The 60,073-nt window shown below is 47.6% G+C and overlaps 1 protein-coding gene across 2 annotated transcripts; it reads left to right on the top strand.

Annotated features, from left to right (window-relative positions):
* Nucleotides 1–2,925: 2,925 nt before the first annotated feature.
* Nucleotides 2,926–58,788, top strand: NIN (ninein). Of its 2 annotated transcripts, XM_075150731.1 has the most exons (29): nt 2,926–3,179; nt 9,362–9,443; nt 16,807–16,970; nt 22,571–22,610; nt 24,256–24,446; nt 25,593–25,739; nt 26,913–27,080; nt 28,382–28,518; nt 29,927–30,067; nt 30,238–30,412; nt 31,390–31,500; nt 32,305–32,394; nt 33,546–33,699; nt 34,019–34,140; nt 36,018–36,544; nt 37,293–39,356; nt 40,565–40,690; nt 41,316–41,385; nt 42,353–42,568; nt 42,928–43,041; nt 44,122–44,244; nt 44,778–44,891; nt 45,601–45,747; nt 46,863–47,042; nt 47,578–47,727; nt 48,275–48,373; nt 51,976–52,167; nt 57,428–57,541; nt 58,520–58,788. In XM_075150731.1, exons 1-29 carry the CDS (start codon nt 2,997–2,999, stop codon nt 58,727–58,729), a joined length of 6,351 nt encoding a protein of 2,116 aa, XP_075006832.1. In that variant the 5' UTR covers nt 2,926–2,996; the 3' UTR covers nt 58,730–58,788. The 2 variants fall into 2 exon arrangements, with proteins under 2 accessions (XP_075006832.1, XP_075006833.1); XM_075150732.1 differs by lacking the exons at nt 57,428–57,541; nt 58,520–58,788 and adding an exon at nt 55,087–55,550.
* Nucleotides 58,789–60,073: the final 1,285 nt, after the last annotated feature.

Raw genomic sequence — 60,073 nt, 5'->3', positions numbered from 1 at the left:
TGCGGGATTGCCTCGCTGCCGGCAGCTCGCCGTCGTTGACTGACTGCAGGTAGGCGAAGAGCGTTGTCCTTCTTTATTTATTTCTGATGCTTTTTACGTTGGAAAGCATGAAATCCCCTCCCTGGGCTGCACAGGGGTGGCTGGGTCCTGCCAAACTGGTGCGGAGTCCAGTGAGCTCCGACCATCCCTCGCCGTGGGGACGTGCAAGGCTGCCAGGGCCACCGTGCCCTCGCCGAAAACTCACCTGGGCTGTAGGGCAGGTCTGGCCCCAGGTAGGGACCATGCACCCAACGCTCCTCTTCTTTGGGGATCGTATTTTTCTTGCTGGTTTTATGGGCTCCCCAGTACCTCCTCCCTCAGCCCATCCGGACTCATCCAGGGTAAATTTTTGGGGCTGCCTGCTGGTACAGCACCGAGAGAGGGTGACCTCAATGCTCCGGCAGCCCGGGTGCTCGGGGACACATCGGGAGGTAGCATTTAGCTCTCTGCACTGTCTAACTGGGGGAACTGGTTCTGGTGGTGTGGAAATAGGATCGGGTGCTGGAGAGGTCTCTGGGGGGCAGGAGGTGGCTGACCCTGAAGGTAAGAGGCTCAAAAATACCTGGGAAACTCCGTGGGTCAGAGTCACCTTTGCTGCAGGCTTGGCTTTGAGTTTTGGGGCGTGCGGGGTGTACGGCCGGGGCGTGCAGGGCTCTCCCGACACCGGTACCCGGCAGCGGCTGCTATCGAGCCCCGCGTGTGCTGAACCATGGGTGCGGGTGGGAAATAGGGTTGCCGACGTGAGAACCAGGAAACTAGTTTGCTGCCTTCCTTTTGCTTGCAGGCACCTGAATTTTGGGTGCTGACTCCTCCTCTGCACCCTGGGTTGAATGCAAATGCGTCTGCACCCTCGCTCCTCCCCGCAGCCTTGGGTGCTTTGCTAAAGCAGCTCAAGAGGCATCTGGGGTGGGGGTGGGGGGGAAACCAGGGGACACGGTCTGAGGGTCAGGTAGAGCAATGTGGGGATGGGGAGGGATTGTGTCCGCTGTCTCTCGAGGTCTGGCGACTGTGCTTGGCCATGCCAGCGCGGGAGGAAGGACAGCAGGGCTGGGCTATTTCTGTCCCCTGGACCCTGCGTGCCGCTTGGCGCCAGCCCCGCATCCCTCAGCAGGCGCGGGAGCCCGGGGCTGCTCTGCGTTGGCATCCGCTCCTGCGGCCAGCGAAATCAAGGACACGGCTGCTGCAGTGTCTGTCCCTGGAGATTTCCCAGTTATCCAGCTGCGTTGGTGGGACAGGCTTTTCTGATCAGCCCTCTGCCACGAGGCACTTGTGCAAGCTGATGTGGTGGCTCATGATGCACTTGAAGATCAGAGTGATGCTCGAGGCTGCGGTGGTGGGCAGGGGGGTGAAATCGGGCTGGACCTTGCAGTTGGGGCAGGTCCGCTTGTTCTGGGATGTCCGTGAGCTCTGCTGGTGACACAGGCGGCCGCAGGAACCCTGCGATGCCGGGAGGGAGGAGGGGGGAGGTGGCTGCTCCGTAGCAGGGCTGGACGGTGAGGGGGTTTGGATAGGACCCCCGCTTTGGGAAATCTGGCTGAGACAACCTGCAGCAGCGTGGGCAAAACAAAATTCATGCGGATACCTGGCTGGCGCTGGGTGATGGTCTGAGGCTGGCCGAGCATCCTGGGGTTGTGTCCTTGGGGTGCCGGGTCCCTGCAATGCCCATTGCACCCTGGCGATGATGGCTGCGGTGCCTCTCGTGCCCCCAGGGGTGGTGGCACGTCCCCCGTGGTGGCCGCGCACGCCAAGGCTGTGTTGTGGCACTGGGTTACGCTGCTGCTGCCCCGAGCCAGCGGGGAGCCCCGCAGCCAGGCTGGGTAAATGGATGCCAGCCGAATCCTTCATTTCGGACAGGAAATTTCCCTCCCTGCTTCCCTGCCAAAACATCTCCTGGGGCTGCGATACTCTGGATAGAGCTGGGATGAGAAAGATGAAAAATTGTTGGCTTGGAGGAGAGGATGAAGCCCTTGGGCGAGCGGTGGGGGCTTTGTTTGCTGGTGCAGGAGACCAGCCGCATTTCAGCTGTCTCCATGCTGGGGTTGGCTCTGCTCCGGGGCTGGGTTTGCTGCCACCATAGCAGTATCCCCTGTCAAACGCTTCTCTGCCTTCAGACAAGGTTGGACCTCAAGTACCTAAAGGAGAGTGGTGCAGTGAGTGCCATGGGACTGGGCAGTGACCCAGCGGGGACGCGTCCTCCCCAGGCCCAGGGCACCGTGTGGCTTTGTGCCGGGGTTGTAGAGCAAAGCAGAGATGCTGCACGCTGGCATCAACAGGGCTGGCGGCGCGTTGGGGCTCCCTGCACCCGGGCCAGCATAAAAAGGAGCATGTTTGGCGCAGGGGTGTGTTTTGTGTTCGTGGAGGGGGGGGTTTACATGGTGGCTGGCTGGCCTGAAGTGTTCGGGGTGGGGGGAGAGGCAGCGGTTGGGCTCTCCTGCCCTCCGCAGGCAGAGCTCCACGCTTTGCTCCCTGCTGCTGGTGACCTCTTGCTGCCGGGATCGTTGTTTATCTTCTCGCTAAGGCGGGCAAAGCATCACCTGCAACACCTGGAAACCAGTGGAGCTCAAGGGAACAATTTTCCCCTGCAGCACCTCAGCTGCTCCAGCTGAGCCAAATGAGCTGCTCGTGGAGTCGGTGCGAGGTGGCAGGTAGGGACCTGCAACCCAGGGCTGCCCCAGCCAGCCGGGCTGTCCCCACCCCGAGGGTTTGGCTCTGCCGGCTTTTTTCCCTTAGTCTTTCTGCTGTGCAGCTTCTGGCTTCACCCAGTGGGATGCGAGAGGCTGGAGGGGTGGTAGAGCACCAGGTTCACTCAATGCGAACAAAATCTGCAGCAAACGGCCTCGTGGGCTGCCCCTGTACCTGCCCTTGGGGTTTTCACCTTTGCATGCCATGCGGCGGGCGCTGCGGTCGATGCTCACCAGCCCCATCTCTCCCCGCAGGTGAGCGTGGCAGGCTATGGGATGGATGAAGCTGAGCAGGACCAGTATGAAGCTCGCCTCAAGGAGCTCTTCGACAGCTTCGACAGCACGGGCACGGGGTCCCTGGGGCAGGAGGAGCTCACCGACCTCTGCCACATGCTGCACCTGGAGGAGGTGGCCCCGGCGCTGCAGCAGACCCTTCTCCAAGGCAACCTCCTAGGCAGGGTAAGGTTGGGGCGATGGTGAGGGGCGATGGGGGGTTCTGGGGCTTGGGAGCAAGGCAGCGCCGGGCAGCTGCTCCTGCGCACGCGGGAGGGTGATGAAAAGAGGCTGAATGTCTGTAATTTGTGAATATCCGACATCCCTGAGGCTGTGGGGCTGCAGGGTTGTTCTGTTGAGCAGGGTTGGGCGCAGGGCGGCCTCCGAGAGGGGGATTAGTGATAACGGGGAAGGAAACTGCTCGCTGGCGTGTCTTCCCTGACTGGAGGCAGTCTGAAACTCTCAGAAACCACCGCTTTACACCTAGCCCTGTGTGCTGGCATTGCACTGGTGCAGGGTGTGTTTTCCCAGTGTCCCAGGCTGGACCGAGTGCCGGGTCCCCGCTGCCCTTGCACGGGCGCTCGGCCGAGCGCGCTCTGGCTCACCCAGCACACGTGCCCCCAGCACCGGTTAGTGCTGCCTCTGGCCTGGGTCATCTCCCCGAACCGGCTCACCGGGTGCTTGCACAAACTCTGCGGTGCTTGGGGTACGTGGGGACCTAAAGCCAGGGCTTGAGCCTGTGATTTACCTTGACTTAAGCTGTAGTTAAACTGGTGGAACCGCATCCAGTCATGCACGTTTCTCTAAAGTGGAGAATACTGTCCGACTCCAGCAGTCGCTGGCTGAGCCACCCTTGTCCATGTTACCTGATGTTGGTGTCTGCAGGCAGCTGCGGTTATCACAGACCCACCTGGGATAGGTTTTGGGGGATAAATGGCTCCTTCCTTCGGCGGGGCTGCAGCGTCCTGCCAGCCTGTAGAGAGGAGCTGTGGCTGGTGAGCACACCACGCTTTCCAAAGCGGTGTTTTCCAGTTGCGGTTGTACCTTTATAGAGTTAAATGCCAGGGTGTTGAGCACAAGCTGCTCGCCCTTGGGGACCTTCATGTTCAGCATGGATGTCCTTGTGCTCCTGCGCTACCTCCTTCCCAGCACGCTGTGGTCGAGTGCGTCGGATGCTTCCTTCAAAATCACCCTGAAATCCCATCACTGCTCATTAAAATCAGAAAACACAGAGCAGGGCAGCTGGGGCTCTTGATAGACATAAGTTAAGCAGCCGTCCCCACTCCAATTTCCTATCAAACTGCAGTCTTCACGTAACAAAATAATTCCTTTAACAAACAAACCCTCCTCTTCCTCGCCTCTCATGGGGCTGTAGCTCTTCCGCTGACAGCGAGCAGCGCTGCTGCGGGAGCACGGATGGATCCAGATGGAGGTTTCTGACCTTCGGAGTTGCAGCGTGGCATTTGGTTGAGCACCGGAGACTCCGTGCTCAAGACTCGGCCGTCTTGGCCTTCCGCCGCTCGGATGCTGCTATCTGGCTTTGCCGCTCGCAGGAGGGTGGGATGGAGGGAAAGGAAGAGCAGTGCTAAAGATGTGGTTGTCACAGCTGGTCAGGGCTAAAGCGACGCTGCTCATCCCTGTGACCTGCTTAGAGTGGGTGAAAAGCGAAGTTAAATGCAGTAAACGCTCAGCCCAACGGCACCAAAAAGCCCCTGCTAAAGCATCCCAAGTGCTGGGTCACGCTCGCCCTGTTCCAGCCAGGAGCTCCATCCCTATAAGCTATCCCAGGGCGCGAGGCATCCCGAGGAGCATTTTTTTTTTTATTTCATTCCCCACCTTTGTCTTTGGGGATGGTTCTCACTTCCAACCTGCAACTTGAATGTCAGAATAATCTTTGTCTCCAGCGTTTCCTCCTGTCTCCCCGGCATTTGTGCTCGTTAGCAGCAGCAATGGTCCGTGTCTAAGCGCGAGCCTGATTTAATAGCTATCAAATCCTCTGGGTTTCCTAGGGAGCTCGTCGGGAGAATAGCAGCAAACATGTTGCTCCCCGAACGCAGGCTTCTTGCACCTGCCCCGCCGGCTCCTTGCCGCAGATGGTCCCTCTCGGCGCTGGGAGCAGCCTTTGTTTGCCGGCACTTCCAGGGGCCGGGTTTTATGGGAGGGCACCGGGGAGGGGGCAGCGGGGGACGGTTTTGTCTGCCGAGGGGCGACTCGGCGGGGCCACGTGCTTGCTTTTGTGCCGGGGGCTCCGCTCTGGGGATGAATGCGGTGTGATGGAGCTGCTGGGGTGGACCGGGAGCTGAGCCCGCATCCCGGCGAGGGGCTGCACGCGCTGCCTTCCCCGCCCCGCTCTGTGCGATGCTTTGGGGGATTAACGGGTGCACGCTATCTCCGGGGTCCGGCGGGGATGTGTAAATCCTGCCCTGGCTCACAGCAGAGCCAAACCATCCCAGAACAGCTTCTCTCACGCGACTGCTTGCGGAGGCGATGCTCGCAGCAATTCCTGGGATTCCTCGGGAAGGCTGTTTGCTCCGGCCCCTTGCACTTGTCTGCGGGACCGGGAGGATGCGTGCAGGCGTGCCCTTCTCGTCTGGCCTCTCTGCCTGTTAATTAGCAGCTAAGGCGGAGTGGTGTCTGGGGGACAGTGCTCGTGGGCCGCAGCGATGACTGCGGTTATATGATTTGCAGGGAACGGGGGTAAGTCGGGCACCTCCGGCCCCTGCCCGAGGACTGTCCTCAAGCAGGGACGGGCAGTTCAGGTTTCGCCCTGCCCCTGCGCTATTGCATTAGCAAGCCTGCAGCAAGGACACCGCGGCGCGGGGTTTCACTCGTCAGCTCCCTTCAATGCTTTGGCTGGTGACTTCTGGCAAATACACTCCCTCCGAGCCTGCTGCGACGCTGCTCCTCTTAACGCGCGGTGGCTTTTTGCATGCCAGGCAGGAGACTCGGTTGCAAGGTTGCCCTGTTCCTATGTCTTCCCCACCTGATATTTCCCTCTGCAACCTTCTGGGCACTGCTGGAAGAAGTTTGTAAGCAGGGACAGGGCTTTGGGAAAAGGGCTCTGCTCAAAGATGAAGGAGAGCGAGCTGGAAGGAGCCACCGATGCTCGTTTGCCCCAGAGGGGCCGGGGTTGCAGACTGCTGCTTTGCATTTCAGGGACAAATAGTGAGAAGCAGCAGGTAGTTTGGCACATGCACGCTCTCTTTCTAGTGCTAATAAGTCACGGCTTCATAGGAAACTTGCTTTAAAGCAGGCATCAGGATTTCTCAAAGGTGCTGGGGTTGCTTAGCAGCTGGCAGCTTGGTTGGTCCCTGATTACCGTGGAGAAGCTGGGCTGGGTTTGCTCTGTCTGGGTTGGCATATTAGTTTTGTTTGCCTGTGATTTACTTGTTCTGGCAAAATTCTCCTCACCAGGGACTTAGCATGCCCCCAGGTCTGTGCAGAGCCCTGGTCTCGCTGTGGGTTTGCAGGGACACGTGTCCTGTCCCTGATCCATGCCCCTGGGCCGTTGCCTCCCAAACTCCGCCGTGTTCAGGCTGGTTTGGATCAGCTCTCGAGTTGCTGTTTGAAGCCCCCGTGAGCAGATGCACAAGTTGGTGCTTCCAAAATACCCCAAATTCAGTTGAGCACATTGAAAAGAGCATCAGACTTTAAATACCCCGACATTGTTTTGCTGCTCTGTACTTTCTGCCTTGCATTTTTAAAGTTTTTGGGTTGGCTTGAGTGTCTGGGGCTGTTTTCCAGAAGGGGCCAGTGCTTTGTGCAACACTGCTGCAGTTAGTTCTCTCCTCCCCGGGGCTGTCCTTTTGCTGAGAATATTCTCTAAGCGAAAAACCAAAGGCTATTGATGCAGACCTGTGCCTGCCCACGTGGGCTGTCGCATCCCTGGATGTGCCCCTTGCATTTGTGGGGAGCCCACAGCCTCCCGGGCATGAGTATGCCAGGCAGGAGCGTGATCCTCCGTCACAGCACACGGGTGCTGGAGGTGTGCGGATACCGAGCACCCACGTGTGGGGTGCTTCGGCGTTGCCCGCACTGTATCTCCCAGGGATGCACATCCCCCCCGGCATGCACATCAGCGTTTAAATCGGATGGAGATACAGAGCGAGGACATTGCTGGGGAGCAGGAGCAAAGGATTGCTTTCTTTACAACATGAGATATTATAGCGTTTATGGCTTGCTGTCCCTTTGCTGCCTTCCCTGGCTTGTACCTCAGCGCAGCCCTAATTTTAACAGTTGCATTTCTCTAACTCTTTAAGTACTCTTTGTGTACAGACCTGCAGCATCCAAGGTCAAACGTGCACCACAAACAGATGCTGGTTTTCCTGGTTATCTGGTGTTAGGATGGGCTGGAGGTTTTCCTGAAAAAAAATATCCCCGCTCTGCCAGCTTGGGCTACATCTACAAAGCTGGGTGCTGCCGCTGAGGAGGCGTTGCGGGACCCCTCCGAGCCTGTGCAAGTGCTTGCTGGGTGTCTCTGCGCTGCTGATTTGCATTTTAAATTTTTAAATCCTGCTGCACAACCAACCGCGGCGCCGGCACGGGGGGCTGGAGGATGGCCACCTCCTGCCCCGCAGCCTAATCTTCCCCGGGCTCCTTTGGACGTGGTGGTCATGGTAAAATCGCTCTGCGGCCTCGACGCCGGAGCCATCTGTCCCGCGCGCAGCTGCGGCAGCGAGGGCTCAGCCCCCCTTCTTCCTTCCTCCGCTTCGTTAGTGCTTCTTGGCAAACTCAAGTTACGGGGCTCGTTAGGCAGAGCAGGTTACCTGTCAGCGGTGCTCTCCACACCTGCCCGGGTGGTTTTACTCTGCCCTCTCATTTGGTGTGTTTGCACGAGTGATGCAAAGCGATTTTTATTTTATTTTCTTGCTGCTGTGAGGTCCCATCTGAACGCAGCCCCCATCCGAGGGACCGGCTCTGTCTGTCCCCGTGGCTGTTGTCACCGTTCCTTTCCTGAGGAGATCCCATGGGGAGGGGACCTGTTATTCGAACACCCTCATCTTTTATTCATCTTCATTTAGTCTAAATGTCAAGGTTTTTTTAATCAGGCAAATTCTCCTATCTCTGTAAACTGTCCTTTTGAAGTACACCAGCGTTTGGAAATGAATGGTAGCAATTAGTGTTCAGATGAAGGCATCCCTGACAAGTTTCTGGGCTGAACATATTTCTAACTGCTTAATTACTCAGGGAACCTGTGTTTAAAACCGCAGGGGTGATTTGGCCCACCTGAGCTGCGGTGTGAGGTGCTCCCCTTCCCCGGGGACCCGTAGCTGAGCCCCCAGCTCCGCTATCATCCCCTGCCTGCCGGGGAGCACCTTGCTCTTTTTTGGGCTGGTTCAACCCCGAGAACAAGCTGGCGAACTTCAGACCTGAACTTTGCCGCTTGTGCCTCCCCCAGCAGCATTAAAATCCCCTCTGACTGCGGCTCCCGCCCTTCGTGCCGGATTCGCAGCAATCTATTCTGCCAGCAAGAGCAACTTCGGTGGGTTCTTTAAATACAAAGTCTCTTGTTCAATGCCAAAAATTCTCCTAAGATTTATTTAGCCAAAAGAAATCATAACAGCCAGCTCTGCCTCGCTACTGACCCATGTCAAATAGCTTCTCCAGCTGTCCCCGGGTTTCCGTCCCCCACGGCTGGAATTGCTGACATTCCCCAGCGCGGCTGTGAAGGATGCTGCAGCCGCTTTGCAACGGTTCGTGGCGAGGCAGGAGGCTTTCCAGGAAGACACAGATGGAAAAAGGGGAAAAAAAAAAAAACCAAACCCCAGTGATAGGATCATCCCTCCTTGTTTTTCCCATAGCCACACTCCAGACCTGGTATTTCCAGTCCAGCCCTCGCGGAGCTGCAGCAGGCAGGAGCCGGGGCAGGGCTGCCCTGGAAAGGGTGCGACTTTGCCATCCGCTTTGGAAAATGTTTTCTGAAGCTTAATTAGGGCAGCGGAGCATTTCCACAACCGAGTATCTCATCACTGGTCAGGGCTGGTATCTCACTGTAGGAGCCTGAGCCTGGCCAGGTCATCTCAAGCAGTGGAGATGCTCCCTGCTCCTCTGGACACGTTATTTTGGCTTCTTGCTTGATGGAAAAACCCAATTAATGCACTAAAGCAGTGGCTTTGGGTCATTGTGATAAAAATCATTTTTTTCATGTGTTCAAAGACACTGGCTGTGACTTCATGTTTTTTGCTGTCATTTCTCCAGGCCCCAAAACTGAACGAGCTGAGGTTCGTTCGTGCCCCTTGTCTAGGCTCTCAGCTCAGCGTGGTGGTCTGAGAGATTTGCATCGTTGCCCATCTTCCTGCTGCATTATTGGCCTGATATTTAATTATCTGCATCGGTTGATTTCCTCCTTTCTTCCTTTTTTTCCACAGGTCCACTTTGACCAATTTAAAGAAGCACTTATCCTCATCTTATCCAGAACCCTCTCAAATGAAGAGCACTTCCAAGAAACAGGTACATGCTCAAATTCTTTAAAATAGTACATTTTCTTTGGCAAAGCAGATTTGGGTGGCTCTCACGGAGCATCTTGGAAGAGAAAGTGCTTTTTAGGTGCTGAGATAAGTTCTTCTGCTTGAATGCCCAGACCTAGGGAGAAGAGAGAGTTAAGGTCTGTTGTGGAGCCTTGTACAAAAGCGTTTTCTGAGCTATTGGATATTTATATCCCATTAACCATGATCTAAGTGCCCAGAGGGACACGCGATGTCTGCGTGTAGACAGCTAACAGCACTTCAGATGCTCAAGATGTCCCGTGGCTGCTAAATGGGCTGAGGTCTCTCCAGCCCACACCACTTCTGGTGGCCAGGGATGCTTCAGGAGCTCTCCAGCTGCAGCAGATAGTTATGGGCAGGCAATCAAATGCCTGATTTAATGCTGCTGCTGCTGCTTTTTCCCGGCTGGGGCTGGGGCTGGCACATCCCCTTGCCCTCCCCTCGAGTGCTTCGGCTCCGAGGTGGTGCGACGCAGAAGCCCCAGCCTGGCAGGAGGGTTTTGTGAGCTCTGCCTCCGCTGCGGGCTGAGCCGGCCCCGGCCGTGCCTCTGCAGGGGCAGAGATCTGTCTCGGGGGACGGCGGTGCTCACCAAAAAACCCGTGCTGGCTTTGGATGCTACCCTGGTTTTGTGAAGGTTGTAAGCAAGAGCTCCTCCTGGAGATGGGCTGCTGGACACAGAAATACCCCTCCGCTCCTGGTTTTTTAAAGTCCATTCTGTTTTCTTGTGTCTGAGATGAGCGGGGTGAGCTCAGTCCCGTAGGAGGGTACTCCGAGGGGTCTGTATTTCTCCCAGGGGACAGAGAGTCTGGCCCAAAGATGCTTCTGAGCAAGATGAGCCCTCTTGACAAACCAGAGCCGGTCGGAGAAAGCAGCGGGTGCTGTGAGTCCTCGCTGTCCTGTTTTCTCCTTCCCTTTGTTTCAGCGTGCCTTGAAAATGTGGTGTTTTTTAGACCCTCAGCAGGAAATAGGGTCACAGGTTCGGTGTGTCCCCCCTCCCCGTGCACGAGGGGCTGGTGGTGCTGGGAGGACTGGGGAGGGCTGAGCCCCTGCAGCTCCAGCTGGAGCGGGGGGCTGAGGTCTGCCTGGTGTCGCACCTGTATGTAAATCCCTAATCCTGCCTTCGGAGCAGCGGGAGCGCGAAATCCCCGAAGGAGAAAACAGCTTAGCAAGGAAGGAGAGGGAAACTCCAGGTTTCCTCTCCTGGAGCATCAATCTCAGCTGGAGCATCCCGCACTTGAGAGCGCAGCCAGTTAGCAAAACGACAACTTTTCCCCTTAAAGGCTGCAAAATCCACGGGGCCCAAGAGATGCGATTGATGGATTTTTTTTTTTTTTTTTTTCCCCCCATCCCTCATTTCCAAAGCTCTTAATGCTTAGAGGGAGATGGGCGATGACAGCTCTCGCACCCGGCATCCCTTAATGCAGTTTTCCCGCAGGTCAGTGGGTGCTCAGGAGCGAGGGGGGAGCCTCGCCGGTGCCTGGCGAGGGGTCGTGTCTCCTGCGATCCCTTCCAGCCCCTCGGAGAGGAGCTGGCATGGAGTGGGAGCCAGCCCAGGCAGACCAGAACTAATCCAGCGCTCTGTCTTTATTGGGGAATCATATGGTTGAGAAGCTCCGGCTTGATTTAAATATAAATAAATCTTCTAGAAAGGGCTAAATTTGGGGTTATCGCAGGGGAAATTACAAATGCAGCCAGCAAGAAGCTGCGTTGGAGCCGGAGAGCCCTCCTTGGGGACACGTTTGTCAGCTGGGTTTTGCATGGCAGGTAATCAAAGGGCGCGCGGTGCAGGTAGGGAGCCTGCGCCGGGCAGGCCTGGGAGGCATTTATTTTTAATGCGTTTTGACAGGTCGGTTAACGCCAAAGTCTTTGCTTCTTTTAATTTAGATCAAACTTAAGATTTGGAGAACAAGCTGCTTTGTGCTGTTGGTGTGAAACTGTCAGTGAGTGTGGAAATGCTGGTGTTACAGCCCGCCCCGGGCTTGGGAAAAATTGAGTTAGGAGCTCCAAATCATATCATTTAAATGAAAATTTAATTTGAGTAAAAAAAAAAAAAGGCCAGATTTTAAGGCTGTTTGCTGCATCTGGAGGGTTTGCTCTGCGAGGAAGCGGCCGTGTGCCTTGATGCTGTGGTTTTACCCGGGGACTCGGGTGACGGGAAGGTCCCTTGGGTCTGCGAGCAGCCGCAGGGCTTGTGTCTCTGCTCTGCAAACCAGCCGCTCCCCTGCAGCCCCCAGACAGTCTGTGCTACACGGCCGAGGGCACCCGGCAGGGGACAGCATCGCTGTCCCCATGGGCGCAGCGCAGCCTGGCTCAGGGAGGACAGCTCAGCAGAAGGAGCCCGTGGGTGACGGAGCAGCCCCTGGGGTCACAGCGGGCTGGGGACAAGGAACCAAAACTCCTGTGGGATGCAAAAGCAGTTCCTGCAGAAGCGGCTGACGGGGGCTTCCCTGTTTTGGGGGGGAAGCATCAGGTGGGAAAGGCACTCAGGCTTGCAGAGAGCAGCTGATATATTTATTTTTTCTTTTTTTTTCTTGGCAAAGAAGCTAAATTCCCTTTCCAAAGGGAAGACTGGCAGCGAGGATGGTTCTGGCGGGCTGCAGGCACTTTGCCTGGGAAGCAGCCCTGAAAACCAAGGCAGGCAGAGCTCCCAGCGCTGCCGTCATCAGCTCTGTCCCCTCGAGGACGTTGGTGTGGGGACACAGACCCAGCTGCGAACCAGAGCATCAGCCGGCCGGGCAAACCCTAGCTCTGCCGGGAAGCGGCTGGGCAAAAGGAATGGGGGAGACTCCGGAAAAAAGCAGAAAAAGGCCTGAATGTGTTTAAAAATAGTGCTTATTTTAGTGGTTATTTTAGCTGCCGCATGAAGGAGTGTGACTGATGGGGAGACCCGTCACCCCCAGCAGCACCTCGGATCCTTGCGGAGCTGCCTGACAAAGGTGGTGCGTGAGGATAAATTGCAGCCCGAATTACCAGGGTTTGGTGCTCTGGAGAGATGCTGCTGCGGGGCCGGGGGCTGAGCCCGTGGCTGCGGGGAGCCCCGTGGGACCCGGGCTGGGTGCTGCTGCCGCCCATGCTCTTTGTCCATGGGTCGCCGTAGCAGTGAGAGGGTGTCTGGGGACAATAAAATATTTTTAAGTGGGGGCAAAAGAAAAAAAAAAAAATCAGTCATGTGGGTGTTTAAGGGGAAAAAAAAAAATCGGGCTTTTTTCCTCCCGATTATGGCAAATAAAAAACCAGCTCTTGTGCTTTGGAAGCCTGGGTAGGGAGGGATTACTGGGGTGGAGCGCAGGATTACGGGAACACCCAGGACAAATTAAGGAGCAGCTTGACGCCATCCTCTGTGGGGTCACGAGGGGCTGGCTGTTGGGGTTTTTTTTTTCTCCTCCCAGCACATGAAGAGAGTTGCTCTCCCGAAAAGGAGCTGGTGGGGACGATGCCCTTGCAGAAATCCCACCCGCGGGAGGAAGGCTGTAAAGGTCTGCCTCCGGCTCTGCAAGCAGAGCTGACTTGGGGACGGGTATAAAACCGGTGCCACCATCAGGACGGGGATGATTTAGGCACAGACAATGCCTCTGGGCCAAAATGCCTTGGTTTTGGGCCGCCGTGACCCTGCTGCCGTTCCTCTCTGCCTCGGTTGCTGAGTCTGAAGTGTGAAATAGGGACTAGGAGGAGTTTAGACAGTACCTGGTGTCTCGGGGGATTAGGATTTAGCAGATCCTAGCTGCGATGCGCTTTGCCCAGCTGTAGGCTGTCTGCTGCCGCAAAGAGGATCCCTCCCTTCCAAATCTTAAGCGGCAAAGAAATTAATTTCGCCTCTAAAAGACAGGCTCGCGGGGCGAGGGTCTTCCTCCTCTAAAACCCCTTTTGTCTGCGCTCGATGGCTTTGATGCTGGGCGCAGGAAAATGCTGCTCGCCATCGAGGGGAGCCCCCCCTCCTCCCCAGCGTCTGAGGGCAGAGCAGGATTTTGAAATGACTTATTTAGCGCAGAAAGGCAGAAAATCAAGTGTAAATCTCTAACCATGGAGACGTTTAACTGCTGAGATGGACGGAGGGGGGGAGCAAGCTGGGGAAGTGATGGCTTCTGCCTGCAGCCCTTAAATCGGGGGGGTGGGGTGGGGGGGGTGTTCTTGTGAAATGCAGATTTAAGGATTTTTTTTTTTTTTCAGGGGGCATTTTGGGGGCTACAAACCCCCCCCCGGCAACGGGGCAGGGAGGCAAGAGGCTTGCTCTCTTGACGGCTCCTGCTCCCAGCCCAGGGGCAGTTCAGGAGGGCAGATCAGACCTCAGGGTCTAATTAGGCGCCAGCTCCGGAGCGTGTGTTTTACTAAGCCCGTGCCTTGCCGAGGGCTGTAGGAAGCAGGGAGGGTTCGACCTATTTTCTTTTTCTCTTTTTTTTTTTTTTTCCCCTTTCTTGGTGGCTTATCAGCCGCACAACAGCGAGGCTCTATGAGGAGCAGCATCTCACCTTGCTGCTGGTTGCAGAAGGGGGGTACCAGGGGTCAGACTCGAGCAAGAGCAGCCTCCCCTCGGTGTTCGATACAGGGGTATATTTTACAGCGTTTGGGATAAATAACACACAGGGCTGTCTCATGTGCATCTGTCTGAGGGGAAGCATTGATTTTTGACATCTCCCTCCTGTTTCCTCATGTGCCTTTGAAAGCACGTGGGGATCGAGCAGCCCTTTCTATCCTTTCTGATCAGTTTTGGCTGGAAATGAGAAACTCGGTTCAGGTCGTCAGTGAACTTTCTGCGCTCGGGGAGCACGAGTTGCTGCTTTTTGCCGGCCTGTGTGCTCAGCTTTCCCCAAATACTGGGGATGGTGGGAGCATCAAGGGCACCCGCTGCTGTGCTGGGAGTTTGGGTTGGGAAAGCAGGAGGGTGGAGGATGCTGCACGCGTGGGAGGTATCCACGCACACCCGGTCCAGAGATGGTGGTGCCTGGGGTTTTTTTCAAAGGAGAAGGGTCTGTGCTCCCCGGGATGGGGCTGCAGGATGCCGGCGCGGTGCCCATGGCCCCGGAACACGAGGGCTTTGCTCTGCACCATGCACCCGGCAGCCAACGGCACGAAGGTGCCCAGGGGCTTGCAGGGGAAGAGCTGTAACCCAGTGTTAACGAACGCACCCTGGCTCTGGAAACGGGATTTCGGGGTGCCTGAGCTGGGATCCCCTTGGTAGCTGGGCTTAGGCACAGCCTATTTCAAAGTCAGAGCCTTGCAAGGCAGGAGCAAACTTTCTGCTCTTCCCAAACTGTGAAGGGTCACCTTTCCTTCCCAGGGATGTTCTCAGGCTTTACAATTTTTTTAATTGCAAAGGAAAAACAAGCACACCCAGGTGCTCAGACCAGAGAGAGGAGAGAGAAAGAAATCAGCTGCCAGCCTCCGAATGCTTAAAACACAAAAGTGGGGAGACGCTGCCATTTCCCTGCTTGCTGTTAAAGCGCTTGCAGGGTGGCACGGCGTGAGGGCACCTGGGTTTCCAAATACAGCTGGAGTTTTCAGCTGCAGCAGCGGTTAAACACGCTGTGGGGGTGGGGGGGTGGAAACAGGACTCTTCTGAGCATTGGGAAATCCAGAAGGAAATTAAGCCATAGCTTCATTATTGCTAAATTACGGCTTCTTTTCCCCCACATCTTTCCAAAGACAGATGGGCACAGAGGTGCGTTTCTGCCTTAGAATAGGAAAAATTATTTCTCAAAAAAAAAACAAACCCAAAAAGAACCAAAACAAAGCCCCCCAGCCCTCTTCTGCAAGGGCGGGGGAGATGACAGGGAGAAAATAAATGGGTGAATGAGTAGCCACAAATATTAGCATTTCAGAGAGAGCTGCTCGATGGAGATTGTTCACCACCGGGCAGGCTTTAATAAGAGTGATAAGGTTTGCTTTTGTTCTCGGGCTCTTACTTAATCAGCCTGTCTCATTGCGATTTTTCTATCGGCGCACTTCATCACACAACTTTCATGTGCGAGTCCCAGCTGCAGCAAATCTTGTTAAAATGGCCTTGTTCAAACACGGGCGCCGGGTTTGTTCCCTAGAGCTGCAATATGGAGAGATGGAGTGCAAGGCTGGAGGAATCAAAGGACTCCTAGTCCTGTGTATTTTATAATTCATTGCATAGCTAAGTTGCAGAATATTTTTCCTCTAACAAGCTTGAAGCCTTCTTCCATATCTAAAGGAATATTATCCAAGGAGGCATTTGGGCAGGGGGGTTTAGAGACCCGCTGCTTTCTGTGTACCATTTGTCAATGATTGAACAGCTTCCCTGCTCCTTATTAGTATTGCACTCTTGCATTTATTTTGTACCAGAGCGCTCTGCAAATAAAATTTTAAAAAGCTGCTGCTCTTGCCACTGCCTCAGTACGCGGGGTTCGACGGTGAGGTTAGCAAACGCTGAAACAAAGCGTGGCGTGAGAGCCTTTCCCTAATTGAATCCCTGGTTAATTTGGTCCTCCGTTTAATTTGCCCCCTGCTCCAGACGTGGGATGATTCTCACTGAAAATAGCCCAAAACGTGCTTGCTTTTTTTTTTTTTTTGTTTTGATCCCTGTCTGCGAGTGCTCCCAGATAATTCAGTCCCTGAAGGCAGGAGCTTGCTGCGGGAAGCTGGAGCCAGGGAATGCGAGCGGAGCCCCCTGTAATTAGATGACGACTCCAAAGGGTTATTTAGATCTTGCAGTTGGCGTTAGTCGCACAGCGCAAGCTGGGACCTGCCCCGCCGTCGCCCGCATCAGCTGCTCGTGTCGGGCCGCGGGAAACACTCGCTTCCAAACTTGCCCTATTTTTTTTTCCCCACTCACCTGGTTGTTTTCACGCTTTTAATCGAGCTGTGGTTTAAATCCACCGAAAGCAGCGGTGGTCGCCCAGGTATCTGTGTAATCTGGAGATTTGAGCTGCTCAGGTGCTACACTGTCCCTAATTAAACCTGCCCATGGCTGGTAATGAAGATTAGCGCAAGGAGGAGAGACCTAATTGACTTTTCATCCGAGGCTGCATTTGCAAGTTTGAGGGGTTTTTTCCCCCACCTTGTTAACTGAGCAAACTTGATTTGGGAATTGGGGAAGGGTGAGGAAGATGGAGCCCTGATCCCACTTTGCAACAGCTTTTTTTTTTTTTTTTTTTGGAGCAGGGCCAATTCCAACCCATCAGGCCTGATGCCATGGTGAGGGTAGTGGTCCTGGAAAGGAGCAGCCGCTGGCGCCTGCCCAGGAGGGGAACAGTGGTGGCAATTTGGTGCTTGAAACACTGCAACCAAACCAGCCCTGTGTGCTGTCACCTGGGAGCTGGATCTGCAAAAATCATGTTACCGATGCGCTTTCTTCTTGAATTTCACAGATTCTTCCCCAGAAGCCCAGCCCAAATACATCAAAGGCGGCAAACGCTACGGCCGGCGGTCCCTGCCGGAGTTCCAGGAGTCGGTGGAGGACTTTGCCGAGGTGACCGTCATCGAGCCGCTGAGCGAGGAAGCGCATCCCCCGCGCATCGCCTCCAGCGAGGAGGTGAGCGGGAAGGGGGCCGGGCGCTGGGGTGGGCTGTACCCCCCAAATGTCACTCACACCCTCCTAAGGTGGTTTGGATGTCCTTGGGGTTGTTCCAGCGAAGGCGATGATCGCCCTCCTCGCCTGTCCCCAGGGATCGGCCGTGTCAGGCAGCACCTCCCTTGCTCCAGCCCCGAATTCCCGTCCGCAGGCAGGCTGGCCGTGGGAAGCCGGGGAGGAGCCGGGCTCGCGCGGCGTCGCGGTGACGTGCACCGGCTGCCGGCGCCGCTGGCCTCCCCGCACCCCTGGCTGTGACGCGGGCCAGCAATTAAGCGAGGGCTGTAACGCTACCTCCGTGGCTAACGAAGCTAGGCTGGGAGCTAGGCGAGCAGAAGGAAAATGTCCTCATCCATTAGCTCATCCGCAAAAAACCCGGCCGTGGCTCCAGCACCCTCTGGTAGAGGGGAGGGGGAAGAAGGGGGGTGAGCGGCAGAGCTGCCTTGGGACGGTGCCCTAAATCCAGAGCCACCAGCTTCTCTGGTCAGTCCTCTGCATTTTATTTTCCCAGCAAACTGCTTGCGTGCTCCTGCACGAAAGGAAAAGGCTGGCCGGCCCGGGAGCAGCCCCCGTGCCCCACATGTACCTGCACATATGCTTGCTCAAAAATCCAGATTTTTTTTTTTATGATCAAAATTAGTGGCTCTCTTTGTGCTAGTGCTTTCAACCCCAGAATCTCCTCTTGCTTTTCCAGAACAGAAAAGCAAAAGGTGACGAGCGGTTGGGTTTGGCGTGCATTAGCGTACGGCCACAGCAGCATTTCCCTGGTGCAGGGCTCGTTCCAGCCCGCCCTGGTTTGCCAAGTATTGTCGATTCAGCCTTGTGTGTTCAGGAGCGCACGGTGGGAGTTTTCCAGTGGGAAGGAGAAATGCTGCGGCTTTCTCCCCTCCGCTCTCTCCTGGCTTTCCACCAGAGCCAGCTTCTTTACCCTGTTCTCGGTAACCTCTGCTAACCGCCATGGGGATGCTCGTCTATCTCCTGGTGCCGGCCACATGGGCTGCCCTGTCCTTGAAATCAATGTTAATCTGCCCACGACCCCCAGGGAAGCGATGCCCTCGATAGAAAAGGCCACTCTAATCTTACTCCTCTGTTTTAGCTGTCAAGGAGGTGTAAAAGGTTAGTTTATTAACAAGGTCAGTCAATTAACTCAACTGGTACGTAACCGCGCTGTGCTCCCCGTTGGCTGCATCAGTCTCCTGGTGGGACCTCTTGTTGCACCTTTTGGGGTGGGTGGGATCGTTAATTCTCTTGCAACTTGAGCAAAAATCAGGCTAAATTTGTAAAATCCTCATTTTTCATCTTTATCAGCATTACAATCTTGTCTCTAAAAGAAGATCCTCTTGGTATGTATAGAAATCAGTTGCTTGAAGGCATCGGGTGTCCCGATGAAACGCCGGGCGACGTTGGAGACTCCTGAAGCATTGATTTCTTGGGGCTCGGCACAACTAGCAGCCTCTGCCCAGGTTTCCCCTGCTGCGCATATAAACACACCACAAGCCTGCCTCCAGCCCAGGGTGTTTTGCCGGCCTGAGAACTGGGGCAGTGTGGCTTAATTGGTGCTTTCTTTCAACTGGTGCCAATTAAAAGGGCTCAGGCTCTGTCTGAGAGGCTTCCTTCCCCTTCTTGTCTCTGTAAACAGGAGAGGAGAGGCTGGAGGGCTGGTCTGTGCGTGGGATCGGCTGCCCAGAGAGGTTCTGCCACCTCCATCCCTGGTGGCTTTCCAGGTGCCGCTGGACAATGTCATGAGCAGCTGGGTCTGAATGCAGCGTTGACCCTGCCGTGAGCAGAGGGTGGTGCAGGGATCCCGAGGTTCCCTCCGACCCCCATGAGTTTGTCCCCACGGATGCTACTAGGCTAATGGGTGATGAGATACGAATGACTCTGGCAGCTTTATGGATGTGGAGCTAATGGAGCTGCAGCCATGAAAGCACCTAGAAACGCAATGTGAAAGCTTGTGGTGGTCCAAGTTGTGCATCTCTAGCTGTCACTTGAGCTTGTTTGTCCTAAACTCTTGATACAGGTGATGGGTCTTGGTGGGCTTTCAAGCCTATGGCAGCTGAGAGCTGGCCCAGTGTGCTTGGAAACTGCCGTGACCTTGCTTTTGTTTCCCTTTCGCCTTGCATTTCACCTGGTGATGATCTGTGCAATGATGGTGGTGCAGGGTTGGGATGGGGAGCAGGTTTGGTGGCCATGGGGTACCAACCCCAAGCTGGTGGTAAGGCAGCAGCACCCTTTGGCTCATGGGTCCCCAGCAGCGCACCCCTGGGTACACAGCCAGACGTGGCCAGTCTTAAGGCCATGCTGACTTTCAAACCTCAGCGTTGGGCATCTGTCATCTCCCCTGCTGGCTTTGCTCCGGGAAAGGTCCCTCCTGCTTGCGGGTTGTGGAAACCGCTGTCATGTCCCAGCTCTGTCCCTTCAGTGCCCGCCGAAGCCACTCGCTTCCCAGACATCCACGTGTTTGCTTCTGCATAGAGTGGTTTCCAGCACGGCATGGCCTCTCAGAGCAAAACCTTCTGGGAGGGTCGGGCTGAAACTCTTTGTCTTCAGGTCCTCGATGCACAAATGTGAGGCTCCTGAAGCGCGACCGTCCTGTAAAGCCAGGATCTGCAAAAAACAGCTCAGGATAGTGCTTGCTCCCCCCAAAAGTGCATTTATGATGTGACTCTGGTGCTTTGCAGCTGAAGGCAGTTGGCAAAGCGGGTTGTGGAGATTTGCTGTCTTTCAAGGCGTCTCTGCACCGGCTGCTCAGACCAGCGAGCTTATCTTTGGGCAAGTACGCAGGGAGGGAAAAATGGGGTCCGTCAGCGTTGGTGCGAAGGCTTACCTTGCCTCGTGCAAAGCCGAACAGGCTCAGCGTGCGCTCCTGATCGTCATTTTAATTAGCAATATATTCTGGCGGAGAACAAAGGTCTGTCTCGCTGAAGCAGATGGCAGGGGGGGGGAGAGGTTGCTGCCTTATTATGGGGGAGAGGCCACCGCGAGCAAACGGCACAGGCTGCAGATGCTCGCCCGGGCTGGAGGGCGGCGAGCATTGAAAGTCGCGGCCATCTGCTCCTCGGCCCGGCCAAGCACGCGCCTGCCCAAATAATAACGCATTCCTGGGATCGCCGCTCCCGCGCGCGGCCCGCCGAGGCGTGTGACCCGCATCCAGCTGTAGCACCACCGGGGCCGGGGAAACAATGCCGTGCCTGACATGGGGATGCGCCGGCCCCCCGCACCCGCCCCGGCCCCCCTTTGTCCTCCCACTGGCGGTGGCCGACCCCGAGCCCCCGCCACACAAAGGGACCCCCTCGTCCTCCACAGCGGGGCCCTGGCACGGGGAGGGAGGTCACACGAGCTCCCCGGGGTCGGGGGCAGTAGGTTACCAGCCCGCAGCCCCCCCGCTATATTCAGCCTCTTCAGGTTGTTGGCATTTATGGAGTTACCGTCTGCTGTGGTTTGGGGCTCTTGGTTTTGAGGCAAGTCCTTGAAGGGAGAGGTTCTGGTGCTAAATGGTTTAGATCCGATTCTATATAAAGATATATATATATCTCTATATATATATCTATATATGTTGCTTATGCAAAAAGACTTGGACACAGCAGCGAGCATCACTGCCCAGATTCCCCTTGGTGCTCTCCCGCAAGGACAAGGATGAGTGGCTGCAGGGTGGTGGCCCTGTCTGGCACCCAAAGATACCTTCTCCCAGCACCAAGTTGGCTGTTGCATATGTACGGGTACTTATGGTCTGGGCTGGTGTCAACTCATGCATTTTTGGGAACGCGGGCTGTTTTCTGCCTTTGCAGAGGGTAATTTGACGGTACCTGTTGCCTCAGCTCCTGCTTTTTGTGTGCTTGTCCTGATGGTTTATCAGACAAACCAGGAATCTGCCACCCTAATGCCTCGATGGCAGTGCTAGCCGGGCTGCACTTGTTTGGGCCAAAATCTGCAGTTTTCTAGTGCAGTATTATCTATATTCTCGGCTTTGTCCAGAACACCCAGCAGAGCTGCAGGTTCCAGCCCTGCCTGTGACCTGCCTCTGCCAGGCTGATTTCTGCCCGAAGCCTTGCCTGGGAAAGCAAAGGTTAAGCCCCCCCCTTCCATCCGAGGCTCTCCCCGATTCCTGCCCTGTGACTGGCCCCAAAAGCGGAGGGGTACCTCGAGATGCTGCGGCAGCAGCGAACGGCCCTTCTATGGTCCAGCAGATGAAACGGGAGCAAGCAGCGGAGCTAAAAAAAGTCCAGTGACCTAATCCAGTTTCCATGGTAACGTTGTAGATTAATGGCTTTTAGCTGTAATCTGAATGAGACGTATTGAACTTTTACATGATGATTTAGAGCCTCTTTATGTCCTGGGTGACTTTGACTTTAAATCCATCAGTCACGTGCGTGCAGAAGTACCCACTTGTAACGGTGGAGAAGTAACATCTGCCGACGCTGTTGCTAAACCAGAAGTTAATATCGCTGAGCATCGTGTGTGAGTAAATACCCTCGGCTGGTACAAGGGTGGTAGAGACAAGACAACGTGTAGTACATGGGGAAATCATTTTAAACAACGTACTTCTGCCTTGCTCCCGGTGCCGCCTGACGTGGTATTGCCACAGAGGAAGCGGGATGGCTTAAGACCAGCAAAGAGTATGGTTTGTTTTCTTTTTTTTTTCCTCTAGCTAGTTCAGCGGAGAGCTTGTTGGCAGCACGGCTCTGTCTCCTGACGTAGAGCTACAGTTAGTGGAGGTGTTTTGGAATGGGCTTGGCTGAGCGCGGTGCTGGTCCTCGAGCTCTGCAGGCAGATGGGTGCCCCTTGTCAAAAGGGAAAGCATAAAGCAGCAAAAGCTTCATTTCCCAAATCGCACGTGCTCTGGAAGCAGATGTCCCGATCGCACTCGTGGGTTTATTGCAGCTTAATTACCTGTCATAGATGCACGTTCCCCGCTGCCCGGGGCTCCCCAGGCTCTGCGGCTGGCGTGGGTGACATGCGATGGCCCGCAGAGGGGAGCGGGGCCGTGGGACGGTGTTGTGCCACGCAGGTTTCTGTCAAGGGCTACCCGTGATGGGGATGCTCGAGACTCGAAGTGTGCTGGGCTCGCGTCCCGGCTTGCAGGCTAGCTGCTACGGGCCTGTGTGCTGCAGGTAGCCATTCTGCAATGGGAAAACGGGGTGCTGGAAGGAAAGGATAACCCAAACTCAGTGCCTATTTGCAGCTCCTGATCTTCCCTGCGTCCTCATTATCTTGACCATCGATACCTCTAAGACAAGCAGCATGGTTTGCTTGGAGGGCAAATCTCTCCCTCCCTCCCCATCAACCTGCCAGACTCTGATCTGTCACCTCTCATGGGTCATTTGCGGGGCTTTAGGCGTCTTTTGCTGCAGCTGTGGTTTATCCCCACCAAAGCATTGCGTGCCAGAAACAGGCAGCATCAAAGAGCCGTGGGTTGCCAGCCCAGCCCGTGGGGAGCGGGGAGATGAAAGCCTGGCAGCGTTGCTGCAGCCCTGTAGCTCGTTTGATGCTGATCGCAGAGTCTCTTTCATACGGGTGATGTCTTGCAATAGTAATAACTCAGGAACCTTTTGTTTTCTCCCCAGCACTGGAAGACACGAGACAGCGAGGAGTACGAGGCCGAGGGTAAGAGCAAACAGCAGCACTTGTATGGGCTTATTCTCTTTTCAGCTTTGAAGATGAATCAGAGGAGCACTTTAAGACGGTCTCAGGCCAGCTGGGTGTGCTGGGCAGTCCCAGCCTGGCGCAGTGCAGAGCTCGGGAAGGTGTGCAATGGGCGAGCAAGCCCTGAACTGGGAATGAAAGCTAAAACGGGGCTCCTTGGAGGGCACAGTCTTGTGCTTTACCCTCTCTGCCCTCTTTTCTTCCTTCTATCCTGTGCAGAAGCTGCGCTGCTGCAGGTGCTCCCGGTCTCCCTGGCCCCAGCACCCCCAGAGCAGCTGGGGCTGGTCCTGGTCCCCACTCCTGCCCTGGGGGCTGTGGGGCTGCTGGCTGTAGTGGAACACGGTAGGCACTAGATGTCAGCACGGACCAGTCATTAAATGTTTCCTAATTGTCCCGTAAGGCAGAGTGGGGTGACCCCCGGGCTGCGGAGAGGCTCCCCATCCCGCCCTGCTCCTTGTCCCGCATGGACACAGCTTGCGGGACTGAGTCGGGATGGCAGCGGGACACGTCCTGGGATGTGGCCAAAGGTTTTTCTACAGCTGGTTCAGGCAGGGATGCTCGAGGGGGACCCCGCAACGTTAGCTCACAGTGTCACAGCGAGCTCCTCCGAGTGCTTCTCCTGCCACCGGCCTGGCAGGCTTTGGCACTAACCCTCAGCACAACCCGCAGCACGCAAAGATGTGTTTATAACTAAGCCATGCAGCTTTTCATTCCTTCGACACCTCTTCTGTATTTCAGCTGCTCTCTATCCCCTACCCTGTCCAACGAGACCAAATTTTTGCTCCAAAAGCCGCCTTTCCAGCCCCAGGATGAGGTAGCGGGTGCGCGAGGTGGCCTTGCTGAGCAAGCTCTGACTGTTTTGTGTCTAACAGCTCTGTGAGCGTTTCCAGCTGGGTGAGGCTGCGCTCCGGGCGTTTGCTGGAGGTAGCAAAAATGTGTTCAGCCGAAAGCTATTGGGTTTTTTTCTTCCCCTGAAGGGGTGTTTGGAAGTACTTGGATCATAACATACACTACAGTTTCCATTCCAAGGGAATGGGAGTTTAGGCAGTTCCAACTGGGGGGTGCCATCTATGGAGACAGGCAACCAGTCAGGTTCTCGACCTTGTCAAGGTATATACGGATATACAACTTGCTCAGTCCTCTCCCTTGATGCCATAACTGCCCCGAAGAGGAGGGGTCCCTTCTCCATCCATGCCAGTGTCCAAGACGGCAGGGCTGTGCTTCCCCTGGCCACCAGCCCATGTGGCTGTTGGACTCATCCACGTCCCTGCAGATCCTCCTGGCCGTGGTCCTGGCCGCAGCTCAGCCTGCGCCTGTTTGCGGGGTTCCCTCGCCTGTGGTGGGATACGAATTGAGTGCTGAGCGGGATCTGCTTCTTCTGGTAGAGTCCGATAGCCATGCTGGTGCCAGTAGCCATACCCCAAAATTACAAGTGTGCTCTGTGCGGGATGGGGTAAGGCAAATGGTCCTGTGGGGTCTGATGAGCAAGGAGGGAGGGTCAGCTGCGGCAGCGAGTCCCCTGTGACATGCAAAACCCCCAGGTCTTCTGGTGGTCCCTCATGTGCAGTGGTTGGGCAGAAACCAGAGCAGTTTCCTCCGTTTCCAGGGCAGCTGCGCTTCTGGAACCCGGATGACCTGAATGCCTCCCCCGGAGCATCGCTGCCCACCCCAGACTGGATAGAGGAGAAACTGCAGGAGGTCTGCGAGCACCTCGGCATCACCAGGGATGGCCACCTGAACCGGAAAAAGCTCATCTCCATTTGTGAGCAGTATGGGCTCCGAACGGTGGCCGGGGAGGTGAGTGGCCACGTACGGACTCCCTCGAACCAGCACTTGCGCCTGGGTTTCAGCGTGGCCCCCACAAAGTCTGTCCTGTGGTTGACCGCACGCCTAAAGCACAAGTGCTGGTTAACAGGTCGCTGCTTGGAAAGCGGTTTTCAGCTCCAGCTCGCGGCTTTCCAGCGAGTTTGTTGGTGTCGAACCATCAGACGTGGGAGGCTGCTCTAGTAGAAGGCAGCTGCCAGCCTTACTGACACCGTAGCGTGCATGTCTTCTCATGCAATCGCAGAGTAAACTGGAATTTAAAAACATATCCTAGATTCCAGGCATGTTTCCTTAATCCCAGAAATCTTCTAGCTAGACAGTAAATATGGGTTAAAATATTCATAGATGGTTGCTTTTGACTTTGAGAAGGCCTGCGGGCAGTTTCTGTCCATCAGGAAGAGTCCACAAGAAAATTATTTCTTTAGCGAAAAAGTCTCTTGTCAATTTAGGATTTGGTTTTATAAAAAAATCAGACTGTTTTGCATCTTAAAATAACATGGCTTGTAGTCATTTCCTTCATAAAATGTGTTTCTGAGCAGGTGTTCCTTTGCAGCACTTGCAACAAAATATTTTCAGGATATTAAGGCAGAAAAGGGAAAAAATAAACTGTAGACAAAGAAATAGTGAGGGACTAATCTTAACATCTCTGGTCCTAATAAGGTTGGTCTTGCTTTTCAGAAAGCAGACTGCCCTGAAGCATAAAACAGGTTTATTAAACCTTGCAGTGTCTTACTATGGTTTTTTTTGCCTGGTCACGTCAAGCTGCTGGGGTTTTGGCATCTGTCTCACTACCTCGCCCTGAATTCCTGAGGTCACCCTGTCCCGAGAGCAGAATGAAACCGGGGTTTTCCATGCCGCCTCGCAGGACGGAGGCTCTAAAATGACCAGGAGCTTACACGCTTTTACAGGCAGGATTTTGGTAGCGTGTGTGGCTCTGCAATTTTCTGTCTGAAGGTTGCCGTCCCAGTGCTAGGCTGGCGCGGTGTACCAGGTCACTCTTTTGCTTTGCTCCCTTTTTTTGTAGAGCCTTAGGGAATGGGACGTTTTCTGCTGTGCCAAATTGTTTCCGCGGTGGTTTTGGCAATAGCAGATGTGATTTCTATCCCCTGCCGCTTGCAGGTGCTTGAAGAGGTGCTCCGTAACCTGGAGCAAGATGGCACCATGAGCGTAGAGGACTTCTTCTACGGCTTGTTTAGAAACGGAAAGTCGCTGACACCCTCAGCGTCTACTCCATACAGACAGCTGAAACGGCACCTCTCCATGCAGGTGAGAAACTGAGGTGGATCCCGGGGTAAAAACAGGAGGAGAGAAAGAAGTTCTAGGCAAATTCCACCTCATCTGTCTCCTCCTCTTCCTCTGCATTTGTCCCTGTGGTGGGGCAGCCTCGGAGGAGGTGGCAGCGAGCCGCTGCTCTGCCCTGCTGGGGAGCGGAGCAGAGCCAGGGATGCCCCGGTGAGCCCAGCAGCACCGTGGGCACGACTGCCTCCGCCCCGAGCGAGAGCGATGGGGTGAAGCTGCTGCAGGTTTTCCTCGGGATGTGTTGGGGTGTATGGGGAATAACGCAGGAAACACCCTCACGATAAAGAGGAGATGGCTCCCCTTTAAAGTGGGGTGGCTTGGAGATGGCTCTTGCAAGCTGTGAAGTGCGGTAAGTAAATGGTATAAACTGGATGCAGGGGAAGCGGTGGTGGGGGTAGGCTGGAGACCATGGGCATGCAGGTCCCACATCTCTAATTTTTTTTTTTTTTTTAAGAGAGAGGGTTTGAAATCTTTTGGTCTCTTCTCCCAAGTAACAAGCGATAGGACGAGAGGAAATGGCCTCAAGTTGCGCCAAGGGAGGTTTAGATTGGACATTAGGAGAAATTTCTTTACTGAAAGAGTGGTCAGGCCTTGGAACAGGCTGCCCAGGGAAGTGGTTGGGTCACCATCCCTGGAAGTATTTAAAAGACGTGTAGATGAGGCGCTTAGGGACATGGTTTAGTGGGCATGGTGGTGTTGGGTTGACGGTTGGACTCGATGATCTCAGAGGTCTTTTCCAACCTTAATGATTCTATGATTCTACCACCTATCTTTGCCTGGAAGCTGAGGGCTATAGCAAAAGCACCTGTGCGTATGCTCCCTGCAGCCTTTTTAGGGGAGGTGACACTTGAAACCAAAAATGGATAATGGAAAACACTTTTGGAGCATTGAGGGCTGCTTTGAAACTGTTCCTCCTCGGATTTATTTTAAATCCGCAGCGCCTGGTTGCGCTGCGGTGCCGTGAGGTCAGCAGCGGCACTCCTGCCGGGTATTTGTTTGGCAGTGAGGAAAAGCAGACCTTAATCCTTAATCTCCAGAGTACTGTTAGCAAAATTACATTTATAAGCCTTTCTCGTCGCGGGGTGGCCAGATGCCTGGCTCTGCCCGTCCCCCATCGCACCCTCTCCCCTCTCCCCGCAGTCCTTTGATGAAAGTGGGAGGCGCACGACCACCCCCTCAGCCATGCCCAGCACCGTCGGCTTCTGCCTCTTCTCCAGCCTGGACGACGGGATGGGCTACGGCTGCGTGGAGGGCGTCCTCGACTGCTGGCACCAGGAGGGCATAGAGAACAGCCAGGAGATCCTGAAGGTAACCAGCGGCTCCAGCTCACTCCTTTTGCTTTTTTTTTTTCTTTCCCCCCCAGTGTGGGATGCTGGACTGTAGCTGGGGTTTTTTTTGCCCCCCCTTTAAAATTCCCAGTGCTAGCAACAAGACTCTAACTGTTCTGGGAAATTTCCAATAATTTCCTTTTTTGAAATGATGGTGCATCCCAGAAAGCTAGAAGTTAATAATAAAAATATAATGTGACTTCCAGCTTAGCTCGAAGAGGTCGCCTATATTTGTAGAAAGCAATTTAATTCCTTTACCTCACTGAATAGCTGCACCTGCGAACCTTTTAGCACGGGGATGACCTGAATTATTGCTTGTGCTGAGGTGGAGGACAGCACTTGAAACCCTGTCCAGTAATTAGTGTTTTATTATACAGAGTAAAAGGGTAATGGGGGTTGCAAATCAGATACCTGAAGTAAACCCCATCCCTGTCCGTCTCGCTAGAAGCTGTGGGTGGGAGAAGATAATTTCACGTGTCTATTCTGAGACCGTCGCTGGGTTCGCGGCAGCGATGACGGCAGATTTCTCTTGGCATTTAATGTCCACGTGGATATCGAACATCCAGGTTATAATAAACTCTGCCATTGCTCGGGCTTTAAAACTCGCTTGTAGCCTGGGCTCTCGTGCAGGCCAGCTTGATAACCTGGTGCTGCTTTCACCAGACTCGGGTGGTACACCCTTACCTTCTCTTGTTGTTTTCCACTGGTAACTTGCTTTGTTACCGGGGTGGTTTCTCCAGTGTTTGCAGTGTTTCAGCCCCACCACTAGCCCTTCTGCGCTCCGCTTTGTGCTCGTGCAGAGCTAGGTTGAAGGAAATTACAAGCAGTTGCTGATAATTTGTTTTCGAAGAGGTGGCATCCTTGCTATCAAATACCTCCTACAAGGCTGCTTCTGTGTTGTCTCTATTGCAAGAGCTGGTTTTGTTTAACATGAACATCTTCAACCACTTTCTTGCAGCATTTGAATATGTAAAAAGGCCAGTGTAGTTAGGTCTCCTAGAGAATTAATACTTTTAATCAGGCGTGGGCTTAATTTCCTGTTGGTCTTGCAGCACAAGCAGGACACTTTCCATCTCCACAGCTGGCAGCAGCTCTTTAGCGTAGGAAGGTGGCAGAGATGTCTGGTTTATTGCCCCACAGGCATTCGTGACAGATTAATCGGCAAGCAAAGATCTTTTCTGAGCTTCCTCATTTTATTCTGTCGCTTCATGTACAAATGTCTCCAGGCTCCTGCAGGGCAGGAGAAAGCTCGTTCTGCTCTAACGTTGTGGTGTTTTGCAGGCTTTGGATTTCAGCTTGGATGAGAAGGTGAACTTGACAGAGCTGACGCTGGCGCTAGAAAACGAGCTTTTAATAACCAAGAACGGAGTCCACCAGGCAGCCTTGGCGAGCTTCAAAACGGAGATCAGACACTTGCTGTAAGTCACCAGCTTCCTCATTGTCCTCTCCGCTTGGCCAAGCAGGACCTTAAGTAGCAGCTGAGTAGCGGTGGTTCACAGCATCTCTCCAAGGGGCATCAGCTTTCGCTGGAAGGCTAGGTTCTGTGTCAGCTTGGTCCAAAACTTTCAACTCTCATTTTGTATGGTTAAAGCACTCAAACCCAAATATCGCAGAGAAATATACTTTAAAAAAAACCACCACAAAATCAAAGTAGAGGCTGTTTCCAGCCCCGCTCTGTGGTCTGGAAATGGTCATTGCAATCTGCAGCGGTCATTGATGGCCAAGGAATGCAAAACTTAGGACAGAGGCTGGTGCAATTTGATAAGCAGTACCTTTAATCCTAACTGATTTCTTGCAGTAGTGTTACGTAGGTTTTGCCATGTGATAGAGGTGTGGGTGAGGTACAAAAACACCACGCACTCCCACATTTTTCATTTGAAAGTCAACACAGCTTGACTTTGTGCTGGATTTGCCGTGCAGGCTTCTCCAGTGAGAGAGTGTAGGAGATGGGAAACGTTTCCCTGTATATATTTCCCTGTATGTATAATTATTAATTTATAAATTATATACACGTACTTCTGAAGCTCAAATATTTCTTCCCACACACCAATGGATCATCTCGTCCACCCCACTTTGGAGACCCCTGCTCTAAGCATCGCACCTTCGGTTTTGCGTTGGTTCATTCCTGTTGTGTAACCGTTGCATCCATCTGCCACGTGCACAAGCTCCAGTTGTTAGTGGTGGTTTGTTTGTGCTGTATATCTTTGAACAGTTTAGATATTTATCAGCTGACGCATCCACCTCCATGCAATACGATAGATGACTTTTGCTGGTCATTAAGACTGCGCCTGTCCTGTTATTTCTTGGCTTACCACTTGGGCTTGCAAGCTGCTTCGCTCGTATGAAACCTCACAGGATGAGGCTTCCCGCTGTTTGTTTGCATCTACGTGTCTGAATACCTTTTTACGTTCACTCAGTGGAGAGATTTGTTATCGAGTTCCCATCAAGAAAGCTGCTCAGTGTAGCAGATCTTACAAACTTGTGATCAAAACCAGATGGGATGTAGTGTAAGGATGAAGTGGTAAAGGTAATAAAATGGTGAGAACAAGTAAATGGGGCAGAAAGTGGCCTGGCAAAATGGCATAGCGCTGCGGTTCGGGGAGCTAGACCACAGCTGAGGAGCTCACGTGTTGAGGGACTATGGGGATACCAAGGCAGGTCCAGAGCGATGCGTGCAAGTTCGTATCTAGTGACTAAATGCAGTTGATGATAAAAGACCCTTGGAGAGCTTTCCGAGCTGTTCTCCTCTGACAAGCCTCTTGCAAGTACCTTCTTTGGGGGAGCCGGGAGGGGTGACCTAATCCAGGCCGGCTGTGCTTACCTTAGGGAGAGGGTTGACCAAGTGGCCAGAGAGAAAGAGAAGCTGCGGTCGGACTTGGAAAAAGCCGAAAAGCTGAAATCCCTGATGGCCTCCGAAGTGGACGACCACCACGCCGCGATTGAGCGCCGGAACGAGTACAACCTCAGGTATGGTGTCCTGGTTCGCCCTTCCCCTCCTCTTTGGGATCGCTGCCGTGGCATTGCAGGGACTCGGTGACGCAGGTGGTGGCGTTGTGCCGGCTGATTGCCACCAAGCTTCACTCGCAGCGGTATTTGCTTCTTTTTACGAGCTCTTCTTACCTCCGATGCCTTCATAGGAAGCTGGACGAGGAGTACAAGGAACGAATTGCAGCTCTAAAGAATGAGCTCCGGAGAGAGCGGGAGCAAATCCTGCAGCAGGCTAATAAACAGCGGCTGGAGCTGGAGCAGGAGATAGAAAAGCTGAAAACCGATGAGAACTACATCCGGGACCGCCTGGCCCTTTCCCTGAAGGTAACGGGGACTAAATGCAGCCGGCGTTTTCCTCCAAAAGGCAGGGATGCCTAGAAGTGGGAGGCGACGCTTGCAACGTAGTCCGTGTTGAAAGGATGTGTTACAGCGCGTGTTGAGCTAGCTGAAAGTAATTTCAGCAGCGAGATAGTGGCGTATCCATGAAAATTGTTTTTTTGGGTCACCTCGATAGGTTACTCCTTGGATTCATAAGGCTCCAGTTCAAATCTCTGCTGCCATCAAGTGCAGAGCGTGCGTGGGTACGGCTACCAGATGGGCTGTCTGCCTTGCTGGCTGTTTGGCTGTCTAGCCAGGAGATAATACGTTTTCACAAAGTTTAAAATATTGCTTTAAAAACAAAACAAAACAAAAAAACCCAAACCACTAAAGCAAGCTTGCTGTTTTGCCTTTTGATAATTTATCTACTGCCTAATGCAATGGTATCACTCAGTGACCCCACAGATTCACGTGCTTTTCCTAGATTCTATTTTAGAAAACACTTAAGTCACAACTCTTTTTATCTGACCGTTGCCTTACCGTATAATTAACTTTTGCTCAGTTTAAAAAAAAAAAAAAAGAAAAGTAATGGTGTTGTCTTACAAACAACATCAAAAGTGCTGACAGTCAGAGGGAGCTAATACAGCCTTACAGACGTTCAGGCAAGCAGCTTTTGAACGGGGTGGCCAACCTGTGAGCATCAGGAAAACTGTAAAATACTCCTCCTGAAGCAGCCGTCTGGAAGGTGAGGGAGCGGAGGAGCGTTTGTGAGCCGGCTGCGGGCCCGGTGTTCACACTTGCCGTTCTGCTGCGGCAAGAGGGGTTGTGTGTGCGCGGATTCACAATTCCAATCTTTGGCTGAAGCTTGTAACAGTGTCGTGCTCTGACTTGACTGGGAGATTACTCTTTTCTAATGAGTTACCATGTGCTAATGTTTTCCTTCTCCAAATGCTGAGGCTGCTGGGGGGTTTTGTTTGGTCCAGGAAAACAGCCGCCTGGAAAGCGAGCTATTGGAAACGGGAGAAAAACTGGCCGAGTATGAAAGTTTGGCAAGCAAACTGCAGAGGAACTTGGAAAACGTCCTGGCTGAGAAGGTAAATCCTCCTGTTCCCAATATGTGTCCAGAATTAAATCGCTTTTCAGTTACTACACTCAAGCTGCCAATTTAACGAATAGCCGGAGGCTCTTGGGGTCCCTATGCAGACGTGACCACGGCGCAGCCTTGGTGACATGGACCCCCTGACTGACTTCCAGTTAAGGAAATTAAAGATACTCCACCTTAGCTGGAGCTTTATATGAATTAACAGTAGGGAGCCTTACAGTGAAGCAATCATCCAGCAGATCTGCAGGAATTTTTTTTTTTTTTCCCCAGCACGTAGTTTTGGGTGGACCCAACGTGCAGCTTCCCTGTCTAGGGGAGGTGATACAGGAGGTGTTACGTGGCATCTCTGCTAAACTTAGGTGAAAATCGAGGTGAAGAGCTGATCGTGGTTGTTTTACAATAAACTCATCAGAATATCAGCTTCTCCAAAGGCACTTCTGTGCGTGTGCATCTATAGATAAAGGCTCATATACTGGGATTTTCACCCAGCATCTGTTTTCCAGTCTTCTTTAAAGCTGGGATTAGTTATTCAACTGAGATGTGCTAAGCTAGAAAGCTGTGGTCTGAAATCAAAGTTAGCATGAGAGCTATGGTGAGATAGCAGCTAGTATTTGTTAGGGAGGTTGCTCGTTGTCCCCAACCAGCAGGGAAGCAGAGTTTCTGTATTTAAAATAAAAAAAAAAACAGAGGGGAGAGGGCGCAGGCTGCAGGACTGCTTGCGAATGGCATCCGGGCTGTGATGATGAGCAGGACTGTTTGCTGGACGAGTAACTGGATCCCATTCATGCCGTTTCAGTTTGGTGACCTGGATCCCAGCAGCGCGGAGTTTTTCCTGCAGGAGGAGAGACTGGCGCAGATGAGAAGCGAGTACGAGCGGCAGTGCCGAGTAAGTGGAGCCCAGGGCTGGAGACGCGGCACCCGCCTGCCCGTGTTCACCGAGAATGCCCTTCCTGCAAACTATGCGCTAGCTGTTTTTTGATTTATGAAATAAATTTTGCCCTAATTTGAATTCAGAGTTGCAGGAACTAACAGCAGAAATAAGATATATCCCAGTTTTGGTGGTTTCCAAAACAATAGTATGTTCTTAAAATAAAACTGAAAATGTAAAGCTTCTCTTCTCCCCAAATCTTGTATGGCTGAAATACTTCTTTAAGATGGGCCTGCAAGTATCTATTCCCATATCTACCTTCTGATGACTACTACGGTTAAGAGCATCCAGCTCATCTGTTCTGCATGATTCTTTTCGTTCAATAAAGGACTACCTTGGCCAGAGGCTGTCTAATCTGAAACAGCACGGTAGCTCTCTTAGGAAGCTGCAGTGTAAAAGCAAAGATTTTCTAGAAATATTTGCTGAATTGATACTTCTTGATAATAAGTTGCTTGAATAGGCAATTGATTTTTTTTTTTTTGAGATATGAATCAGTATTCAAGGTTCACTTTCTGAACCATTGAAATCTGCAGAATTGTGTGTTTACGCATTCAGGGATTCATTTTCCTCAATAAACGCTGTTCGTTGAGCTGAGCACATGGCATTTGGCACAAACACTCGGGATATTCCGCTGGCAAGTGGGCAGAAGCACCAGATGGTAAATGCAGTAATGAGGATATCTCTTTCCTAATTTGATCTTTTGCTTCTGATTTGATTTTTCAAGTAGATGGTGTTTGAGGAGGTATTTCTCGACTGTTTGAAAATGTTCCTAAGCTGCTGTTTAAAACAGGTCGTAGGAAGAAGGAATAAAATGGAAGGTCCTGGAGCACGATATACTTTAGAGGCAGAACAGATACAGGCTGTCAGTCTGAAGAAGCTTCTGCTCTCTTAGTAAGAAACACATCTGTTACTTGCACAGGTTGGAACCTGGAGAAGGGCGATGTTTTGCTGATAGGAGGATGACTAACCGTGGCACGATAGCAGGATTACTGACAAGTCTTTACCTACTGTAATTCCCTCCTAAATGTCTCATCATGGGAGCGTGTTGATGTACAGATGCTCAGCTGCCTCGGTTGCTTTCACTCAGGCTTCTTTCCCCCCCCTCTCAGGAGCTGCAAGACCAGATAGATGAGCTGCACTCGGAGCTGGAGGAGTACCGTGCCCAGGGCAAAGTGCTCAGGCCTTCGCTGAAGAATTCACTGTCGGAAGAGTTCGACATTGATATGAACAGTCATGGCAATAGCGGTGTTGAGCCTGACCAAGGTAAAGCACATCTCCTATAATACCTGTGCTATAGGTATTTATAGTCACATCTTAGAGGCAATTACATAAAAGCTTTCCCAAACCTTCACAGTGAGACTGAAATACCACCTCCGTTTTGCTACTTAACATTAAGTGGAATACGGCTGCTGTACTATGTTCAAAGCTGAAATTAATGTTTGCAGTTTCTTGTCTGTCTGTGTGTGTGATGGGAACTTGAGAGCTGCAAGTAGCTGCCTAAACAAATTTAAATTGATGAAATAATTCTGTTGAGAATGTATCTCTTTGGGCTTCAAGAATATGTGTATAATTATTTTTAAAGGACTTGGTTCAGAAGACTGCAACCCATTAAATATGAGCATAGAGGCAGAAATGGCTATTGAACAAATGAAGGAGCAACATCACAGGGACCTACATCACCTCAAACAGGAGCTTGAAGACACAGTAAGCTATTTTAACTTAAAACAAACCTTCACAACTTTTCCAGCCTCTTTACACAAGTGGGATGGTCTTGAAGAAGGACTTTTTATTCCTGATCAAATCGCAACCTTTCTGTGAATCTAAGCCTCTACCTTCCCTGCTCCTTCTGCATGTTGCTGCGTGCTGGAGAGGTGCTGGAGAGGGCTGAATGAATGCTGCAGTAGAGCCTCCCGCCGCCCACCAGCTAACGAGAGAGCAGTGAGCCCTTCCGAGGCAGAATTGCATTTCCTGAATTAGCCACTTCATTCCCACTGGCATGGGATAATTGCGGGTTAGAAAGGCTGCTGGCAGGAGCCTGCATTGCTAAATGCTACGCTTGGGCGGTCTGGTGGCGTCAAAACGCGATCTGTGCTGTGGAAGTATGGAAACCCTGCTGTTATACCTCTGCTACTGAAAATGGGCAGTCAGCTCCCCATTTTCTGGGTGTCCACCTGCAGATTAATCTTGCCAGACGTGCAGAAATACTTCCATTGGCTCTATGTGGAGAAAGCTTGGGTCGAGATGGGCTTGTGAGCCTGGGGCAGCTCCACTCCAGAGCCTATCTACAGTGGCAGGGCGAGCTGGCGCAGCTTTGGGCGCAGCACAAGACCTACCTCCAGCCTACGCTGGCATCTTCGCTGGGGAAAAACCGGCTGGACGGCTGAGCCCAGAGAGTTGTGGTCAATGGAGTTAAATCCAGTTGGCGGCCGGTCACGAGCGGTGTTCCCCAGGGCTCAGTACTGGGGCCAGTTCTGTTCAATCTCTTTATCAACGATCTGGACGAGGGGATCGAGTGCTCCCTCAGTCAGTTTGCAGATGACACCAAGTTGGGCGGGAGTGTTGATCTGCTGGAGGGTGGGAAGGCTCTGCAGAGGGACCTGGACAGGCTGGATCGATGGGCCGAGGCCAATGTATGAGGTTCAACAAGGCCAAGTGCAGGGTCCTGCACTTGGGCCACAACAACCCCAGGCAACGCTACAGGCTTGGGGAAGAGTGGCTGGAAAGTGCCTGGAGGAAAAGGACCTGGGGGTGCTGGTCGACAGCGGCTGAACATGAGCTGGCAGTGTGCCCAGGTGGCCAAGAAGGCCAATGGCATCCTGGCCTGTATCAGAACTAGTGTGGCCAGCAGGAGCAGGGAGGTGATCGTGCCCCTGTACTGGGCACTGGTGAGGCCGCACCTCGAATCCTGTGTTCAGTTCTGGGCCCCTCACTCCAAGAAGGACATGGAGGTGCTGGAGCGTGTCCAGAGGAGGGCAACGAAGCTGGTGAAGGGCCTGGAGCACAACTCTGATGGGGAGCGGCTGAGGGAACTGGGGGTGTTCAGCCTGGAGAAGAGGAGGCTGAGGGGACTGAAACTGTGTTTGTTCAAAGCTGGGATGGGAGTGGGAAAAGGGGACTGATAAAATATTACCCCAAAATCATTCCTTTTTCTTAAGGGTTTGTCTCATGTCGCTTGTGTGTTTAAAAAAAAAAAAAAAAAAAAAGGCAGGCCTCATCTGCCTCGTAATTTGGGGAAGGTTTTGAAAAAATAATCAGTGAAATAAAAAAAAGAGTCCACTTGCAATTTGCAAAACTGGCGAAGGACTTAAAAGCTGTTAGTGGCTTCTCTTTTTTCACAAATTTGCTTAATGGAAAAGCATGAATTTCACCAGCTTCTACATAATAATCATCTTTATCCCAGTAAGAAATTAAGCTGAGCACTTTAGCATTCTTTGCAGGGGAAATCAATATAGGACGCGAATGTGTAAATCAAAACATTCTGTAGAATATGTGGAAATCTATAATACAGAAATGTTAAGAAAACATCTCCATAGAACACTCTGTAGAAAGTGAACCAATCCAATCTGTTTTCCTTTTCGTAGGTGAGCCATTACGAAAAGCAGCTAGATGAGACAAAAATCCACTGTGAAAAGGAGCAAGAGGATATGAGGAAGAAGTACACTGAAGAGATGCAAGTCATGGAAAAGCAAATAACTGGCCTTAAAAAGCAAATTGCAGAGCTGCAAGGAGAGGCAGCACTGCTCAGAGAACAGCAAGAACAGCTTGACTGTAAACATAACGATGAGAAAAACAAACTAAAAATGAGTTTCGATGAGGAAAAAGCCAATTTGCAAGAACTATTGAGGCAGGAGCACGAAGAAGATGTTAGAGCCAGGCTGGAGCAGGTAAACGAGAAGTTTAGTCAAGAACGGGAAGAACTGATTCAAAACGGTGTCTGGGTGGAAGAAAAGATGAGAGTTTTAGTGCAGACACTGCAGGAAGAGAAGGGAGAGCTGGAACGTGGCTTTCATGAGCAGCTAAAAAGGATGGCAGAGGTGCATGCCCTGGAGAAGGAAGAGCTCCACCAAGAGCTGCTGAGGAAGCACGAGCAGGACCTGGAGGAGGAAAGGTGAGTGTCGCCGCTGGCGGGGACACTAGTGGTGTGTGCTGACCTTGACCTTGGCGTGGTGACCAAGGCGAACCTAGTGCAGAAATGACCCCTGATGCTTAATTCAAGTGTACTAATTGTACAGGGCTGTGACCTGTTTTATTCCAGAACACTGGGCTGCTATCCAGGGGCTTTTTCTTCTGACCTTTCTCAAGCAGATATTTATATTGATTTTTAGCTCACCCAGAGGCAACAATAGTGTTAAAGCATAACCAGAGGTGATTAATTTGAGCTCTGTTCAGGATCCCTGTGCTTTACAAGTCCCTGCTTTGTACTTTTAAAGCATTTGGGTTTTCAGAGTTCTTCTTTTCTGAAGAAGTAAAGGGGTGGCTGGTAAATGCATTTAGCCAAGATCGAGTGTCAAAAGAAACTGAAACCATCCTGGGGTGACAGGGAGAGACGGGGGTAAGAACACCCGCCCCCACAAATGTGATCACAAGTATAGAAGGGCATATATTGTACATGAAACCTTTTCTGAGGACACTTCAGGAGTTACACTTTTCCAAGGCAATTAGATTTTTATTTCTGAAGTTTCAACAAATTGCCTGAAATTTAACTTTGGCTCTCAGAAACACCCGTCAAATAGTACTTCATCTAAAACTCAGTGGAAAAGTAATTTTCAGCTTGTTTTATTCAGCCTAAAAAGCCATTTGAATCTCTTTCTGAGTTAGCCCAGAGTTTAGTAATATTTTATGTTAACCATGTTTAGGAAAAAAATGGAAAGTGACTATAACAGAAGAGCATCTCATGCAGAAACTCAGTTTTCTGTCGACACACAAACACTTGTGAATAAATATGAAGAAATGATCCAAAAACTGGAAGGACGTTACCAGCGAGAGTTACATGAACTTGCCGAACAGCAAAGGGAGGAGAAATCTCAGTGGGAGTTTGAAAAGGATGAAATTGCTCAGGAGGTTGCTGAAGCTCATGAGCAACTGAAGGAAAGTCTGGCAAAGGAAAAGGCTGTTTCTTCTGCCCTGACCCAGGAGAAAGATCTTCTGGAGAAAAACTTCAAGGAAGAAGTGAACAAGCTTGTGTGCGAGAGAGAGCAGCTTCAGAAGGAGCTGCGAGACCTGAGGGATGCCACTGAGAAGCAAGAGAAAAAGCTGAATGATAAAATAACAGAACTCCAAAATGACCATGAAAAAGAGCTAAAGAGCAAAGAAGAGCATATATCCGTGGTGGAGGAAGATGGGAAGCTGGTTAGGCAAAAGCTGGAGAGGCTTGACAGTGAATATAAGCAGGAGAAAGAAGAACTCAATTCCAGACTTCTTGCTTTGGAGAGTTTAAACAAAGACATCTGTGTAAGAGCAGAAACAGAGAAGGCCGAGATGAGTTTGGAAATCTCAAACCTTCAAGGGAAAATACAGAAATTGCAGTGGGAGACCCATAGTTTTTCCGCACTACAAAATCATTATAGGGTCCTGGAAAATGAGTATGCAAAAGCAAAGAGCAAAATGGCTTCTTTCTCTGGCATGGCGCCTCTGGGAGATGATGGGGATGTCCTCTTAAATCTGCAGAAAGTGCACGAGCAAGCTGTGAAGGAAAATGTCAGAATGGCTGCTGAGATCCTCAGGCTGCAGCACAGGTTGCAAGCTGCGGAGCGGGAGCCCGTGCGACCCCCCAGTCCTGGCTGCTCCGACTCCGGCTCAGAAGGATCTCAGCTGCCAGATGAAACGGTTCCCATTTTTGAAGGGTTGCCCAGCGATTGTAAAGATGCAGACAAGGGAACAGACTCACAAGTCCTTCCACTTTTGGAGGCTGATACTACAGACCTGGAAGAAATGACCGAGAGTGATTCAGATTTGGAGAAAGCATGTGTTAAAGCCAGAGCCGATGGCCACGCACCCAAGGTGCAGGTGTGTCAGATGCGAGGAAGTAAAGCAGCGCTGGAAGCTGATGGCCATCAGGATTGTGACAAGAATCAAGAGCTGCTTTCTTGGGTGCCTCTGCTGCAAAAAAAGAGAAATCTCAAGAAAACTCTTGAGAGAGTTCCCAGACCAAAAATGCTACACAACGATGTTAGACAGCAGAAGGTTCATCTGTTAAATCACAGAATAGCTCCCAAAAATAAAGGGTTTGTTTCTGATGCTTTGAAGCTGCAGGTTGAGCTTGAGAAGGCTGAAGAACTGAGTGAAGCCTCTCTCCAGCTTGATCATGCTCCTGGGTCAACAAATGGTGACCTGAAAAGGGTAATAGCTCAGCTTTGGAAAAGGGTCGAAGAGTTAGAAGACAGATCAATGGCACAAGCTAAACTTCTGTCACTACAAGAAGAAATTCAGGTAGAAAATGAGGATCTGAAATCTGAAATGATAAAGTTAGTTGAAAAAAATAAAGTGCTAGAAGACAACCTGCGTAAGCTGAGAAGCCTTCATTGCAAACTAGAAGAAAGTAAATTGGAAAGTTTTAAGCTTAGAGAGGAAAACACACAGCTCCTCCAAAAAGTTAAAGAATTGGAAGATGTCCAAGAACAAGATGCACAAGGAAACGTAGATGCACAGAGTGACAAATTCAGACTGCGATGCCAGCTTGGGAAGCTGGAAGAACATGCCGCCGTCTTTACAGGTCAGCAAGACAAGCACGCCCAAAGCACGGTGAAAGAAATGTCAGCAGAAAAGAGGGAGCTGCAAGAGCCCAACAGAAAGCTGAAGGAGAAAGCTGCTGATCTGGCTAACCCAAATAACATGCATTTCCACGAAGAGGAGAGGAATACGGTGACGCACGGCTTACAAAGCATGTGCGCTGAACTGCAGCAAAAAGTTGATCTTCTGAGGTAATGTACACTTGCAAAACTTTGTGGGAAACGTGCCGGCCCCACAGTAATCAAATGTGCCGCTTAGAAACTAACCTAGCGTCCCGTTCATCGCTTCGTAGCCGCCTGCCTGCCTGCCGTACGGTTGCTGCATTAACCACTGTAGTTTAACTTTGATTAGAAACCAGTGCTTTGGACTCTAACTATTAGCAAGCAGGCTGATTAATCCTGGATAACGACGGTTGAAATAAATGCGTGTGACTTACTCCTCCCTGACTGTGACCTAACATGAACGGTAAAACAGGAGCAACCTGCCAGCTGTTCTGTCTGTGGATGTGGTCACCTTCGCAGTGTGTAGTTTATGGTACATCAGAAACCCCTGTATTTTTATGTCCAAAATACTATGGTAACACATCCAGAATGCTTTTAGCTTTTACTAATATCACTTCTTCACTCGGTTTGCTCCCTTCTAGTACTGAATGTTACTTGGAATGCTAAAAGTGCTTCGTTTTTTCTCAATATTTAAGTTAATACTAGAGAATTATGGTAACTTTTTTCCCAGCAGGAGCACTTAGTGTTAGGAATCCATCAGGCCTGTGATATGGTAAATACCATTGTAACACAGAGAATATAAGAAGTTTTACCGACTTGTTTTTAACTGCTGTATTTCAGCAAGGATTTTTTTGGAGGCCATAAAGTGGCTGCAAGTGGCTTAATTATTGTTCAGCACCAGCTTCCTGCAGGGAATTGTTCTTTCAGGTATTACACCATGGCTAAGTTATTTCTCTAGTCGCCTCAGGACAGAAAAGGCACTTCCCAGCACTGCGGTTCCCGTGCTGTTCCTCCCAGCACACTGGACTCTAGAAACAGCCGGGGAAACAGCTCTCTCTCCTAGCAATCTGCGTATTGTTGTGTTAAGCTGTTTAAAGTTCTGTTATTTGTAACTTAAGGACTGAAAGGTATAGTACAAAAATGTGAAACTTTTACTAGGTATCTGAAATTTTAACTAAACTTCAGCGGTACAAACACATGCACAAAAAGCCCCCCTTTCAGTGATCTGGGAAGCACTCTTACTAAATGAAATGTAAAATCCATTCATACATAAAATAAATCAATTGTAGCTTTGTTTTGAAATATTACAGGTAGCTTAGGCTTTTAGTAATTTTTCTCCCTGTGGACCTAGATGATATACAGAAACAGTTTTCGCTTGTCTCGTGTCTCTGCCACAGATGTGAAGCTGAGAAGCTCAGAGAAGAAAATGCTATTCTAAAAAATGAAGTGACTTTATTAAATGAGGAAGGTAGTGCTTCCAGCCTGAAACTGAGGGAGCTAAATGGATCCCGAGAAGAAATGTGGTAAGAATCCGATGGGGCACCTCCCATGTGCATGCCTTCAGGCCCTCGCTGCGGTGCAGACGCGATGGTTACATCCCTTCTCTCAAAGCTCCTTCGCGTGTTAGGTATTCTACAAAATTTGAAACGGGCTTATTTCATGGTGCCATTGGACATCCAGCTGGCTGACAGTCTATTCCTCATCCTTTTCACCTGCCCCAGCCTGTCCTGCCCATTCCTAGAGCCAAAGCCGGGGCTTAACTGTAGGAGTTCAGATGACCCAGTGACACGTACAAATACAGGACCTGCTTGTGAGCTGACCTGATGCAACTCTTCTTGCTTCAGCGAAGGCAGAGCTTGTTGGGCTGGCGTAGCCTTGGAAAAGGCAGGAAGAGGTGCGGCGTGATTTGGTCTTTTGCAAGTAGATAACCATCCGTGATCCTGGGAGTATTGTTCCCTTCTAGAAAAGAACTACGTGGGGTACTTTGAGGAACTGAGCACTTGCCAAGCCTATGCAAAACAGTGCTGCTAAGCAATAAATAAATATCCAGAATTACCATTTCTGGTGATGTCAAAACCCAGCCCATTCTTGTAGGCATCTATATTAACAAGTGACCCTAATGTTAATGAGCTTTCATTTTTTCCTTAGGCAAAAGATAGAGGCTGTGAGAAAGGAGAAGGTGGCTGTACAGAAGATGGTTGACAACCTGAAAAAGCAGGTATACGGACTGAGCCCATAACCTTCTCTGGAGAAATCATCACTGTATAAAAGCTGTTCCTTAGACGGTCACAAAGGCAGTAGAAAATGACTATTCTATACACTTAAACTTTTTGATAACTGTTCTCATTAACTCTATGGGATTGATATCAGGCTTGTTTGACGTGATCAGAAGACAACTGCAACCCTACTGTAACTATCTAGCTTACAGGCTTGAGAGCACTTTCCATAGTCAGCTTGGAAAGTTTATTTAATAGAAATAAAAAGTTAAAAGTCTTTCTTTTGTAGTCTTTGTGGGTAATGCTTTGCAGTAGCCCATGGGAAACAGAGGTTATGTGACTCAGCCTCTCCTTACTTCCCAGCTCGCTGGGTCTAGGAATGCTGCCAGCTCTGATCCTTTGCTCGTATCCATGAGACTGCTACTTTTATTTTAAGGGTGGTTTGTTATGCTAGGCAAAGTAGAAGGTTTAAGTAGCTCTTACATTCATGTCCCTCTTACTATCGCTTAGTAAAATTCTCAGAATAATCTACTAGCTCACCAGCATAACCCTCAAAGTATACATCAGCATGGCAAAGGGAAGGACGAACAGAGTGGTGTGCCAGATGACTGATATCATAACTGATATAATTGAGGCCGATTATGAGAAATGAACAGTTTGTGAGGCTGACCATGCATGCAGCAGGCCATCAGGAGGATTCCTACTCCTAAATATGGTTCTACTTGATTTGGCCTAAAATTAGGGCATGGAGCAAGTTAAATCGCTATAAGGAAACAAAGCAAGCAGTGCTACTGGGGTCATGACTGTACATGGAGTGCAGTTAAGAGCTATGCCCCACCACTCGGAGTCACCAGTGAATTGGAGTGACACTTGTCAGGTTTTTTAATCATCTTAATAGAAAGGAAATGTTTTAAAAACCTCATCTCCAGTGTAAAAGCAGTCATAACTGACGTTGCTGTCCCGATTCAGGTGGTAGATCTGAAAACCAGAAACCAGCAGCTGGACTCTGAAAATACAGAACTTAGCCAGAGGAACTCCAAAAATCAGGCAGACGTGCAGGATCTCAATCAACAGCTGGCAAGGGTGCTCAAGCAAAAGGAAAGGGAAGCGGGAAAATGTACCCTGGAAGAATGGGAAAAGGAGAGACTGGCACTGAAAGAGGAACTGGAAAACTCCAAAGTAAAGGTACGGGATTCCACTGTCTCTAACGGTGTGAAGCAATTGAACTTTTAGGAATGCACCGGTGCTATGGAATCAGTATCCCTTTCTTGAGCTGTGCGTGGTCTTTCAAAGCTGAACTTCCCGAAGTACTAGCTGCAAACGTACATGCATGCAGCAGTGGGGATGGAAGGAAGGTGCAGGTTTGTCTTAAAAATGGAGCTTAGTGATGCTAAATACTTACCTGCATTTTCCAGCATGCCTGTTCTGTTCAGTCCAGTGCCATCCCAGCTCTAGCCCGTGTCACTGGCTGCAGCATCCTCTGATTAGCCTCTGTTACTCTGCGTGTCTCCTAAGTTGAAATCTGAGCCTTTTACTTTTTGCAGTCATCCAGTATGGTGTCTTCCTTGGAGATTGAGCTGTCAAAAATGAAGATTCAAGCTCATATATTGGAGCAGGAGAACCACATCCTCAAGCAGGAACTCGAGAAAACAAAACAGGTAATGGCATCCTATTGAGGGCCATCAGATGATGCTGGCTGTCTCTTGCCCGAGTTGGAAATAGTTAATTTCTTTAAAGAAAGATAATAACAGTAGGGGAATATAAATCCTGTTGAAACAGTCTCTGGGTACAGTGCACGATTGTTCAGATAAGGTTGGTTTCACTTGGCCTTTGCCAAAAGGTCTTCCAGAGCAGTGATTCTACAAAGACAGGCTTTGACAATGAAGACAAAGATTTAAAGCTCTAATCAAGGAATAGACAGGGCTTTTCTAGTTCGTGCAGATGGGATAGGCAGGGGAACATTTTCCTGTGTAACTGGTGATACCCATGTAGCTCCATTTAAGGACTGGTCTCTTCCAGCATGTCCTTTGGGAGACAATTCCTATTGCTAAACCTATCTGGAGACTTCGATGTCTCAACTTCTGAGGATAATTTCCTGGAGGGCTTGGTTATCGCCTGTATAAGCATGGTTCAGTTGGCTGTAAATATATGCTAATAAACATAGATAATGAAGGCTACAAATGAGTTAGCTCTCCTGATTAGGACTCCACAAAGTAATTTTCTTTACAGTGTAAAGCACTCATTTGATGCACGCAATGGTTAGGATAGATAATGGTCTTAAAAAGCAAAAGCAGATGAGGTCTATTCAGTAAAGAGTGGATTGTGGCTTGAGTAATTAAAGACAGAAGATTGAGTGAGCAAAGACAGAACAGCACAGGAGAAGGCAGAGTGTTAAGCTAAAGCACTGTGTGAAATGGGAAAAGGATCAGAAGTCAGCAGTACAGTATTATTTTTCCCCTTTCACAGAAGAGGCAGAAAAGAGACCAGCCCTAAAGCAAATCCAAGGGATCACAGGGCAATTAGGAATCCTTAGCACTGCTGTTGCAGGAAGGATGCCCTGGATCATATGAACGACACTTGTGTGGTCATTCGTACCAAACTGCAGTATGCCTCTCTCTTCCACTCTATCCAGAGTGGGATACTTGGCCTGGAGGAGAAGAGAAAGCTTTGTGTAACACTTGCATGCAAAATTCAGAAACGGCACAGAAATGCAACTGTGAGGGGTTTGTTTTCCACAGCTGCCCAGATGTCCTGATCTCTCTGACCTTCAAAATGAAGTTTCGAGCTTAATTACTAAAAATGAAAAGCTGCAGAAAGAAAAAGAAGCCCTGAGTGAGGAATTAAACAGATGTATTGATAAGGTAAGAAAGAACTGCAAATCCACATCACTACCTACAGGCTGTAACGGGCTGTTAAAATTCTCGTATCATTAACTGTATCACCCTAATTTGTAAAACTACTCTGGATTTTTTTTTGTCTTACCTTCAAGCCAGATAAAGGCTTAATTGCCACTGCCTTTTTTTCCTAGCTGGTCTTGAAGAGAAAGTTTAAATTCTGGAGCACGGCTTTACTGTAATTTGATGTAGAAAATTCCAAACATTGCAAGGAACAGAGGCCTGGATATAAATATTGCAGCAGGACAAGGAAGACAGTGTTCTTGCACTTTTATTGCAACTCTAACATATTATAACTCTGAACTTGAGCAGTGTAACTAATATGCGCGCTATAAATAATGATCCCGCTGTGTGGAGATTCGGGCTGGGAGCTGGGGGTTTTTTTGCTCTCCTGCGTTTTCTTTGCGTAGCTGTAACTCCCTCTAGCTTAACTCTCGAAGTCAAATTGAGTTAAAGAAAATCCTGAATGAGTCAGGCTTACCGACGTAATCTTATTTCAGGTAGCTAAAGTAAGCTGCTTAGAGAATGCAATTGGCAGCTTGAAGCAGGAACAGAAGTCCTGGGAACAGCAGAGTCAAACGCTGAAAACGCAGCTCACCGTTTCACAAGAAAAGGTATGTGATTTTTGTTATGGCCCTAGATCAAAAGCATTTTTTTTATCTCTTGTAGTGCTTTTGTCATAAAAAAAACAGCCCTTTTCTAATGTGTGCAAAGATGTCATGCAGCTAAGAATGGCTACTTTGATGGGCTTTCAAAGTGACATTCTTAAAGGACAAGAGGAAACTTGTTAAATGCAATGAGGGATTTTTTTCCCCCGAGAATAAGCTATGGTGTTTTGCATCTACAGCCAAGTTCCTTTTGCCAATTCATTCTGCCCAGTTATTCCTAAAATAGTGCAGAGACTCTGCTGTGGCTCCCTGCTCTTCGGGCAGTGGATCGCCTCTCACCAGGCAGGGGAGGGGAACGAATGGCTATCTGCTTGGCTAACTATGCTTGGGGTTTCTTGTTGGCCGTGGGCTGCCAGGAAGAATAAATAATTCAAGAGAAATCTTCTCTTCCCAGCATATCACAATAAATATTTGGGGGTGGAAGACGTGTCTCTGTTGAATGCAGTATTGTGGCTGTATTCAAAGTGGATGGCCTACTAATTTGGAACAGAAAGTCAGAAAATCTTTTAGTATTTTTAAAGGGGGCTGTCGTCTTCACTCTTTCCATCAGAGATCCTAAATATGTGTGATCTGTGGTGCGCACACATCCTAGCAGACCGAGGTTACAAGAAATCTTGGTCCAGCAAATGCCAAGCTGTGCTCCTGCTCGTTACAGGTTCAAACTCTAGATGAAACGCTGCAAAATACCAACCTTCAAATGTCCCGACTAAAATCGGACTTACGGGTGACGCAACAGGAGAAGGAAACTCTTAAACAAGAAGTGATGTCTTTACACAAGCAACTGCAGAATGCCAATGAAAAGGTAACGGCCCTCAGGTGCCTCAAAGCCAGTCAGCTTTGCATGCCAGGGTTTACGGACGCTAGCTGCTGCTCTTCTGTAGCCTGCCACTGTAGCCAACTTATTTCTTTAGGTTGGCTTGTTCATTAAAAGGACACAAATAGTGCTGCAGACTTGAGCAAGTAGACTCAGAGTTATGCAACTATTGTTTTGGTTTTGTTTTTTAAACAAGTGATATAAAACTAATAATTTTTTTAAAAAGCTGAAAGGAGGTGGGTACAAAAAAAGCCCTATTTTAGTAATGTTTTCTGTATTTAGGAGTTTTAAAATAGTTAACTATAATTAGTCTTGTTGGATTGTATATAATGTGCAGATTTTAAACTTCTTTTTAAAAAACTTATTTTAAGTTTTGAATGTGAGGACAGGCAATGATCGGTCTATCTCCTGGGTCTCCATTCTTCCCTGAAAGAAATATTTTGCACAAAAAAAAAAATCAATCAGTGGACAATGTATGAATTTACACATCAAAACTATAAACATATGAACAGTCAAACCAGTAATTGAGAGGGGGACCTACTTTTCAGTCATATTTGTTTTTGAAAGGCACAGCATTATAGCAGCCTCTCTTAACTGATGAGGAACTGTAACTGAAGGAGGTTGTAGACAGCAGTCCTGGGATTGGTATTATGAATTCAGTTACTAATTTGGCTTGTTTGCCATGTAATTAAGGAATATTTGATGTCCACATGGAAAAGAGGCTGTTTCAGAATTGTACAACAGGAACTAAATTACAGCTATTACTGAATAATATATAACACTGAGTTCTATTATTTGCTTGATGAGGCTGTGAAATGGAGCACAAATTGCTTTTTTGTGTTGTTGAACTCTGTGCACTCATATCAACCGTTCTGGCACACAGCTATTATCTATGATTTTAGCCAAAGGAAGCACTTTAGTTTTGCACTGTGATTAGCGTGTTGGGTTTCTTAGTGGAAAACAGTGTGTAGGCTGGGAGGAAGATGGGAATCCTGCGACTTTAGAGTCTGCAGTTACTGAAAGCCTACTTAAAACCCACCTGAATAGAGAAAATGTCTGCTTCTTTGTTTAAGGCCTAACCCTGCAATTCTGTCTGTCTTAAGAATCGGGTTCTAGAACTGGCTGTGCCTTCCTCAGGGCTGCAGGACCAACAGAGGCAACTACACTGGGATGAACTGGACCAGCTGACGAAACAGGAGCAGCAGCTGCTCAGGCAGGAGAATGAGAGGCTGCAGAGAGAAGTCCAGAGCACTAAAACAGAGCTGACTCACTCCAGGGAGAAGGTAACCTAAGCAAGCCGACAGATCACAGAGGCGGTCCCTGCGCGTTAGGCAAAACTTAATGATTCTTTTTTTGCAGTGGGTAATACAGGAGAGGAATGTTGCTCATTAGTTTTGAATAGAAACATTTGCAGAAAGAATGCATAACGGAATAGTCTTCCTTTATATCTGCACTGAGTATGCAGACACTCTTACGATGTTTCAAACAGCTCTTTTCTTAAAAGAAAATCCTGGTAACTCTTGTCTAAGATGCTGGTCTGACTTTCAATTAATGCCCTTCAATTTTTTTCTTTCATAAAAACTTCTTAGTATTCTGAGCATTCTTCATGTCCAATTTCTTGGCTCACAGTATTAGGCAGATTATGGGGAATGGAAGGGAAAGACCTTTTGTTGCCCAAAGCTAATGTCAAAAACACACCAGCATCTGCTATGAGTCCGAAATCAATTGGTACTCGGTTTTTTAGATTAAGTAGATGCAATTTGATTTTTGAATGGTCTGGAATGTTTTTCCACATTTGTTCATCTCTGGTCTCTTTAGATCAGACAGCTGGAATCTACTATCCTTTCCCTAAAGCACCAAAAGCATCAAAGTCAGTCAGGTATCGTCAAAGCCATAGAGCAAGAGAAATTAAGCTTGAAGAGAGAGTGTGAACAGCTTCAGAAGGAGTTGTCATCTGCAAACAGGAAGGTTAGTGTTAGATGGTAAATACGTGACTCGATGCAGTACTTTCCATCTGTAAGAGCTAATGTGGTAAGCTGTAATTTTCTTCTTTTACTCTGAGCTTTGCGTTCTTTGTCTCTTACGAATCCCTGTCCCAAGGAGCTGACTGTCTTCTGTGCTTCTGCAGAGCGTGCAGGGTGGAAGTCTAAGCCAATGTGCTGCAGGACTTCTAGTCGGTACAAACAGTTCAGTGGTAGAACATGGGAACCATAAACAAAACGCAGCCTGCTCAAGTGCTCCGCAATACACAGCGCTTGTGTGCCAGCATTACCGCTTTTAGATTAAAAATCAGTTACTCTGCCTATTCTTTGAAACTTGTGTCAGAGACACTGTATAACATTGTTTTAGACATCACTTTCAGCAAAGCATTACACTTGTCCAAATACTTATGTCTTTTAATCTTGAATTGTCTTGATGTGCAGTGATTCATGACTTGCATATTGAAAAGAAAAAAAAAAAAACAGATAAAATAAGAAACTACTATCTTTCTAAGGAAACTTCTTGTTTTTAATAGATCAGTCAGATGAATTCTCTTGAACGTGAACTGGAAACCAGCTCAGAAAATGAAGGGCTAAGGAAAAAGCAAGTCAAACTGGATGATCAGTTAATGGAGGTACTTTTCAATCAGTATTGACTGTACTGAATAGTGTGGGGCTTTATCACTATCTCACTGAATCTGTGAATTTATTTAAAAATAATTTCTAGATGTGTAGGAACAGAGGAAACTAATAGAAACTAGAAGAATTAATCTCCCCTAATGCCTAATCTCATCTTTCATGATCAAGATGTTAGTGTGACAAACGTGCTTCATGTTGTGGTTTATCGTAATTCACGTAAGGCTTCAGATATAAAATCAAATAGCGAAGAAATTTGTTGCTGTGCTTGAGGCAAGGCTAACACTTTCCTCTTCCTTCCTAAAACATGTAACCTCAAGTTTCCTAACTAATATTTGCATAATGCTGCTCTTGATGTAGAAACCTGTTCTTATTTACTATGGGGAATAACTTGCTGAATTTAAGCCTTGCTATCTTATCTAGATCATGATAGAATAACAATTTACACAACTTGTTGTTAATCTAAAGGCATGAGTGAAAACTTCAATTGAGATTCTTCCAAAGCCTGCTGTAAATGTGGATGTTTGTTCAGTACTGCTGGAGATGGATCATGCTGGATGTTATGAAAACTGCATAATTCTTAGGTGTCCTTGGTTACAGGAATGGGCAAGCTTAACTATGTGAAGTTAGTGTATCCCTTAAGGTCAGGCTAGACCTCAGAGTTGTCTCTCTGCAGTCTTGCCTAAACTTGATATCCTGAATTTGAGTTTAAAACACAATATAAAAAAACCCACCACAACTTTGACTTATTCCATAAATCAAAGCATCTTCTAGATGAGGCTTTTACAACAGTGTTTATTAAAAGACTTCATGTTTTTCATCAAGAGAGCAAATGGAAACATAGTATATTCAGCATAACATGTAATTAGCTGTAAAATTGTAAAAACTTGATTAGAAAAGATGAGATTTTGACAAGTTATTGAAAAGACTGTTTATATGCCCTGTGCTTTTATTTATATAGCTTTAATTAAGCTTTGGGAAAATTCCAAACACTGTTAAACCTTTTAGTATAAACACCAAGCATGAAATTGCATTTTCTCCTGAAATTTGTATTGCAAACATGCAGGACTTTTGTTACTCCTGATAACACTCTCCCAGCAGGTGTGTATAACGTTCACTTAGCACTTTATGACTTCTAACTTTCTCTTTTGTGCCTGTTCTCCTTTTGTTCATGGCTAACCTGTCTAGAACTCAGTGGTTGGAACTAGCAGAGAAGGGTGCAGTTCTCTTTCTGAAATAGTGTGCGAAGGTAGAGCAATCATTTTCAATGTACTACCATAGCATGGAGAAAACATTTTTCTTTTATGGATTTTTTTTTTTTAATTCCATGCATCTTTTAAGTAAAGAAGCCACTGTTCATTTTAATGTAAAATTTTTGCTTTGACAGCTGCACTAACTTCTTTGTGGTTAGTATATCGTGCAATTTGATTCTGTAGGCAAGGAAGTTGCATACTTCTAAGGCATTGCCATGAAAATGGAGAGAAATAATCAATTGCATGCAAAAGAATTAAACTGATCGTAAGAAAATGAAAAGTGGCTCAACCCCTTCCTTCTAACCCGTTGGCTGTGAGGCTTGAAGGTGTTTTCATATTTACCTCTGATACTGCATGCTTTTTCACCAGACTGTCAAATGTGTCCTTAATATTAACTGATATGTGATCACACTCAGTGTCATCCCTAATAGTTTAGCAAGTTCATTATTGTTCCACTTTCTTCTACAGATGAATATGGCAAGACTACATTGTTTTCATTAGCCACACAACTCGTATTTATTTTTAAGATGCTGTTAACATTAATTGACTGTTTCTTCAGCTCTTTAATTAGATACTCGTGTGCTTCACGACATTACAGGAAACGCTAAACAAATTCCATCAAAAGCTCATTATTTTGACTGTTTACATTGTCAGTAAAAGAATAGCTCCTTTACAGACAGGTTGATTCAAGAGAACCTCCTGACAGTTTAAAAAAATACAAATAGCTTTATTTTAAAATACTTACAAACCTATTTTCTGTTTACCTGGGCCAGCAGAGGTGTACAGATGCTAACATGGCCAGAAGAGCTGCAAAATGCTTACAGTTGTTTGTATTCTAGATGAACTCAGTAACTGAAATACGATTACAAACTGAGGCCTTAATTCTATCACTTCTGAAAGGAACATTAAAACCACTAACATAATTTTATATGCCTTTTCCTAAGGGAGCAGAGTAATGGTTTTGAGATAACAGGTGGGAATTTTATGATGTGGTCAGCTGAACTTTATGGGAAGAAAGTATTAATCTTATGCAAATTCAAGCTGCAAAACAGCTTGTCTGAAACATCAGGGGGTTTTACTGTACAGTTCTGGTCTTTTTTTAGTATTATAAACTATTCCAACTGTGAGCTAGTCTTACCTGGATTTTACTTTAGTCTAGAAAAATGCTAAATAGTCACATGAAACAATCTTAGCTCTTAATGTTGTCCAAAAGTTCATCTAATGCTGGGCCAGTTTATCTAACTTGGGCTCTCATGGTTGCAATGCCACCGTAGTAAGGTAATGCCAGAAATGTCATATGCTTGCTTGCTATGGCAGTAACTGTCATAGCATTGCTTGGGAGCAGCACTTAAATGATGTGGAAAAGCTAAACTGTTTGGGACAAGTCTGTTCTGAGGTGTTCTTTTTGCTGTAGCAAGTACTATTAGGAATGCGATCCTTTTGTCCCACGTGAGATGCCTAGTTTTACCAATTAAAAGACTTCCCTGGTAGTATAACTTAACAAAGGACAACCAATATGCACGAGCTCTTTGTTGGTATATACTATCTTTACATTAAACAGACTTGCTGATGCATTTGGTAACCTTTTTTTTAATGAAAGCGAGACTTAAATTTGGAATTAAACTACTTCAGATTACTACACGCATCCATATCTCAAGGGCCCCTCTGAGTATACTTTTGCTTATGCAGCACAAACACTCAGGAATTCTCCAGACTTGCTATCAAACTCTGCTTGTGGCATGTCTCAAAATGAAAATTATAAAATGTGTTAAAATTTCTACAGTTAGTAGTGAACATAAGGAAAGATATATGGGATTCTAAATACTGAATCCTGAATGTAATATAGCAGCTGGCATCAAATTACTTAAGTCACCATACATTACATCGAAAATTTGTTTTGCTTTTGAGAATGTTATCTCTCCATCCTAGATAAAAGACTAGAAATAATCAGCACTGGTGGACAACTTCTTCAGCCTAATGTTTTTATTAAGTGGATACTATTTTTAGAAGAGCTGCTGAGATCAAGGTTAAAATTATAAAGGACTATTAAGCTAAAGCTCACCACAGGCCAATTTAATCAGAAATTCAGTGAATTTATAATTCAGTTCTGAAATTATGAATCAAAGCTCAGATTCCTTTACACTTCAGAACTGCACATAAAGATGCATCTTTTTTCATTGGAAAGAGAAAAGCTGTCTACTTAGCTTCTGTTATGGAGGTCAGGCTTCTTTCTCTTGCATTCAAGAAGTTGTTCAAGACTAATCTGATGTCGAGCTCATCACTAAAAGATCTGTTGTATGAACAGCAGTGCTGCTTTCTCCTGATGGCCGACTTACTTTACCCCTCAGATGCTCCACTCAAGCGCCAGTGTGATGCTTAGCCCATCACCGCACTCCCGGGAGCTCCCGCAGCAAGGCTGTGCTGTGGTGCCCAAGGAACAGTTCCTGCAGCTCCAACACCAGCTACTACAAGCAGAGAGGAGGAGTCAACGTCTTCAGGAAGAACTTGAAAGTAGACCCTCTGACACAAACATGCAACAGGTAAAGCTCTCGTTACTCTGCAGGTTACAACTTTAAAAGGGTATCTGGTTAGTTTTCTTGTTTGTTCAATTCTGATGAGATCCGTTCTCTGTTTATGCCAGTTCAAAAATTAAAATTAAAATTCATTCTATCAAAGATATGTACAAAACAAACCTTTTTTTGTACATATCTTTGACAGAATGAATTTTAAGCATATTTAGCTTGAGCCATAGCTTAATTCTGAAGTCCTCTTAATCTTCTTGAAATAAAAAACACTCCTATCCACATTCAACTGGCTTTTCTCCTTCTGATCAATGTGCAGTAAGAGTTTATAGGTTTTGTTTTTTCTTCACCTAATATCCATGTCTGGAACCATTGTTTTAAAAAATATACTACACCACATATAGCACAAGCACACGCCCATCACACATAAAATACTAGTTTGGGCTGCTGCTGCCACATGGAGTTCTGTCAGCTGTAGTAAAGCATAATACAAACAAATTAATCCTTTTTATAAGGTCAGCCTATCTTCATTATTTGGCCATAAAACAAGACATTGTTTGGAGAACACTCCTACCATTATACAGAAACTTCAACATTAGTATTTCTCAGGAAAAACAATTTAATTCCAAGGAAGATTACAGCCACTGCACATATTGGGCTGAATCACTTTTAGTGTTGTTTTGTTTTTTTAACATGTAAAACTGAATTATGGGCAAAAGGTAGAAAAGTTTGCATCTCCCATATAAAACCAAGCTTGGGGACTAGGCTTGCCAAATTACTTTTTTCTTCAAAAAGTAACCGTATGTCTAAAGCTCTAAATAACTTAGATAAAATACTAATGCTTTTATTAAGCTGTTAGCAGAAAAAAACACTTTACATTTTAAACTCAGATTGCAGTTATCCTTTTAAAAAAAAATAAAAAGACTAAGACTTTGAAACTCAACAATCTCTGAACGTTGTTAATAGGGTATTCTGGAAAAAAGGTATCACGGAGAAAAAGTATATGCAGTAACAGTTTCTAAAGTTTCCAAAACTTGGAGTAAGAATTCTTTTTTAAGAAAGGCATAAATCTAAAAGTCGTCGTGTCCTGTCCCGTCCCCGCCCCCCCCCCCAAAAAAAAAAAAAAAAGAACTTAACAGCAAATAATACAGGATAAATAAAAATAAATCAATTGCAAGGTTCTCTCCCTTTCAGCTGAGTCCTGATAGAAGTGCATTACCACAGGCTAATGTACTTGGTCGCATACAATGGAAAGTAGAGCGTGCAGTTTAATTTTGAAATCAATAAAAGCCATATTACAGCACTAGCATCTGCAAATGAATGTGCTCTGTATTGCATTAGGAGTGATGACTTTGTAATTTTGCCTTTGAAAGCCTGAGAAACAATTTGCAAACTACTCACATCCTGGAACTTGTAGTTCTACAGATAAATCACTTCTACATTTCCTGTAAAAGCTTTTATTCTGGAAGGCTTCATGAATTTAAAAATACTTTCTGAGAGGCTTTGCAACTATTTTCTGTCAATGCACTAAGCACTTAATCCTTTTAATTTTTTTCTTTTTTTTCTTAAAGTGAATGGATATTCCGGTTTATAACATCTCCTACAGTTTTTTTTATGGACTTTACTAGATAACTGTCTAAAATTACTATTAAACACATGCATTCTACAACTATAAGCAAGGCCAAATTTGTTTTAGTTTGTCTCAACTTTGACATTTCTGTAAGCACATCTTGCTTTAATTCTCACTGATTTTTCTTCGTCATCCTGAATTCTAGGGTTAACATTTAGTTGAGCTTATGTCCATTTTAATGTCCCCTTTAGCATCTTGAAAAATTGCATCCTAATCCCTCTTCATCATCTTTTCACCAGTGAGTACAATGTCAGGTTATCCATGCTTTCTGTGTAAATTTAATCACCTAGTTTTGCTGCTGCTGCTTTGCACTTTGCAGCTTTCTCAGATCCTGAGTCCTTCTGTGTAATAAGGTATCCAAAGCTATCCCCCTTCCTTTTGGAATTATTTTATGTTCATCACGCTTTGCAATTTTCATTGCTTTTTGATCATTGCTGTGGTGGTCTGCGTTCTCATTCATTTTACAGTCAGTCTTGAGCTGCTGCCCTCCAAGGGCTACAGTCATATGTTCAAATTTCACTAAATTAAAACTCCTGAGCCTTTTCTACTGTGTTAACCTGTCTGGACTCTTCTGAATTCCAAATGACTGTTTCTGCTGTGTTTAGTGCTGTGATTCTTACCTGCTGCACCGTAGCAATCGCTGCACTTGTTCTCATATTCCTTGCTCAATAACTAGATTTGGGAGCCTGTTAATGACCCAATATTTTTCCTAAGTTCTCTTAACTTCTGCTAACCAGTATTTTTGTTCAGAGTACTTAGACTTGCTCAACTTCTCCTTTCTTCAGCTCTTTATTTCAAAATTCAAATCACCTCTGACCAACAGCTTGTTCACCTGTCTCAGGAAAAGACTTATGCCTAGGTTTAAAATAGAACTGCAAATAAGTTTTCAAAGGAGGTCAGTTGGACTACATTTTTCACAAATGCTATTTGGCAATCTGTGAAATTATATATAGATATATAGTGGCATATAATTTCCTCTGAGAAACTTAACTGCTTTGCTAATTGCAGTTAATCATGGCCACTGATCTTTTTAAATCCCCCAAAACCATGGATGAGCCACCTGAAGAGTCCTTACATCTAGAAAATGCATCCTGAATATCTCCTCAATGGCATATGTGTAGTGCTAATACTAGTATTTAGAGAAATATAATATGTGATACTCTGCATGTTTTCTTTTGTGTGTGTTTTTTTGTCTTGCGTTGCTTGCTTCGCTTGTATTGGTAGTTTGCTTTAACTAAGTATACGTACGTATTTAAAAGAAAATCTGGATATCAGGGTGAAGTATCCCACTTGCCTTCTTTCTCTAGGCCTTGCTACCGGAGCAGCGAGCAGTGCATGCAGATTCCTACCGGAGGATCGGGCACCTCTGACAGCTTGGCTGCTTACGATCTCATTCCTTACCATGATAAACACACACAAACACACGAACTGGCATAAGCTGAGAAACTTGAGGATCAAATTATTTTGTGCTTTTTCTAAAAAAAAAAAAAAGTCTCCACAGTGTTATTTCCTATTTATTTGTCTAGAAGCTATTTTGTGAAAGTTCATAAGCTGTCTTTTTTTAATTTGCTACAAATACTTTTTATTTATGTTATTTAAAATGTGGAGTTGTTCAGTGTGGAAAGAGACTATTTTTCTCAAACGGTACTAATTTTATATGAGATTTGAAGAAAATCTGGGGTATTTATACTGCATTTTTGTATAAGATGTATAAACTTTTTAACAGGGAAAGATGACATTTTTGATGTAAATGAAAAATAAAATTTTTTTTAAACATAATGTCTCTTGTCTTAATAGTATCAATAGTTTCAGCTTTATGAACAAGAATTAACAAATTTTAGACAAAATATTTGTCTTTGATACTGAGGATTGTCACACCAGGACTTCTGGGAGAGATTTGTAATAGGGGATGTACTCAAGTACAGATACTCAGCTTCTCTTTAGCAGATGTACCTGCACATTTAAGAAAAGAATTTGCATAGTATGCAGGCATGTTCTACTGCTGTGGCCAGTAAAAAAGCAGTGCCAGAAAAGGGAAAATTATTAACACACTTGTTTCTTGGATAACATTCCTTAGTGGTTTTTCTTTTGTCTCAAATTACTAGATTAAACTAATTTTTAATACTTTAAGAGGTCAGCAAAACACCTCTTTAAGGCCTATGATTTTTCTAGTTGGGAGCCATGAACCATTTCAGCTGTTTGCTTTCAAAGAAATTTCTGTTCCTATCTTTCTAGTGACCTTAAAGCTAATGCTTGAGCTGGCTTCTCCCATTAAACATGAAATAATATGAAGTTAGAACATTCTCAAATCAACTTTAAGCCAAAAAAACAGGATCACAGGTATTGAGACCACTATAATTCTTAGTTTCTACTTAACTACTCACTCAAGGCTCCTGCAACCACTATGAAGTGTAATAGTCAGCCATGTTCTTGAATTCCAATCAAATTACAAGATAGCTCAAGATAACTGGGCTAGAAAGTCCCCTGCAAGTTCTGATTAGTAGTTCTTTTTCAATCTGGAAAAATATCCAGTCCAGCAACACTGTAAAACTGCTTTCTATGTGACTCTAATGTAACTTTTTTCAATTTTTTTCAAAAGCTAAGTGATCATATAACCCCATACATAGATTTAAGGAGTTTCTGGTGTTACAGCAAATAAAATGTTGAGTGGGCTTCAATCAACCCCCTACAGGGATCTTTCTACAGTGGTTTAAATGAGCAACTACCTACCTGAAACACTCCTCCCTCAATTTTTCATTTATCCTGCCCCACATGTGTGAAGGTACTTTGGTTTTGAAGGTATTTTGTTTTGGGGAGAAGGTTAGTGCTTTCTCAAAATTAAGCTTCTCAGATGACTTCCTAGAATTAGAGTAACAAGCTATCATTAAAATAAAGAATCCCTTTCCCTGCAGTCAGTGTTTGAAGTTACCAAATACAAACAAGCTTTCTTGTAGTTCCTGGTGTTTCTAATTTATTTAGGAAAATTTCCTTCAACCGTTGGTGTAACGGGCACTCTTGTGACACTGAGTTACTATGCTTTTAGTTAGACTATCTGTTACCTCACTGAAGAAAAAGCGCAAAAGCATTTTAGAGTTACTATTTGGAAACATTAGTTATCAACAACTAGTCTAAAAAAAATGTGAAAAATCGAGTTTGGGATAATAGCATCCTACTTTTTTAGGATATTACTCAATTTCAAGGGGTCTTTCGCATGGGAGAGTTATACTGTCAAACTAACATGCCCTTATGACTTCACCTTAATTTTTTGCTAAAATCGTTAAGATTTTGATTAGTATTTTGTTCTCCACGTTCAACAGAAATATGGCAGCACCTAAGAACCAGAAAAGGAAACTATCCAGATCTGACTATCGCAGTCAAGGCAGAACTTAGAATTTTACATCAATTTTTCCTAGATCTGGTAATCTCAAGTGTAACTTAGACTTGGAAAACTAGTTCAATGCTGCGAGTGTCCTTGAAGTGTTGCCGTAACATTTTGCTTCCATGAATGGTTTATTAATTTAGTCGACTCTTTAAAACAGACTCACACGTGGAGTGCCAGCTATTTTCTTAAGCATAAACTGAAAAAAAGGAGATTGGTAAATGAACTGATTTTTGTTAACTGATTCTCACATAAATGTTGCTTTCCAGGGGGGTCATGAGCAGCTGCTAAAAATGATGGAAGAACGTATGATGGACGTTGAACAGAAACTAAGGCTTGTGAAGAGGCTTCTCCAAGATAAAGTAAATCAGCTGAAAGAACAAGTAAGCATTCTTACTCTCTTCCTCAAATCGTCCCCATTACTTCCGTAAACAACTAAGTGGGCAAAAGCTGCCAAGCTATTCTTGCTTAGAATGAAGTTAAAGGTGCTTTCCTTTTTTTTTCAATGCTTCTGAGCTGAAGTACAGCATATTTGCCCAAAACTTCCTAAAACTCCAAATTGGGGACTGAATCCACCACCCATTAATTTCCTAAAAGCTATGCTTGTTTGGTATGCTGATGCACTTAAAAGTCACGAAACAAACATCAAATTCCGGCCAAGTATCCTAACTGGGAAAGTTGCTTAGGAAAGGAGGAAAAAGAATTTCCTGAAGAGTACAGACGGGATTACTGTACAACTATTGATTTCTCGATGCCCCCTGCCCCAACATACCCTTTGCTTGACATGGTTTTGGGGTTTTTGTCCTTGCCTTGGTCTGCCGCCTTCAGAAATCCTCAATGGTGTAGGAAAAGGTGGCTTTTGAACATTTAGTGTGACATGATAACAATCTCTCTTTTCTACTGAGGTACAGTCTCTTCTATCATGTTAAGGAAGTGCTATGCTGACAGGGTCTCCTGCCTATTCCCAAAAGCATGTAGACAAGTGCAAGGCTGCTCTCCCCAGTTTTATAGGAGGAGCTGGTGGTCCAAACCTCGGAGGAAATATCTCCGTGGGATCACTGGGCTTGTGGATCCTCTTGTAAACTAGACTTATCCTTAGAGGACAAATGCTATAAAGCAGTACTCATCTGATCTCCTTACAAAGTCTTTCCAGTTTCAAAATATTCATAGTATCTATAAAGACTCCACAAACACAGGTTTTTAACAAAGCAAAATAAGATGAATGGGTGGGTTGTCTTCCTTTGGTATTTGAGTTACAATAAAAACATTTACCTACTTTCCCAGCACTGTTCTTGCTTTTAATTTTTTATTTTTATTTTGCTTTTCATTTTCTGAGTAATTATGTTCTATTCACAATTCAGCTTTCCAAGAACACTAAAGCAGATGCAATGGTCAAGGATCTCTATGTTGAGAATGCACAACTGCTGAAGGCTTTGGAGATGACAGAACAGCGGCAGAAAACTGCTGAAAGGAAAAACTATTTACTAGAAGAAAAAATTGCCAACCTCAATAGAATAGTAAAGAACCTGGCATCCCCATCATTTAATTCAGCATCCGAGATAAGGTTATAGCAAAGCCATTAAGCCTGCCACAGTCCCATGCACTTTACTGAAATATTAATATTTCAGCTTTTCACTATGTTGCCTTTTTGTATTGATAAATTTTAGTTAACAAATGCCTCCAAGGAGAGGATAGAGCTAAATCCCAAACCGGACACTGCCAAAAGAGAACGTTTGTTTATTCCCAAACTGTTTTTCTGCTAAGTTTTGCCTAAAAGTAATCTTCGCTATGTAAAAAAAGACACACAGTCTTTTTTTCTAGATTAACTTATTTTTGATACTGTGGTTTTAATTTAAAATATAAATTCTGAATTTACTGTACTGAGTCAATTATTCCTATCTAGATTGAAGCCAAGGTCTGATGCAAACTTATGTTACTGGATTCAAAACTTTAAAATATTTTTGGCTTTCTAGGATACTTCATGGTCCAAACCTAGTAATATTGATAGGTCAGTCTTCAACACTGTCCCTGTAATTGCTGTGGAAAGCAAGACTTTCCTGATATGGTCTGTGTCCTGCAAACTGATTCTGGTTTCTATAAAGCAATATGCTCCACCTTACGCATTAGGTTTCTGGGTTATTCTTCATGGCTGTTTCTCTGCAGAGCTCAGAAAATAAGTTTTCTTAAAAATATGTAAATAGACTACTGCCTCCAACTAAGTGTAACAGTATTTCGTCTGAAGAAATTTCCCAGCTGGCAAATAAAGACTACTACTTTTTTTTTTTCTTTTTTTTTAGCTGTGCTGCCAGACAACTTAAAATTGTAGAGGCCTTAATTTTTTTGTATGTGGAAATAAGTTATACTAAACAAAGGAAGAGTTACTAAACAGAAGTGAAGATGTGAGTTTTGTTTATATAATTTTTAAACTCGGTAAAGCAGTGGAGTGTGTTTATTAAACAACTGGCAGAAGAATGAAGAGGGGGACTTGAATGATTTCTTCAGTGAAATCCTGTCACTAGGCCTCACAAACATGGACCTTTGCCATTAATGCAGTGTTCGTTTTGACCCGAGTGATAATTTGGAAAGGCCCGTCATTTGTAGTAGATCCTAGTACGGAATCCAAGTTTGTAATTAATTGTGAAGAAACATATTCAATATGAGTATGAAGAACTCAGGGAACTAAATTAGCTTCCTTCAACACTATAAATGAGGATATTAATGTCAATAGATGAAGACAAATGTGCATTAGGAAAAGCAGGATAAACCAAATTGTATTTGGATGAGTATTACCTTAGTAATCCTAGACCAACGTGCAGAAGTGCTGTAGTCATGAAGGTCGAAGAGCATCAAGGTCTGTAACGACAGGTAATGCCTCCTATTTGATCAGTCGATGAGGCTAGGGAAATGCAGGTTCT

This window comes from Calonectris borealis, chromosome 5 (assembly GCF_964195595.1).
Source record: "Calonectris borealis chromosome 5, bCalBor7.hap1.2, whole genome shotgun sequence".
Classification (NCBI taxonomy): domain Eukaryota; kingdom Metazoa; phylum Chordata; class Aves; order Procellariiformes; family Procellariidae; genus Calonectris; species Calonectris borealis.
Note: the sequence above shows the minus strand (reverse complement) of the source record. Positions and strands in the feature narration are given on the sequence as shown.

Coding starts and splice junctions, on each gene's coding strand:
- NIN (XM_075150731.1), top strand. CDS start 2,997: ATGGATGAAGCTGAGCAGGACCAGTATGAAGCTCGCCTCAAGGAGCTC. Junction 30,068..30,237: donor CGGAACGAGTACAACCTCAG/GTATGGTGTCCT, acceptor ATGCCTTCATAG/GAAGCTGGACGAGGAGTACA. Junction 36,545..37,292: donor CAGGACCTGGAGGAGGAAAG/GTGAGTGTCGCC, acceptor AACCATGTTTAG/GAAAAAAATGGAAAGTGACT.